Below are 71,206 nucleotides of genomic sequence, written 5' to 3' on the forward strand. Positions count from 1 at the left end.
TTAATGTTCTAGAATGTTGCTGTAACTGTAGAATGTTAAAGTAAGAAAATGTTATAATGTAAGTGTAGAATGTTACAGTTTTAGAATGTTGATATAACTGTAGAATGTGACAGTTCTACATTTTTTATGATGTAACTGCAGAATGTTACAGTTCTAGAATGTTGATGTAACTGAAGAGTGTTACAGTTCTAGAATATTGCTGTTAATGTAGAATGTTACAGTTCCACAATGTTATGATGTAACTGTAGAATGTTAATATTCTAGAATGTTGCTGTTATTGTTCAGTGTAACAGTTCTAGAATGTTGCTGTTACTGTAGAATGTTAAAGTAATAAAATGTTATGATGTAAGTGTAGAATGTTACAGTTCTACATTGTTATGATGTAACTGTAGAATGTTAATGTTCTAGAATGTTGCTGTAACTGTAGAATGTTAAAGTAAGAAAATGTTATAATGTAAGTGTAGAATGTTACAGTTCCACAATGTTATGATGTAACTGTAGAATGTTAAAGTAATAAAATGTTATGATGTAAGTGTAGAATGTTACAGTTCCACAATGTTATGATGTAACTGTAGAATGTTAATGTTCTAGAATGTTGCTGTAACTGTAGAATGTTAAAGTAAGAAAATGTTATAATGTAAGTGTAGAATGTTACAGTTCCACAATGTTATGATGTAACTGTAGAATGTTAATGTTCTAGAATGTTGCTGTAACTGTAGAATGTTAAAGTAAGAAAATGTTATAATGTAAGTGTAGAATGTTACAGTTTTAGAATGTTGATATAACTGTAGAATGTGACAGTTCTACATTTTTTATGATGTAACTGCAGAATGTTACAGTTCTAGAATGTTGATGTAACTGAAGAGTGTTACAGTTCTAGAATATTGCTGTTAATGTAGAATGTTACAGTTCCACAATGTTATGATGTAACTGTAGAATGTTAATATTCTAGAATGTTGCTGTTATTGTTCAGTGTAACAGTTCTAGAATGTTGCTGTTACTGTAGAATGTTAAAGTAATAAAATGTTATGATGTAAGTGTAGAATGTTACAGTTCTACATTGTTATGATGTAACTGTAGAATGCTACAGTTCTAGAATGTTATGATGTATCTGTAGAACATTACAATTCTAGAATGTCTAGAAGGCTACAAAACTAAACAAACATATACTTCATTCACATTTACAACCACAGGGAACGCTGGTTATTCTTCTGGTCTTTGGTAAGCGCTCCTGTGTAGCCCGTATGCGATAAGGACAACTGCATTGGCTGGAAATCGAACCCAGGCCTCCCGCATAGCAGGTGAGAATTCTCCTACTGAACCACCAATGCTCACTGACTCCAATGCCACTTTGGTGATGGCACGTGCATACACCTGGAAGTTTGACTCACCGCCTTCTGTGCTTTTGCGTTTTGACTGGTGATGTGAGTTGAGTGTGTGTTGGAAGTGAGCTTCTTCTTTTGGCCGTTCATTTAGTTTCCCTTCTATTCACTGACTCCCACTTTACTTTGGTTTGGGGAGCAAATCTTTGCTTTGTCTATCAGTCAGAGAGAATCAGTGGAGGCTGCTGGGAGCTTTATTTATATGTGATGAGGTTCTATCTGCCGCCTCTTGTGCAGCTCACGACGTTCTTGTAGAACTCTGCAGAATCCTGCACAGACTCTGAGGAGGGAAACTCAGTCTCATTTCAGGATAGTTGAAATAATTTCAGAGAATGAATCTCAGCAGTGACAGGTGAAGGATTTTGGAGCTCTTGACACAATAGTTGGCAATTCACTCACGTTTGTACAATAAAGTAAAGCAAACCAAAAATATACAATATATCCTAACAATTAATAAATGCTTGTGTGTGTGTACTCGGTTATATGCACAACACTGATGAGGCAGTACATGGATTTGCCAAATGTGCATGAGGCTCAGCAGACTGCACAACACTATAATGAGGCACACAGAATACCCCAGGCCTATGGAGCATGGATCTATTATAAATCTGGATACAGCCGTGGGGGCGGGGCCTCATTCATTCCTATGAGAGCTGCTCAGTGGCACATGAAGCAGAGAAAACTCTTTTTCCGGGTTTAGAAAAGTTCAAAATACCCACATCCACTGGCCCATAGAGCATCCGTAGAAGTGACTAATGACAGCTGAACGCGGCCGAGTGTACCCGAGCACGGACTCCGACTCACTGGCTCACTCACACAGATGATCCAAGAAGCTCGCTTACATTTGTCGAGTTTGACTTTACGTTTGACACCGCAGTCGTAAAAAAAACACTGTCAAATGGAAAATCCCCACTGAAATAAGATAAGATAAGATAAGATAATCCATTTATTAGTCCCACAGTGGGGAAATTTCCAACATTGCAGCAGCAAAGGGATAGCAAAGTAGCAAGATAACTGTGCAAAATAAACTAAATTAATAAATAAGTACGAAAACGTGCAGGATGAAGATGAAGGAAATAAGCACACAGGACGACATAAACAAACAATATATACAGTATTTACAACGCCGAGAAACTCAACAGTTAAATAAAGAATGTTCACAGTTGCATGGGTGAAAGTGAAATTGCACTTGTGGTATTAAGCTGTACAAGTGGAGTCAGTCATTGTTGTGTGTGGTCTACTGGGAGCAGTGCTGGTTGTACAGTCTGACTGCAGCAGGGAGGAAGGACCTGCATGTAACGCCTCCTTCACACACTTGGGGTGAAGCAGTCTGTCACTGAAGGAGCTTTCCAGTGCAGTCAGGGTGTCATGCATGGGATGGGAGTCGTTCTCCAGCATGGATGACAGCTTAGCCATCATCCTCCTTTCTCCCACCACCTGCACTGAGTCTAAGGGGCACCCCAGGACAGAGCTGGCCTTCTTGATAAGTTTGTCAAGTCTCTTCCTCTCAGCAGTCGTGATGCTGCTGCTCCAGCAGACCACTCCATAGTAAATGGCTGATGCCACTACAGAGTCAAAGAAGGTCCTCAGGAGTGCTCCCAGCACTCCAAAGGACCTGAGTCTCCTCAGCAGGTATAGTCTGCTCTGACCCTTTTTGTAAAGTGACGTTGTGTTGATTGACCAGTCCAGTTTATTGTTCAGGTGAACACCCAGGTACTTGTAAGAGTCCACTATCTCAATGTCCATTCCCTGGATGTTCACCGGTGTCAGAGGGGAGCGTCTGCACCTGCGGAAATCCACCACCAACTCTTTGGTTTTCCCCGCACTGATGTGGAGGCGGTTCCGCTGGCACCAGTCCACAAAGTCCTGAGTCAGTTCTCTGTACTCACTGTCGTCCCTCATCTATGATGAGACCGACAATTGCAGAGTCATCAGAGAACTTTTGCAGGTGGCAGTTGGTGGAGTTGTACATGAAGTCTGCAGTGTAGAGGGTGAAGAGGAAAGGAGCCAAGACGGTTCCCTGCGGGGCCCCCGTGCTGCAGACGACCATGTCGGAAACACAGTCCTTAGCCCTCACGTACTGCGGTCGGTCCGTGAGGTAGTTTAAGATCCAGGATGAAAGGTGGGAGTCCACACCTGAGTCCTCCAGCTTGTCCCTCAGAAGCTCAGGCTGAATGGTATTGAAAGCACTGGAGAAATCAAAAAACATGATCCTCACAGTGCTCCCAGGCTTTTCCAGGTGAGAGAGAGAAATCACTGCTGCTCCAGTCGTCTGTCACTAAAAGGACAAGATAAACTCGTCTCTTTAAAAAAAGTGGGGGAAACAGCGCCACCACAATTCCACCTTTGGACAAAAATATATTGCATCTGTAATAATAATCACTACCATAGACAATGAATGGGAAAAGTTAGTAAAGTTAGTGATCACTATATCCGGCTCCTGCACGAAAGGTCCCCGGTTTCGAAACCGGGCGGAAACCTATGACACGCTTTTGGAACAACTTGTTGTTTAAACTGTACAACGTGACCATAGGTCGCTTTCAGCACTTATTGACCAAGCATGGAAGACTAATATCTGATTGTGGCTTGACACAGCACGTGTTTCCGTAGTGTAGTGGTTATCACGTTCGCCTCACACGCTGAAAGGTCCCCGGTTCGAAACCGGGCGGAAACAATAAGAGGTTTTCATTATCGTGTCTCAAACATCACACATGTCTGTGTGGTCTAATGTCCTGACACCGAATGACTAGCTGCTGCTGGCGATGATCAAGAGGCCTGTAACTTCTAATGTGTCCCTAAACGTGGCCCTCAGGGGGAGTACATGTGTGGTGGTGTGCTGTTTGGCGGCATGTCGCAGAACATGGAAATGTACTGCTGGTATAAATCTGGTCAGGTGGTCCCACAGCTTTGATATAGAAAGGCTCCCATTGATATCACGTTTCCGTAGTGTAGTGGTTATCACGCTCACCACACGCCGAAAGGTCCCCAGTTCAAAACTGGGCGGAAACATTGATAGACTTTAATTATCATATCTCAAAAGATCACACATTTCCTGACGCCTCATGACGCCTCTGCTGGCGTTGATCAAGAGATCTGTAACTTCTGATGCGTCCCTGAACGTGGCCCTCAGGGGGAGTACATGTGTGGTGGTGCTCTGCTGTTTGGTGGCATGTTGCAGAGCTGTAGAGCCTCGTGAGGAGTCGAAAGGCTACAAAACTAAACAAACATATACTTCATTCACATTAACAACCACAGGGGACGCCGGTTATTCCTCTGGTCTTTGGTAAGTGCTCCGGTGTAGCCTGGCCTGTGCTAAGTACTACAAAGGACAACTGCATTGGCTGGAAATCAAACCCAGGCCTCCCACATAGCAGGTGAGAATTCTCCCACTGAACCACCAATGCTCATTACTCCAATACCACTTTGGTGATGGCACGTGCATACACCTGGAAGTTTGACTCACCGCCTTCTACGCCAAACAGGCACAAAATGCAGCTAAATTTAAGATAGCAGCAAGCCTTTTCTTACCCAAGAAAAGCAGGGGGAAAAGAGTCACAAGTGTTGCTTCTGGTGTGGTGTGTGACGTGTCACCAACGCCAGCATCTTCTAATGCTCCTCTCCCGGGTATTAACTGTAAGAAGACAAAGAAGTTGTGCAACCATTGAGTCCATAAAGCAGTAAAGACACAGTGCATTGGCCGGGAATCGGACCCGGGTCTCCCGCGTGGCAGGCGAGAATTCTACCACTGAACCACCAATGCTCACATGGCAGTGACAGCCACAGCCACCACTGCTTCTTTGACGCAATCTGCGCCCATCAAGACTGCAACGGTGCGCAAAACGTCTTCTTTCATGGGGACCTGCACAGAGCCTGAGGGAGAGAAAGCCTGGGTAAACAAAGCTAGTTGATCGCCACCGTCGTGGTGCCAAGTTATTACGATCATATGACTACTGTAACTCACATTCATATGGTCACAAAAATATACAAATAGTTATGAAAATTAATAATAATTTGGCAACTAAAATAACAGAAATATAAAGTAGAACTATTTAAAATCCAGAGCCAAACAAAGGAACTTATATAATGAATAAAACAATTCTGATGAATATTAGGATTACTGTCATTTATTCAAAAAAATTTAGTTCAGATAATTCTTACGGGTGGCAGGGAGCACCAACGAGACAGAAGAGGCAGGAAAACATCAAGAGTGAACCCCTGCTTGTTTATACATGAAGACAGAAATGAATGGTTGTCACCAGTGCTCATGTGACAGTGCTGAAAGTTGTCCCTAATCCGTCTACGTCTGTTGAAGATTAAAGAGGACTTCCACATCCTCGGGAATGAAGCTCCTCCCAAGGTTTAAGACAGAATAATCTCTGTTGCTCCTCTGTAGAAGTTAACCAGGATCTTGCTCCAGAATGTAGCCTTGCCAAGTTTCCGTAGGATGTAGAGCCTATTCTGTCCTTTTCTTTTAGCCTGGATGGTGATGTGTGATGACCAACATATGCTCTCAGTGACTGTGATATTAAGGAACGTACAGCTGTTCACCTGCTGCACCTCAGCTCAACTGATGCAGACAGGGTCTGTGTTTTTGCCTCCTTCTTTCTACAATCAACAGTCGCCTCAGTGGTTCAGCTGATGTTGAGCAGGAGGTACTTCTCTGTGCACCACTCTGCCAGATTTATTCCTCCCAGGTAAGGGTTATATGTGTTTGCAAGGCTCAGCCTGACCATGATTTTTTTGAATTTTCCCCGTACAAGGACAAGGCCCGTCAATGGCTGACTGGCGCCAACGGTGCAAGACACAGCCAAACCTAGGTCGACAAATGCTCACCAACGGTCCAACATTGAGCGTCGGACGACCGTGGGCTCGGTGTGTCAGGGCCCAAAGTGTGTCTTACCTGTCGAAATGAGCAGCCTAGACAGGGAACTGCAAGGAAATTTGGGCTGTTTTCTCCTAATTTTTTTGAAAGCAGTTATGTGCTACATAACAAACCTGACACCGCAATTTCAGTCTTGCCAAAGGTGTTGCACTGACCGGGAATCGAACCCACGTCTACTCCGTGGAGGGCTATTCCCTACAGACATCTCCTCGTTAGTATAGTGGTGAGTATCCCGGGAGACCGGGGTTCAATTCCCCAACTGGGAGGGTAGTTTCCTATGCGAACCCACTGTGTCAGATGGCAACAACAAAAACAAAAACGAAACAACATTCCTGAATTGGCAGGAAAGTGCCGACAATAGCAAGAGCACTGTAACGGTCATTGCCTGATTGCCCACTGACATAAAACACATAAAAGGCCCTATGATACAGTGTCAATGAAGCAACTGACAACTACATTGGCTGAGAATCGAATGCAAGGCCTCCTGCATGGCAGTTGAGAATTGAACCACCAATGCTCACATGGTTGTATTACCCACAGCCACAATGCAATCTTTTACCATAGGTCGCTTTTAGCACTTATTAACCAAGCATGGACGACTAATATCTGATTTTCGCTGACGCAGCACAATGCTAGATATCAAGTTTCCGTAGTGTAGTGGTTATCACGTTACACTAACACGCGAAAGGTCCCGGTTCGAGACCGGGCGGAAACAATAAGATCTTTTCATTGTCATGTTTCAAACATCACACATTTCCTGACACCGAATGACTAGCTCCTGCTGCTGGAGATGATCAAGAGGTCTGTAACTTCAGATGCGGCCCTGAACGTGGCCCTCAGGGGAGTACATGTGTGGTGGTGCTCTGCTGTTTGGTGGCATGTTGCAGAGCTGTAGAGCCTCGTGAGGAGTCGTAGGCTACAAAACTAAACAAACATATACTTCATTCACATTAACAACCACAGGGGACGCCGGTTATTCCTCTGGTCTTTGGTAAGTACTCCGGTGTAGCCCGTCTGTGCTAAGTACTACAAAGGACAACTGCATTGGCTGACAAGACAAAGAAGTTGTGCAACCATTGAGTCCATACAGCAATAAAGTGCATTGGCCGGGAATCTGTCTAACTTACAAAGAAGTACTAAGTGGTTCAAAACCTGCCAATTGCAAATGACTTTGAGGTGCTTTCTGATGGTGTTCAACATTTCTGCTGTTTGCTCACATGCACAACACTGATGAGGCAGTACATGGATTTGCCAAATGTGCATGAGGCTCAGCAGATTCTTGATTCTGACTTAGGGATAGCATTGGTGGTTCAGTGGTAGAGTTCTCGCCTGCCTGACTGTAGAATGTTACAGTTCTACAATGTTGATGTAACTGAAGAATGTTACAGTTCTAGAATGTTATGATGTAACTGTGGAATGTAAAAGTAATAGAATGTTATGATGTAAGTTTTGAATGTTAAAGTTCTAGAATGTTATGATGTAACTAGAATGTTACAGTTGAAGAATGTTGCTGTTACTGTAGAATGTTACAGTTCTAGAATGTTATGATGTAACTAGAATGTTACAGTTCCACAATGTTATGATGTAACTGTAGAATGTTAATATTCTAGAATGTTGCTGTTATTGTTCAATGTAACAGTTCTAGAATGTTATGATGTAACTGTGGAATGTAAAAGTTCTAGAATGTTATGATGTAAGTGTAGAATGTTAAAGTTCTAGAATGTTGCTGTAACTGTAGAATGTTAAAGTAAGAAAATGTTATAATGTAAGTGTAGAATGTTACAGTTTTAGAATGTTGATATAACTGTAGAATGTGACAGCTCTACATTTTTTATGATGTAACTGCAGAATGTTACAGTTCTAGAATGTTGATGTAACTGAAGAGTGTTACAGTTCTAGAATATTGCTGTTAATGTAGAATGTTACAGTTCCACAATGTTATGATGTAACTGTAGAATGTTAATATTCTAGAATGTTGCTGTTATTGTTCAGTGTAACAGTTCTAGAATGTTGCTGTAACTGTAGAATGTTAAAGTAATAAAATGTTATGATGTAAGTGTAGAATGTTACAGTTCTACATTGTTATGATGTATCTGTAGAATATTACAATTCTAGAATGTCTAGAAGGCTACAAAACTAAACAAACATATACTTCATTCACATTTACAACCACAGGGAACGCTGGTTATTCTTCTGGTCTTTGGTAAGCGCTCCTGTGTAGCCCGTATGCGATAAGGACAACTGCATTGGCTGGAAATCGAACCCAGGCCTCCCGCATAGCAGGTGAGAATTCTCCTACTGAACCACCAATGTACTGCTGGTATAAATCTGGTCAGGTGGTCCCACAGCTTTGATATAGAAAGGCTCCCATTGATATCACATTTCCGTAGTGTAGTGGTTATCACGTTAGCCTCACATCGCCTTGAAAGGTCCCCAGTTCAAAACTGGGCAGAAACATTGATAGACTTTAATTATCATATCTCAAAAGATCACACATTTCCTGACGCCTCATGACGCCTCTGCTGGCGTTGATCAAGAGGTCTGTAACTTCTGATGCGGCCCTGAACGTGGCCCTCAGGGGGAGCACATGTGTGGTGGTGCTCTGCTGTTTGGTGGCATGTTGCAGAGCTGTAGAGCCTCGTGAGGAGTCGTAGGCTACAAAACTAAACAAACATATACTTCATTCACATTTACAACCACAGGGGACGCCGGTTATTCTTCTGGTCTTTGGTAAGCGCTCCTGTGTAGCCCGTGTCACGATAAGGACAACTGCATTGGCTGGAAATCGAACCCAGGCCTCCCGCATAGCAGGTGAGAATTCTCCTACTGAACCACCAATGCTCATTGACTCCAATGCCACTTTGGTGATGGCACGTGCATACACCTGGAAGTTTGACTCACCGCCTTCTGTGCTTTTTATGCGTTTTGACTGGTGATGTGAGTTGAGTGTGTGTTGGAAGTGAGCTTCTTCTTTGGCCGTTCATTTAGTTTCCCTCTATTCACTGACTCCACTTTACTTTGGTTTGGGGAGCAAATCTTTGCTTTGTCTATCAGTCAGAGAGAATCAGTGGAGGCTGCTGGGAGCTTTATTTATATGTGATGAGGTTCTATCTGCCGCCTCTTGTGCAGCTCACGACGTTCTTGTAGAACTCTGCAGAATCCTGCACAGACTCTGAGGAGGAAACTCAGTCTCATTTCAGGATAGTTGAAATAATTTCAGAGAATGAATCTCAGCAGTGACAGGTGAAGGATTTTGGAGCTCTTGACACAATAGTTGGCAATTCACTCACGTTTGTACAATAAAGTAAAAGCAAACCAAAAATATACAATATATCCTAACAATTAATAAATGCTTGTGTGTGTGTACTGGTTATATGCACAACACTGATGAGGCAGTACATGGATTTGCCAAATGTGCATGAGGCTCAGCAGACTGCACAACACTATAATGAGGCACACAGAATACCCCAGGCCTATGGAGCATGGATCTATTATAAATCTGGATACAGCCGTGGGGGCGGGGCCTCATTCATTCCTATGAGAGCTGCTCAGTGGCACATGAAGCAGAGAAAACTCTTTTTCCGGGTTTAGAAAAGTTCAAAATACCCACATCCACTGGCCCATAGAGCATCCGTAGAAGTGACTAATGACAGCTGAACAGCGGCCGAGTGTACCCGAGCACGGACTCCGACTCACTGGCTCACTCACACAGATGATCCAAGAAGCTCGCTTACATTTGTCGAGTTTGACTTTACGTTTGACACATGAGTCGTAAAAAAAACACTGTCAAATGGAAAATCCCCACTGAAATAAGATAAGATAAGATAAGATAATCCATTTATTAGTCCCACAGTGGGGAAATTTCCAACATTGCAGCAGCAAAGGGATAGCAAAGTAGCAAGATAACTGTGCAAAATAAACTAAATTAATAAATAAGTACGAAAACGTGCAGGATGAAGATGAAGGAAATAAGCACACAGGACGACATAAACAAACAATATATACAGTATTTACAACGCATGAGAAACTCAACAGTTAAATAAAGAATGTTCACAGTTGCATGGGTGAAAGTGAAATTGCACTTGTGGTATTAAGCTGTACAAGTGGAGTCAGTCATTGTTGTGTGTGGTCTACTGGGAGCAGTGCTGGTTGTACAGTCTGACTGCAGCAGGGAGGAAGGACCTGCGGTAACGCTCCTTCACACACTTGGGGTGAAGCAGTCTGTCACTGAAGGAGCTTTCCAGTGCAGTCAGGGTGTCATGCATGGGATGGGAGTCGTTCTCCAGCATGGATGACAGCTTAGCCATCATCCTCCTTTCTCCCACCACCTGCACTGAGTCTAAGGGGCACCCCAGGACAGAGCTGGCCTTCTTGATAAGTTTGTCAAGTCTCTTCCTCTCAGCAGTCGTGATGCTGCTGCTCCAGCAGACCACTCCATAGTAAATGGCTGATGCCACTACAGAGTCAAAGAAGGTCCTCAGGAGTGCTCCCAGCACTCCAAAGGACCTGAGTCTCCTCAGCAGGTATAGTCTGCTCTGACCCTTTTTGTAAAGTGACGTTGTGTTGATTGACCAGTCCAGTTTATTGTTCAGGTGAACACCCAGGTACTTGTAAGAGTCCACTATCTCAATGTCCATTCCCTGGATGTTCACGGTGTCAGAGGGGAGCGTCTGCACCTGGGAAATCCACCACCAACTCTTTGGTTTTCCCGCACTGATGTGGAGGCGGTTCCGCTGGCACCAGTCCACAAAGTCCTGAGTCAGTTCTCTGTACTCACTGTCGTCCTCATCTATGATGAGACCGACAGTGCAGAGTCATCAGAGAACTTTTGCAGGTGGCAGTTGGTGGAGTTGTACATGAAGTCTGCAGTGTAGAGGGTGAAGAGGAAAGGAGCCAAGACGGTTCCCTACGGGGCCCCCGTGCTGCAGACGACCATGTCGGAAACACAGTCCTTAGCCCTCACGTACTGCGGTCGGTCCGTGAGGTAGTTTAAGATCCAGGATGAAAGGTGGGAGTCCACACCTGAGTCCTCCAGCTTGTCCCTCAGAAGCTCAGGCTGAATGGTATTGAAAGCACTGGAGAAATCAAAAAACATGATCCTCACAGTGCTCCCAGGCTTTTCCAGGTGAGAGAGAGAAATCACTGCTGCTCCAGTCGTCTGTCACTAAAAGGACAAGATAAACTCGTCTCTTTAAAAAAGTGGGGAAACAGCGCCACCACAATTCCACCTTTGGACAAAAATATATTGCATCTGTAATAATAATCACTACCATAGACAATGAATGGGAAAAGTTAGTAAAGTTAGTGATCACTATATCCGGCTCCTGCACGAAAGGTCCCCGGTTTCGAAACCGGGCGGAAACCTATGACACGTTTTGGAACAACTTGTTGTTAAAACTGTACAACGTGACCATAGGTCGCTTTCAGCACTTATTGACCAAGCATGGAAGACTAATATCTGATTGTGGCTTGACACAGCACGTGTTTCCGTAGTGTAGTGGTTATCACGTTCGCCTCACTGCTGAAAGGTCCCGGTTGAAACCGGGCGGAAACAATAAGAGGTTTTCATTATCGTGTCTCAAACATCACACATGTCTGTGTGGTCTAATGTCCTGACACCGAATGACTAGCTGCTGCTGGCGATGATCAAGAGGCCTGTAACTTCTAATGTGTCCCTAAACGTGGCCCTCAGGGGGAGTACATGTGTGGTGGTGTGCTGTTTGGCGGCATGTCGCAGAACATGGAAATGTACTGCTGGTATAAATCTGGTCAGGTGGTCCCACAGCTTTGATATAGAAAGGCTCCCATTGATATCACGTTTCCGTAGTGTAGTGGTTATCACGTTAGCCTCACACGCGAAAGGTCCCCAGTTCAAAACTGGGCGGAAACATTGATAGACTTTAATTATCATATCTCAAAAGATCACACATTTCCTGACGCCTCATGACGCCTCTGCTGGCGTTGATCAAGAGATCTGTAACTTCTGATGCGTCCCTGAACGTGGCCCTCAGGGGGAGCACATGTGTGGTGGTGCTCTGCTGTTTGGTGGCATGTTGCAGAGCTGTAGAGCCTCGTGAGGAGTCGAAGGCTACAAAACTAAACAAACATATACTTCATTCACATTAACAACCACAGGGACGCCGGTTATTCCTCTGGTCTTTGGTAAGTGCTCGGTGTAGCCCGTCTGTGCTAAGTACTACAAAGGACAACTGCATTGGCTGGAAATCAAACCCAGGCCTCCCACATAGCAGGTGAGAATTCTCCCACTGAACCACCAATGCTCATTACTCCAATACCACTTTGGTGATGGCACGTGCATACACCTGGAAGTTTGACTCACCGCCTTCTACGCCAAACAGGCACAAAATGCAGCTAAATTTAAGATAGCAGCAAGCCTTTTCTTACCCAAGAAAAGCAGGGGAAAAGAGTCACAAGTGTTGCTTCTGGTGTGGTGTGTGACGTGTCACCAACGCCAGCATCTTCTAATGCTCCTCTCCCGGTATTAACTGTAAGAAGACAAAGAAGTTGTGCAACCATTGAGTCCATAAAGCAGTAAAGACACAGTGCATTGGCGGGAATCGGACCTGGGTCTCCCGCGTGGCAGGCGAGAATTCTACCACTGAACCACCAATGCTCACATGGCAGTGACAGCCACAGCCACCACTGCTTCTTTGACGCAATCTCGCCCATCAAGACTGCAACGGTGCGCAAAAGCGTCTTCTTTCATGGGGACCTGCACAGAGCCTGAGGGAGAGAAAGCCTGGGTAAACAAAGCTAGTTGATCGCCACCGTCGTGGTGCCAAGTTATTACGATCATATGACTACTGTAACTCACATTCATATGGTCACAAAAAATATACAAATAGTTATGAAAATTAATAATAATTTGGCAACTAAAATAACAGAAATATAAAGTAGAACTATTTAAAATCCAGAGCCAAACAAAGGAACTTATATAATGAATAAAACAATTCTGATGAATATTAGGATTACTGTCATTTATTCAAAAAAATTTAGTTCAGATAATTCTTACGGGTGGCAGGGAGCACCAACGAGACAGAAGAGGCAGGAAAACATCAAGAGTGAACCCCTGCTTGTTTATACATGAAGACAGAAATGAATGGTTGTCACCAGTGCTCATGTGACAGTGCTGAAAGTTGTCCCTAATCCGTCTACGTCTGTTGAAGATTAAAGAGGACTTCCACATCCTCGGAATGAAGCTCCTCCCAAGGTTTAAGACAGAATAATCTCTGTTGCTCCTCTGTAGAAGTTAACCAGGATCTTGCTCCAGAATGTAGCCTTGCCAAGTTTCCGTGGGATGTAGAGCCTATTCTGTCCTTTTCTTTTAGCCTGGATGGTGATGTGTGATGACCAACATATGCTCTCAGTGACTGTGATATTAAGGAACGTACAGCTGTTCACCTGCTGCACCTCAGCTCAACTGATGCAGACAGGGTCTGTGTTTTTGCCTCCTTCTTTCTACAATCAACAGTCGCCTCAGTGGTTCAGCTGATGTTGAGCAGGAGGTACTTCTCTGTGCACCACTCTGCCAGATTTATTCCCTCCCAGGTAAGGGTTATATGTGTTTGCAAGGCTCAGCCTGACCATGATTTTTGAATTTTCCCCGTACAAGGACAAGGCCCGTCAATGGCTGACTGGCGCCAACGGTGCAAGACACAGCCAAACCTAGGTCGACAAATGCTCACCAACGGTCCAACATTGAGCGTCGGACGACCGTGGGCTCGGTGTGTCAGGGCCCAAAGTGTGTCTTACCTGTCGAAATGAGCAGCCTAGACAGGGGAACTGCAAGGAAATTTGGGCTGTTTTCTCCTAATTTTTTTTTTGAAAGCAGTTATGTGCTACATAACAAACCTGACACCGCAATTTCAGTCTTGCCAAAAGGTGTTGCACTGACCGGGAATCGAACCCACGTCTACTCCGTGGAGGGCTATTCCCTACAGACATCTCCTCGTTAGTATAGTGGTGAGTATCCCGGGAGACCGGGGTTCAATTCCCCAACTGGGAGGGTAGTTTCCTATGCGAACCCACTGTGTCAGATGGCAACAACAAAAACAAAAACGAAACAACATTCCTGAATTGGCAGGAAAGTGCCGACAATAGCAAGAGCACTGTAACGGTCATTGCCTGATTGCCCACTGACATAAAACACATAAAAGGCCCTATGATACAGTGTCAATGAAGCAACTGACAACTACATTGGCTGAGAATCGAATGCAAGGCCTCCTGCATGGCAGTTGAGAATTGAACCACCAATGCTCACATGGTTGTATTACCCACAGCCACAATGCAATCTTTTACCATAGGTCGCTTTTAGCACTTATTAACCAAGCATGGACGACTAATATCTGATTTTCGCTTGACGCAGCACAATGCTAGATATCAAGTTTCCGTAGTGTAGTGGTTATCACGTTCGCCTAACACGCTGAAAGGTCCCGGTTCGAGACCGGGCGGAAACAATAAGATCTTTTCATTGTCATGTTTCAAACATCACACATTTCCTGACACCGAATGACTAGCTCCTGCTGCTGGAGATGATCAAGAGGTCTGTAACTTCAGATGCGGCCCTGAACGTGGCCCTCAGGGGGAGTACATGTGTGGTGGTGCTCTGCTGTTTGGTGGCATGTTGCAGAGCTGTAGAGCCTCGTGAGGAGTCGTAGGCTACAAAACTAAACAAACATATACTTCATTCACATTAACAACCACAGGGGACGCCGGTTATTCCTCTGGTCTTTGGTAAGTACTCGGTGTAGCCCGTCTGTGCTAAGTACTACAAAGGACAACTGCATTGGCTGACAAGACAAAGAAGTTGTGCAACCATTGAGTCCATACAGCAATAAAGTGCATTGGCCGGAATCTGTCTAACTTACAAAGAAGTACTAAGTGGTTCAAAACCTGCCAATTGCAAATGACTTTGAGGTGCTTTCTGATGGTGTTCAACATTTCTGCTGTTTGCTCACATGCACAACACTGATGAGGCAGTACATGGATTTGCCAAATGTGCATGAGGCTCAGCAGATTCTTGATTCTGACTTAGGGATAGCATTGGTGGTTCAGTGGTAGAGTTCTCGCCTGCCTGACTGTAGAATGTTACAGTTCTACAATGTTGATGTAACTGAAGAATGTTACAGTTCTAGAATGTTATGATGTAACTGTGGAATGTAAAAGTAATAGAATGTTATGATGTAAGTTTTGAATGTTAAAGTTCTAGAATGTTATGATGTAACTAGAATGTTACAGTTGAAGAATGTTGCTGTTACTGTAGAATGTTACAGTTCTAGAATGTTATGATGTAACTAGAATGTTACAGTTCCACAATGTTATGATGTAACTGTAGAATGTTAATATTCTAGAATGTTGCTGTTATTGTTCAATGTAACAGTTCTAGAATGTTATGATGTAACTGTGGAATGTAAAAGTTCTAGAATGTTATGATGTAAGTGTAGAATGTTAAAGTTCTAGAATGTTGCTGTAACTGTAGAATGTTAAAGTAAGAAAATGTTATAATGTAAGTGTAGAATGTTACAGTTTTAGAATGTTGATATAACTGTAGAATGTGACAGCTCTACATTTTTTATGATGTAACTGCAGAATGTTACAGTTCTAGAATGTTGATGTAACTGAAGAGTGTTACAGTTCTAGAATATTGCTGTTAATGTAGAATGTTACAGTTCCACAATGTTATGATGTAACTGTAGAATGTTAATATTCTAGAATGTTGCTGTTATTGTTCAGTGTAACAGTTCTAGAATGTTGCTGTAACTGTAGAATGTTAAAGTAATAAAATGTTATGATGTAAGTGTAGAATGTTACAGTTCTACATTGTTATGATGTATCTGTAGAATATTACAATTCTAGAATGTCTAGAAGGCTACAAAACTAAACAAACATATACTTCATTCACATTTACAACCACAGGGAACGCTGGTTATTCTTCTGGTCTTTGGTAAGCGCTCCTGTGTAGCCCGTATGCGATAAGGACAACTGCATTGGCTGGAAATCGAACCCAGGCCTCCCGCATAGCAGGTGAGAATTCTCCTACTGAACCACCAATGTACTGCTGGTATAAATCTGGTCAGGTGGTCCCACAGCTTTGATATAGAAAGGCTCCCATTGATATCACATTTCCGTAGTGTAGTGGTTATCACGTTCGCCTCACACGCGAAAGGTCCCCAGTTCAAAACTGGGCAGAAACATTGATAGACTTTAATTATCATATCTCAAAAGATCACACATTTCCTGACGCCTCATGACGCCTCTGCTGGCGTTGATCAAGAGGTCTGTAACTTCTGATGCGGCCCTGAACGTGGCCCTCAGGGGGAGCACATGTGTGGTGGTGCTCTGCTGTTTGGTGGCATGTTGCAGAGCTGTAGAGCCTCGTGAGGAGTCGAGGCTACAAAACTAAACAAACATATACTTCATTCACATTTACAACCACAGGGGACGCTTGGTTATTCTTCTGGTCTTTGGTAAGCGCTCCTGTGTAGCCCGTGTCACGATAAGGACAACTGCATTGGCTGGAAATCGAACCCAGGCCTCCCGCATAGCAGGTGAGAATTCTCCTACTGAACCACCAATGCTCACTGACTCCAATGCCACTTTGGTGATGGCACGTGCATACACCTGGAAGTTTGACTCACCGCCTTCTGTGCTTTTGCGTTTTGACTGGTGATGTGAGTTGAGTGTGTGTTGGAAGTGAGCTTCTTCTTTTGGCCGTTCATTTAGTTTCCCCTCTATTCACTGACTCCCACTTTACTTTGGTTTGGGGAGCAAATCTTTGCTTTGTCTATCAGTCAGAGAGAATCAGTGGAGGCTGCTGGGAGCTTTATTTATATGTGATGAGGTTCTATCTGCCGCCTCTTGTGCAGCTCACGACGTTCTTGTAGAACTCTGCAGAATCCTGCACAGACTCTGAGGAGGGAAACTCAGTCTCATTTCAGGATAGTTGAAATAATTTCAGAGAATGAATCTCAGCAGTGACAGGTGAAGGATTTTGGAGCTCTTGACACAATAGTTGGCAATTCACTCACGTTTGTACAATAAAGTAAAGCAAACCAAAAATATACAATATATCCTAACAATTAATAAATGCTTGTGTGTGTGTACTCGGTTATATGCACAACACTGATGAGGCAGTACATGGATTTGCCAAATGTGCATGAGGCTCAGCAGACTGCACAACACTATAATGAGGCACACAGAATACCCCAGGCCTATGGAGCATGGATCTATTATAAATCTGGATACAGCCGTGGGGGCGGGGCCTCATTCATTCCTATGAGAGCTGCTCAGTGGCACATGAAGCAGAGAAAACTCTTTTTCCGGGTTTAGAAAAGTTCAAAATACCCACATCCACTGGCCCATAGAGCATCCGTAGAAGTGACTAATGACAGCTGAACGCGGCCGAGTGTACCCGAGCACGGACTCCGACTCACTGGCTCACTCACACAGATGATCCAAGAAGCTCGCTTACATTTGTCGAGTTTGACTTTACGTTTGACACCGCAGTCGTAAAAAAACACCGTCAAATGGAAAATCCCCACTGAAATAAGATAAGATAAGATAAGATAATCCATTTATTAGTCCCACAGTGGGGAAATTTCCAACATTGCAGCAGCAAAGGGATAGCAAAGTAGCAAGATAACTGTGCAAAATAAACTAAATTAATAAATAAGTACAAAAACGTGCAGGATGAAGATGAAGGAAATAAGCACACAGGACGACATAAACAAACAATATATACAGTATTTACAACGCCGAGAAACTCAACAGTTAAATAAAGAATGTTCACAGTTGCATGGGTGAAAGTGAAATTGCACTTGTGGTATTAAGCTGTACAAGTGGAGTCAGTCATTGTTGTGTGTGGTCTACTGGGAGCAGTGCTGGTTGTACAGTCTGACTGCAGCAGGGAGGAAGGACCTGCGGTAACGCTCCTTCACACACTTGGGGTGAAGCAGTCTGTCACTGAAGGAGCTTTCCAGTGCAGTCAGGGTGTCATGCATGGGATGGGAGTCGTTCTCCAGCATGGATGACAGCTTAGCCATCATCCTCCTTTCTCCCACCACCTGCACTGAGTCTAAGGGCACCCCAGGACAGAGCTGGCCTTCTTGATAAGTTTGTCAAGTCTCTTCCTCTCAGCAGTCGTGATGCTGCTGCTCCAGCAGACCACTCCATAGTAAATGGCTGATGCCACTACAGAGTCAAAGAAGGTCCTCAGGAGTGCTCCCAGCACTCCAAAGGACCTGAGTCTCCTCAGCAGGTATAGTCTGCTCTGACCCTTTTTGTAAAGTGACGTTGTGTTGATTGACCAGTCCAGTTTATTGTTCAGGTGAACACCCAGGTACTTGTAAGAGTCCACTATCTCAATGTCCATTCCCTGGATGTTCACGGTGTCAGAGGGCGTCTGCACCTGCGGAAATCCACCACCAACTCTTTGGTTTTCCCCGCACTGATGTGGAGGCGGTTCCGCTGGCACCAGTCCACAAAGTCCTGAGTCAGTTCTCTGTACTCACTGTCGTCCTCATCTATGATGAGACCGACAATTGCAGAGTCATCAGAGAACTTTTGCAGGTGGCAGTTGGTGGAGTTGTACATGAAGTCTGCAGTGTAGAGGGTGAAGAGGAAAGGAGCCAAGACGGTTCCCTGCGGGGCCCCCGTGCTGCAGACGACCATGTCGGAAACACAGTCCTTAGCCCTCACGTACTGCGGTCGGTCCGTGAGGTAGTTTAAGATCCAGGATGAAAGGTGGGAGTCCACACCTGAGTCCTCCAGCTTGTCCCTCAGAAGCTCAGGCTGAATGGTATTGAAAGCACTGGAGAAATCAAAAAACATGATCCTCACAGTGCTCCCAGGCTTTTCCAGGTGAGAGAGAGAAATCACTGCTGCTCCAGTCGTCTGTCACTAAAAGGACAAGATAAACTCGTCTCTTTAAAAAAAGTGGGGGAAACAGCGCCACCACAATTCCACCTTTGGACAAAAATATATTGCATCTGTAATAATAATCACTACCATAGACAATGAATGGGAAAAGTTAGTAAAGTTAGTGATCACTATATCCGGCTCCTGCATCGAAAGGTCCCGGTTTGAAATCAGGCGGAAACCTATGACACGTTTTGGAACAACTTGTTGTTTAAACTGTACAACGTGACCATAGGTCGCTTTCAGCACTTATTGACCAAGCATGGAAGACTAATATCTGATTGTGGCTTGACACAGCACGTGTTTCCGTAGTGTAGTGGTTATCACGTTCGCCTCACACGCGAAAGGTCCCCGGTTCGAAACCGGGCGGAAACAATAAGAGGTTTTCATTATCGTGTCTCAAACATCACACATGTCTGTGTGGTCTAATGTCCTGACACCGAATGACTAGCTGCTGCTGGCGATGATCAAGAGGCCTGTAACTTCTAATGTGTCCCTAAACGTGGCCCTCAGGGGGAGTACATGTGTGGTGGTGTGCTGTTTGGCGGCATGTCGCAGAACATGGAAATGTACTGCTGGTATAAATCTGGTCAGGTGGTCCCACAGCTTTGATATAGAAAGGCTCCCATTGATATCACGTTTCCGTAGTGTAGTGGTTATCACGTTCGCCTCACACGCGAAAGGTCCCCAGTTCAAAACTGGGCGGAAACATTGATAGACTTTAATTATCATATCTCAAAAGATCACACATTTCCTGACGCCTCATGACGCCTCTGCTGGCGTTGATCAAGAGATCTGTAACTTCTGATGCGTCCCTGAATGTGGCCCTCAGGGGGAGTACATGTGTGGTGGTGCTCTGCTGTTTGGTGGCATGTTGCAGAGCTGTAGAGCCTCGTGAGGAGTCGAAAGGCTACAAAACTAAACAAACATATACTTCATTCACATTAACAACCACAGGGGACGCCGGTTATTCCTCTGGTCTTTGGTAAGTGCTCCGGTGTAGCCCGTCTGTGCTAAGTACTACAAAGGACAACTGCATTGGCTGGAAATCAAACCCAGGCCTCCCACATAGCAGGTGAGAATTCTCCCACTGAACCACCAATGCTCATTACTCCAATACCACTTTGGTGATGGCACGTGCATACACCTGGAAGTTTGACTCACCGCCTTCTACGCCAAACAGGCACAAAATGCAGCTAAATTTAAGATAGCAGCAAGCCTTTTCTTACCCAAGAAAAGCAGGGGGAAAAGAGTCACAAGTGTTGCTTCTGGTGTGGTGTGTGACGTGTCACCAACGCCAGCATCTTCTAATGCTCCTCTCCCGGGTATTAACTGTAAGAAGACAAAGAAGTTGTGCAACCATTGAGTCCATAAAGCAGTAAAGACACAGTGCATTGGCCGAATCGGACCCGGGTCTCCCAGCGTGGCAGGCGAGAATTCTACCACTGAACCACCAATGCTCACATGGCAGTGACAGCCACAGCCACCACTGCTTCTTTTGACGCAATCTGCGCCCATCAAGACTGCAACAGCGCGCCAAACGTCTTCTTTCATGGGGACCTGCACAGAGCCTGAGGGAGAGAAAGCCTGGGTAAACAAAGCTAGTTGATCGCCACCGTCGTGGTGCCAAGTTATTACGATCATATGACTACTGTAACTCACATTCATATGGTCACAAAAATATACAAATAGTTATGAAAATTAATAATAATTTGGCAACTAAAATAACAGAAATATAAAGTAGAACTATTTAAAATCCAGAGCCAAACAAAGGAACTTATATAATGAATAAAACAATTCTGATGAATATTAGGATTACTGTCATTTATTCAAAAAAATTTAGTTCAGATAATTCTTACGGGTGGCAGGGAGCACCAACGAGACAGAAGAGGCAGGAAAACATCAAGAGTGAACCCCTGCTTGTTTATACATGAAGACAGAAATGAATGGTTGTCACCAGTGCTCATGTGACAGTGCTGAAAGTTGTCCCTAATCCGTCTACGTCTGTTGAAGATTAAAGAGGACTTCCACATCCTCGGGAATGAAGCTCCTCCCAAGGTTTAAGACAGAATAATCTCTGTTGCTCCTCTGTAGAAGTTAACCAGGATCTTGCTCCAGAATGTAGCCTTGCCAAGTTTCCGTAGGATGTAGAGCCTATTCTGTCCTTTTCTTTTAGCCTGGATGGTGATGTGTGATGACCAACATATGCTCTCAGTGACTGTGATATTAAGGAACGTACAGCTGTTCACCTGCTGCACCTCAGCTCAACTGATGCAGACAGGGTCTGTGTTTTGCCTCCTTCTTTCTACAATCAACAGTCGCCTCAGTGGTTCAGCTGATGTTGAGCAGGAGGTACTTCTCTGTGCACCACTCTGCCAGATTTATTCCCTCCCAGGTAAGGGTTATATGTGTTTGCAAGGCTCAGCCTGACCATGATTTTTTTGAATTTTCCCCGTACAAGGACAAGGCCGTCAATGGCTGACTGGCGCTAACGGTGCAAGACACAGCCAAACCTAGGTCGACAAATGCTCACCAACGGTCCAACATTGAGCGTCGGACGACCGTGGGCTCGGTGTGTCAGGGCCCAAAGTGTGTCTTACCTGTCGAAATGAGCAGCCTAGACAGGGGAACTGCAAGGAAATTTGGGCTGTTTTCTCCTAATTTTTTTTTTGAAAGCAGTTATGTGCTACATAACAAACCTGACACCGCAATTTCAGTCTTGCCAAAAGGTGTTGCACTGACCGGGAATCGAACCCACGTCTACTCCGTGGAGGGCTATTCCCTACAGACATCTCCTCGTTAGTATAGTGGTGAGTATCCCGGGAGACCGGGGTTCAATTCCCCAACTGGGAGGGTAGTTTCCTATGCGAACCCACTGTGTCAGATGGCAACAACAAAAACAAAAACGAAACAACATTCCTGAATTGGCAGGAAAGTGCCGACAATAGCAAGAGCACTGTAACGGTCATTGCCTGATTGCCCACTGACATAAAACACATAAAAGGCCCTATGATACAGTGTCAATGAAGCAACTGACAACTACATTGGCTGAGAATCGAATGCAAGGCCTCCTGCATGGCAGTTGAGAATTGAACCACCAATGCTCACATGGTTGTATTACCCACAGCCACAATGCAATCTTTTACCATAGGTCGCTTTTAGCACTTATTAACCAAGCATGGACGACTAATATCTGATTTTCGCTTGACGCAGCACAATGCTAGATATCAAGTTTCCGTAGTGTAGTGGTTATCACGTTCGCCTAACACGCGAAAGGTCCCCGGTTCGAGACCGGGCGGAAACAATAAGATCTTTTCATTGTCATGTTTCAAACATCACACATTTCCTGACACCGAATGACTAGCTCCTGCTGCTGGAGATGATCAAGAGGTCTGTAACTTCAGATGCGGCCCTGAACGTGGCCCTCAGGGGGAGTACATGTGTGGTGGTGCTCTGCTGTTTGGTGGCATGTTGCAGAGCTGTAGAGCCTCGTGAGGAGTCGTAGGCTACAAAACTAAACAAACATATACTTCATTCACATTAACAACCACAGGGGACGCCGGTTATTCCTCTGGTCTTTGGTAAGTACTCCGGTGTAGCCCGTCTGTGCTAAGTACTACAAAGGACAACTGCATTGGCTGACAAGACAAAGAAGTTGTGCAACCATTGAGTCCATACAGCAATAAAGTGCATTGGCCGGGAATCTGTCTAACTTACAAAGAAGTACTAAGTGGTTCAAAACCTGCCAATTGCAAATGACTTTGAGGTGCTTTCTGATGGTGTTCAACATTTCTGCTGTTTGCTCACATGCACAACACTGATGAGGCAGTACATGGATTTGCCAAATGTGCATGAGGCTCAGCAGATTCTTGATTCTGACTTAGGGATAGCATTGGTGGTTCAGTGGTAGAGTTCTCGCCTGCCTGACTGTAGAATGTTACAGTTCTACAATGTTGATGTAACTGAAGAATGTTACAGTTCTAGAATGTTATGATGTAACTGTGGAATGTAAAAGTAATAGAATGTTATGATGTAAGTTTTGAATGTTAAAGTTCTAGAATGTTATGATGTAACTAGAATGTTACAGTTGAAGAATGTTGCTGTTACTGTAGAATGTTACAGTTCTAGAATGTTATGATGTAACTAGAATGTTACAGTTCCACAATGTTATGATGTAACTGTAGAATGTTAATATTCTAGAATGTTGCTGTTATTGTTCAATGTAACAGTTCTAGAATGTTATGATGTAACTGTGGAATGTAAAAGTTCTAGAATGTTATGATGTAAGTGTAGAATGTTAAAGTTCTAGAATGTTGCTGTAACTGTAGAATGTTAAAGTAAGAAAATGTTATAATGTAAGTGTAGAATGTTACAGTTTTAGAATGTTGATATAACTGTAGAATGTGACAGCTCTACATTTTTTATGATGTAACTGCAGAATGTTACAGTTCTAGAATGTTGATGTAACTGAAGAGTGTTACAGTTCTAGAATATTGCTGTTAATGTAGAATGTTACAGTTCCACAATGTTATGATGTAACTGTAGAATGTTAATATTCTAGAATGTTGCTGTTATTGTTCAGTGTAACAGTTCTAGAATGTTGCTGTAACTGTAGAATGTTAAAGTAATAAAATGTTATGATGTAAGTGTAGAATGTTACAGTTCTACATTGTTATGATGTATCTGTAGAATATTACAATTCTAGAATGTCTAGAAGGCTACAAAACTAAACAAACATATACTTCATTCACATTTACAACCACAGGGAACGCTGGTTATTCTTCTGGTCTTTGGTAAGCGCTCCTGTGTAGCCCGTTATGCGATAAGGACAACTGCATTGGCTGGAAATCGAACCCAGGCCTCCCGCATAGCAGGTGAGAATTCTCCTACTGAACCACCAATGTACTGCTGGTATAAATCTGGTCAGGTGGTCCCACAGCTTTGATATAGAAAGGCTCCCATTGATATCACATTTCCGTAGTGTAGTGGTTATCACGTTCGCCTCACGCGAAAGGTCCCCAGTTCAAAACTGGGCAGAAACATTGATAGACTTTAATTATCATATCTCAAAAGATCACACATTTCCTGACGCCTCATGACGCCTCTGCTGGCGTTGATCAAGAGGTCTGTAACTTCTGATGCGGCCCTGAACGTGGCCCTCAGGGGGAGCACATGTGTGGTGGTGCTCTGCTGTTTGGTGGCATGTTGCAGAGCTGTAGAGCCTCGTGAGGAGTCGTAGGCTACAAAACTAAACAAACATATACTTCATTCACATTTACAACCACAGGGGACGCCGGTTATTCTTCTGGTCTTTGGTAAGTGCTCCGGTGTAGCCCGTATGCGATAAGGACAACTGCATTGGCTGGAAATCGAACCCAGGCCTCCCGCATAGCAGGTGAGAATTCTCCTACTGAACCACCAATGCTCATTGACTCCAATGCCACTTTGGTGATGGCACGTGCATACACCTGGAAGTTTGACTCACCGCCTTCTGTGCTTTTGCGTTTTGACTGGTGATGTGAGTTGAGTGTGTGTTGGAAGTGAGCTTCTTCTTTTGGCCGTTCATTTAGTTTCCCCTCTATTCACTGACTCCCACTTTACTTTGGTTTGGGGAGCAAATCTTTGCTTTGTCTATCAGTCAGAGAGAATCAGTGGAGGCTGCTGGGAGCTTTATTTATATGTGATGAGGTTCTATCTGCCGCCTCTTGTGCAGCTCACGGCGTTCTTGTAGAACTCTGCAGAATCCTGCACAGACTCTGAGGAGGGAAACTCAGTCTCATTTCAGGATAGTTGAAATAATTTCAGAGAATGAATCTCAGCAGTGACAGGTGAAGGATTTTGAGCTCTTGACACAATAGTTGGCAATTCACTCACGTTTGTACAATAAAGTAAAGCAAACCAAAAATATACAATATATCCTAACAATTAATAAATGCTTGTGTGTGTGTACTCGGTTATATGCACAACACTGATGAGGCAGTACATGGATTTGCCAAATGTGCATGAGGCTCAGCAGACTGCACAACACTATAATGAGGCACACAGAATACCCCAGGCCTATGGAGCATGGATGTATTATAAATCTGGATACAGCCGTGGGGGCGGGGCCTCATTCATTCCTATGAGAGCTGCTCAGTGGCACATGAAGCAGAGAAAACTCTTTGTCCGGGTATAGAAAAGTTCAAAATACCCACATCCACTGGCCCATAGAGCATCCGTAGAAGTGACTAATGACAGCTGAACGCGGCCGAGTGTACCCGAGCACGGACTCCGACTCACTGGCTCACTCACACAGATGATCCAAGAAGCTCGCTTACATTTGTCAAGTTTGACTTTACGTTTGACACCGCAGTCGTAAAAAAAACACTGTCAAATGGAAAATCCCCACTGAAATAAGATAAGATAAGATAAGATAATCCATTTATTAGTCCCACAGTGTGGAAATTTCCAACATTGCAGTAGCAAAGGGATAGCAAAGTAGCAAGATAACTGTGCAAAATAAACTTAATAATAATAAAAAATTAATAAATAAGTACAAAACGTGCAGGATGAAGATGAAGGAAATAAGCACACAGGACGACATAAACAAACAATATATACAGTATTTACAACGCCGAGAAACTCAACAGTTAAATAAAGAATGTTCACAGTTGCATGGGTGAAAGTGAAATTGCACTTGTGGTATTAAGCTGTACAAGTGGAGTCAGTCATTGTTGTGTGTGGTCTACTGGGAGCAGTGCTGGTTGTACAGTCTGACTGCAGCAGGGAGGAAGGACCTGCGGTAACGCTCCTTCACACACTTGGGGTGAAGCAGTCTGTCACTGAAGGAGCTTTCCAGTGCAGTCAGGGTGTCATGCATGGGATGGGAGTCGTTCTCCAGCATGGATGACAGCTTAGCCATCATCCTCCTTTCTCCCACCACCTGCACTGAGTCTAAGGGCACCCCAGGACAGAGCTGGCCTTCTTGATAAGTTTGTCAAGTCTCTTCCTCTCAGCAGTCGTGATGCTGCTGCTCCAGCAGACCACTCCATAGTAAATGGCTGATGCCACTACAGAGTCAAAGAAGGTCCTCAGGAGTGCTCCCTGCACTCCAAAGGACCTGAGTCTCCCTCAGCAGGTATAGTCTGCTCTGACCCTTTTTGTAAAGTGACGTGTTGATTGACCAGTCCAGTTTATTGTTCAGGTGAACACCCAGGTACTTGTAAGAGTCCACTATCTCAATGTCCATTCCCTGGATGTTCACCGGTGTCAGAGGGCGTCTGCACCTGCGGAAATCCACCACCAACTCTTTGGTTTTCCCCGCACTGATGTGGAGGCGGTTCCGCTGGCACCAGTCCACAAAGTCCTGAGTCAGTTCTCTGTACTCACTGTCGTCCTCATCTATGATGAGACCGACAATTGCAGAGTCATCAGAGAACTTTTGCAGGTGGCAGTTGGTGGAGTTGTACATGAAGTCTGCAGTGTAGAGGGTGAAGAGGAAAGGAGCCAAGACGGTTCCCTGCGGGGCCCCCGTGCTGCAGACGACCATGTCGGAAACACAGTCCTTAGCCCTCACGTACTGCGGTCGGTCCGTGAGGTAGTCCAAGATCCAGGATGAAAGGTGGGAGTCCACACCTGAGTCCTCCAGCTTGTCCCTCAGAAGCTCAGGCTGAATGGTATTGAAAGCACTGGAGAAATCAAAAAACATGATCCTCACAGTGCTCCCAGGCTTTTCCAGGTGAGAGAGAGAAATCACTGCTGCTCCAGTCGTCTGTCACTCAAAGGACAAGATAAACTCATCTCTTTAAAAAAAAGTGGGGGAAACAGCGCCACCACAATTCCACCTTTGGCCAAAAATATATTGCATCTGTAATAATAATCACTACCATAGACAATGAATGGGAAAAGTTAGTAAAGTTAGTGATCACTATATCCGGCTCCTGCACGAAAGGTCCCCGGTTTCGAAACCGGGCGGAAACCTATGACACGTTTTGGAACAACTTGTTGTTTAAACTGTACAACGTGACCATAGGTCTCTTTCAGCACTTATTGACCAAGCATGGAAGACTAATATCTGATTGTGGCTTGACACAGCAAGTGTTTCCGTAGTGTAGTGGTTATCACGTTAAGCCTCACCACGAAGGGTCCCCGGTTCGAAACCGGGCGGAAACAATAAGAGGTTTTCATTATCGTGTCTCAAACATCACACATGTCTGTGTGGTCTGATGTCCTGACACCGAATGACTAGCTGCTGCTGGCGATGATCAAGAGGCCTGTAACTTCTAATGTGTCCCTAAACGTGGCCCTCAGGGGGAGTACATGTGTGGTGGTGTGCTGTTTGGCGGCATGTCGCAGAACATGGAAATGTACTGCTGGTATAAATCTGGTCAGGTGGTCCCACAGCTTTGATATAGAAAGGCTCCCATTGATATCACGAAAGGTCCCCAGTTCAAAACTGGGCGGAAACATTGATAGACTTTAATTATCATATCTCAAAAGACCACACATTTCCTGACGCCTCATGACGCCTCTGCTGGCGTTGATCAAGAGATCTGTAACTTCTGATGCGTCCCTGAACGTGGCCCTCAGGGGGAGTACATGTGTGGTGGTGCTCTGCTGTTTGGTGGCATGTTGCAGAGCTGTAGAGCCTCGTGAGGAGTCGAAAGGCTACAAAACTAAACAAACATATACTTCATTCACATTAACAACCACAGGGGACGCCGGTTATTCCTCTGGTCTTTGGTAAGTGCTCGGTGTAGCCCGTCTGTGCTAAGTACTACAAAGGACAACTGCATTGGCTGGAAATCAAACCCAGGCCTCCCACATAGCAGGTGAGAATTCTCCCACTGAACCACCAATGCTCATTACTCCAATACCACTTTGGTGATGGCACGTGCATACACCTGGAAGTTTGACTCACCGCCTTCTACGCCAAACAGGCACAAAATGCAGCTAAATTTAAGATAGCAGCAAGCCTTTTCTTACCCAAGAAAAGCAGGGGGAAAAGAGTCACAAGTGTTGCTTCTGGTGTGGTGTGTGACGTGTCACCAACGCCAGCATCTTCTAATGCTCCTCTCCCGGGTATTAACTGTAAGAAGACAAAGAAGTTGTGCAACCATTGAGTCCATAAAGCAGTAAAGACACAGTGCATTGGCCGGGAATCGGACCCGGGTCTCCCGCGTGGCAGGCGAGAATTCTACCACTGAACCACCAATGCTCACATGGCAGTGACAGCCACAGCCACCACTGCTTCTTTGACGCAATCTCGCCCAACAGGACTGCAACAGTGCGCAAAACGTCTTCTTTCATGGGGACCTGCAGAGAGCCTGAGGGAGAGAAAGCCTGGGTAAACAAAGCTAGTTGATCGCCACCGTCGTGGTGCCAAGTTATTACGATCATATGACTACTGTAACTCACATTCATATGGTCACAAAAAATATACAAATAGTTATGAAAATTAATAATAATTTGGCAACTAAAATAACAGAAATATAAAGTAGAACTATTTAAAATCCAGAGCCAAACAAAGGAACTTATATAATGAATAAAACAATTCTGATGAATATTAGGATTACTGTCATTTATTCAAAAAAATTTAGTTCAGATAATTCTTACGGGTGGCAGGGAGCACCAACGAGACAGAAGAGGCAGGAAAACATCAAGAGTGAACCCCTGCTTGTTTATACATGAAGACAGAAATGAATGGTTGTCACCAGTGCTCATGTGACAGTGCTGAAAGTTGTCCCTAATCCGTCTACGTCTGTTGAAGATTAAAGAGGACTTCCACATCCTCGGGAATGAAGCTCCTCCCAAGGTTTAAGACAGAATAATCTCTGTTGCTCCTCTGTAGAAGTTAACCAGGATCTTGCTCCAGAATGTAGCCTTGCCAAGTTTCCGTGGGATGTAGAGCCTATTCTGTCCTTTTCTTTTAGCCTGGATGGTGATGTGTGATGACCAACATATGCTCTCAGTGACTGTGATATTAAGGAACGTACAGCTGTTCACCTGCTGCACCTCAGCTCAACTGATGCAGACAGGGTCTGTGTTTTGCCTCCTTCTTTCTACAATCAACAGTCGCCTCAGTGGTTCAGCTGATGTTGAGCAGGAGGTACTTCTCTGTGCACCACTCTGCCAGATTTATTCCCTCCCAGGTAAGGGTTATATGTGTTTGCAAGGCTCAGCCTGACCATGATTTTTTTGAATTTTCCCCGTACAAGGACAAGGCCCGTCAATGGCTGACTGGCGCCAACGGTGCAAGACACAGCCAAACCTAGGTCGACAAATGCTCACCAACGGTCCAACATTGAGCGTCGGACGACCGTGGGCTCGGTGTGTCAGGGCCCAAAGTGTGTCTTACCTGTCGAAATGAGCAGCCTAGACAGGGGAACTGCAAGGAAATTTGGGCTGTTTTCTCCTAATTTTTTTTTTGAAAGCAGTTATGTGCTACATAACAAACCTGACACCGCAATTTCAGTCTTGCCAAAAGGTGTTGCACTGACCGGGAATCGAACCCGCGTCTACTCCGTGGAGGGCTATTTCCTGCAAACATCTCCTCGTTAGTATAGTGGTGAGTATCCCTGCCTATCACGCCGGAGACCGGGGTTCAGTTCCCCAACTGGGAGGGTAGTTTCCTATTTGAACCCACTGTGTCAGATGGCAACAACAAAACAAAAACGAAACAACATTCCTGAATTGGCAGGAAAGTGCCGACAATAGCAAGAGCACTGTAACGGTCATTGCCTGATTGCCCACTGACATAAAACACATAAAAGGCCCTATGATACAGTGTCAATGAAGCAACTGACAACTACATTGGCTGAGAATCGAATGCAAGGCCTCCTGCATGGCAGTTGAGAATTGAACCACCAATGCTCACATGGTTGTATTACCCACAGCCACAATGCAATCTTTTACCATAGGTCGCTTTTAGCACTTATTAACCAAGCATGGACGACTAATATCTGATTTTCGCTTGACGCAGCACAATGCTAGATATCAAGTTTCCGTAGTGTAGTGGTTATCACGTTCGCCTAACACGCGAAAGGTCCCCGGTTCGAGACCGGGCGGAAACAATAAGATCTTTTCATTGTCATGTTTCAAACATCACACATTTCCTGACACCGAATGACTAGCTCCTGCTGCTGGAGATGATCAAGAGGTCTGTAACTTCAGATGCGGCCCTGAACGTGGCCCTCAGGGGAGTACATGTGTGGTGGTGCTCTGCTGTTTGGTGGCATGTTGCAGAGCTGTAGAGCCTCGTGAGGAGTCGTAGGCTACAAAACTAAACAAACATATACTTCATTCACATTAACAACCACAGGGGACGCCGGTTATTCCTCTGGTCTTTGGTAAGTACTCCGGTGTAGCCCGTCTGTGCTAAGTACTACAAAGGACAACTGCATTGGCTGACAAGACAAAGAAGTTGTGCAACCATTGAGTCCATACAGCAATAAAGTGCATTGGCCGGGAATCTGTCTAACTTACAAAGAAGTACTAAGTGGTTCAAAACCTGCCAATTGCAAATGACTTTGAGGTGCTTTCTGATGGTGTTCAACATTTCTGCTGTTTGCTCACATGCACAACACTGATGAGGCAGTACATGGATTTGCCAAATGTGCATGAGGCTCAGCAGATTCTTGATTCTGACTTAGGGATAGCATTGGTGGTTCAGTGGTAGAGTTCTCGCCTGCCTGACTGTAGAATGTTACAGTTCTACAATGTTGATGTAACTGAAGAATGTTACAGTTCTAGAATGTTATGATGTAACTGTGGAATGTAAAAGTAATAGAATGTTATGATGTAAGTTTTGAATGTTAAAGTTCTAGAATGTTATGATGTAACTAGAATGTTACAGTTGAAGAATGTTGCTGTTACTGTAGAATGTTACAGTTCTAGAATGTTATGATGTAACTAGAATGTTACAGTTCCACAATGTTATGATGTAACTGTAGAATGTTAATATTCTAGAATGTTGCTGTTATTGTTCAATGTAACAGTTCTAGAATGTTATGATGTAACTGTGGAATGTAAAAGTTCTAGAATGTTATGATGTAAGTGTAGAATGTTAAAGTTCTAGAATGTTGCTGTAACTGTAGAATGTTAAAGTAAGAAAATGTTATAATGTAAGTGTAGAATGTTACAGTTTTAGAATGTTGATATAACTGTAGAATGTGACAGCTCTACATTTTTATGATGTAACTGCAGAATGTTACAGTTCTAGAATGTTGATGTAACTGAAGAGTGTTACAGTTCTAGAATATTGCTGTTAATGTAGAATGTTAAAGTTCTAGAATGTTGTGATGTACCTAGAATGTTACAGTTGTAGAATGTTGCTGTTACTGTAGAATGTTACAGTTCTAGAATGTTATGATGTAACTGTGGAATGTTAAAGTTCTAGAATGTTGCTATTACTGTAAATTGTTACAGTTCTAGAATGTTATGATGTAACTGTGGAATGTAAAAGTAATAGAATGTTTTATGTAAGTGTAGAATGTTAAGGTTCTAGAATGTTATGATGTAACTAGAATGTTACAGTTCTAGAATGTTGTTGTTACTGTAGAATGTTACAGTTCTACAATGTTATGATGTAACTGTAGAATGTTAGTGTTCTAGAATGTTGCTGTTACTAATGAATGTTACAGTTCTAGAATGTTGCTGTAACTGTAGAATGTTAAAGTAAGAAAATGTTATAATGTAAGTGTAGAATGTTACAGTTTTAGAATGTTGATATAACTGTAGAATGTGACAGCTCTACATTTTTTATGATGTAACTGCAGAATGTTACAGTTCTAGAATGTTGATGTAACTGAAGAGTGTTACAGTTCTAGAATATTGCTGTTAATGTAGAATGTTACAGTTCCACAATGTTATGATGTAACTGTAGAATGTTAATATTCTAGAATGTTGCTGTTATTGTTCAGTGTAACAGTTCTAGAATGTTGCTGTAACTGTAGAATGTTAAAGTAATAAAATGTTATGATGTAAGTGTAGAATGTTACAGTTCTACATTGTTATGATGTATCTGTAGAATATTACAATTCTAGAATGTCTAGAAGGCTACAAAACTAAACAAACATATACTTCATTCACATTTACAACCACAGGGAACGCTGGTTATTCTTCTGGTCTTTGGTAAGCGCTCCTGTGTAGCCCGTATGCGATAAGGACAACTGCATTGGCTGGAAATCGAACCCAGGCCTCCCGCATAGCAGGTGAGAATTCTCCTACTGAACCACCAATGCTCATTGACACTGAATGACTAGCTGCTGCTGGCGATGATCAAGAGGTCTGTAACTTCTAATGTGTCCCTAAACGTGGCCCTCAGGGGGAGTACATGTGTGGTGGTGTGCTGCTTGGCGGCATGTCGCAGAACATGAAAATGTACTGCTGGTATAAATCTGGTCAGGTGGTCCCACAGCTTTGATATAGAAAGGCTCCCATTGATATCACATTTCCGTAGTGTAGTGGTTATCACGTTCGCCTCACCTTGAAAGGTCCCCAGTTCAAAACTGGGCAGAAACATTGATAGACTTTAATTATCATATCTCAAAAGATCACACATTTCCTGACGCCTCATGACGCCTCTGCTGGCGTTGATCAAGAGGTCTGTAACTTCTGATGCGGCCCTGAACGTGGCCCTCAGGGGGAGCACATGTGTGGTGGTGCTCTGCTGTTTGGTGGCATGTTGCAGAGCTGTAGAGCCTCGTGAGGAGTCGTAGGCTACAAAACTAAACAAACATATACTTCATTCACATTTACAACCACAGGGGACGCCGGTTATTCTTCTGGTCTTTGGTAAGTGCTCCGGTGTAGCCCGTGTCACGATAAGGACAACTGCATTGGCTGGAAATCGAACCCAGGCCTCCCGCATAGCAGGTGAGAATTCTCCTACTGAACCACCAATGCTCATTGACTCCAATGCCACTTTGGTGATGGCACGTGCATACACCTGGAAGTTTGACTCACCGCCTTCTGTGCTTTTGCGTTTTGACTGGTGATGTGAGTTGAGTGTGTGTTGGAAGTGAGCTTCTTCTTTTGGCCGTTCATTTAGTTTCCCCTCTATTCACTGACTCCCACTTTACTTTGGTTTGGGGAGCAAATCTTTGCTTTGTCTATCAGTCAGAGAGAATCAGTGGAGGCTGCTGGGAGCTTTATTTATATGTGATGAGGTTCTATCTGCCGCCTCTTGTGCAGCTCACGACGTTCTTGTAGAACTCTGCAGAATCCTGCACAGACTCTGAGGAGGGAAACTCAGTCTCATTTCAGGATAGTTGAAATAATTTCAGAGAATGAATCTCAGCAGTGACAGGTGAAGGATTTTGGAGCTCTTGACACAATAGTTGGCAATTCACTCACGTTTGTACAATAAAGTAAAGCAAACCAAAAATATACAATATATCCTAACAATTAATAAATGCTTGTGTGTGTGTACTCGGTTATATGCACAACACTGATGAGGCAGTACATGGATTTGCCAAATGTGCATGAGGCTCAGCAGACTGCACAACACTATAATGAGGCACACAGAATACCCCAGGCCTATGGAGCATGGATCTATTATAAATCTGGATACAGCCGTGGGGGCGGGGCCTCATTCATTCCTATGAGAGCTGCTCAGTGGCACATGAAGCAGAGAAAACTCTTTTTCCGGGTTTAGAAAAGTTCAAAATACCCACATCCACTGGCCCATAGAGCATCCGTAGAAGTGACTAATGACAGCTGAACAGCGGCCGAGTGTACCCGAGCACGGACTCCGACTCACTGGCTCACTCACACAGATGATCCAAGAAGCTCGCTTACATTTGTCAAGTTTGACTTTACGTTTGACACCGCAGTCGTAAAAAAAACACTGTCAAATGGAAAATCCCCACTGAAATAAGATAAGATAAGATAAGATAATCCATTTATTAGTCCCACAGTGTGGAAATTTCCAACATTGCAGTAGCAAAGGGATAGCAAAGTAGCAAGATAACTGTGCAAAATAAACTTAATAATAATAAAAAATTAATAAATAAGTACAAAAACGTGCAGGATGAAGATGAAGGAAATAAGCACACAAGACGACATAAACAAACAATATATACAGTATTTACAACGCCGAGAAACTCAACAGTTAAATAAAGAATGTTCACAGTTGCATGGGTGAAAGTGAAATTGCACTTATGGTATTAAGCTGTACAAGTGGAGTCAGTTATTGTTGTGTGTGGTCTACTGGGAGCAGTGCTGGTTTTACAGTCTGACTGCAGCAGGGAGGAAGGACCTGCGGTAACGCTCCTTCACACACTTGGGGTGAAGCAGTCTGTCACTGAAGGAGCTTTCCAGTGCAGTCAGGGTGTCATGCATGGGATGGGAGTCGTTCTCCAGCATGGATGACAGCTTAGCCATCATCCTCCTTTCTCCCACCACCTGCACTGAGTCTAAGGGGCACCCCAGGACAGAGCTGGCCTTCTTGATAAGTTTGTCAAGTCTCTTCCTCTCAGCAGTCGTGATGCTGCTGCTCCAGCAGACCACTCCATAGTAAATGGCTGATGCCACTACAGAGTCAAAGAAGGTCCTCAGGAGTGCTCCCAGCACTCCAAAGGACCTGAGTCTCCTCAGCAGGTATAGTCTGCTCTGACCCTTTTTGTAAAGTGACGTTGTGTTGATTGACCAGTCCAGTTTATTGTTCAGGTGAACACCCAGGTACTTGTAAGAGTCCACTATCTCAATGTCCATTCCCTGGATGTTCACCGGTGTCAGAGGGGAGCGTCTGCACCTGCGGAAATCCACCACCAACTCTTTGGTTTTCCCCGCACTGATGTGGAGGCGGTTCCGCTGGCACCAGTCCACAAAGTCCTGAGTCAGTTCTCTGTACTCACTGTCGTCCTCATCTATGATGAGACCGACAATTGCAGCGTCATCAGAGAACTTTTGCAGGTGGCAGTTGGTGGAGTTGTACATGAAGTCTGCAGTGTAGAGGGTGAAGAGGAAAGGAGCCAAGACGGTTCCCTTGGGGCCCCGTGCTGCAGGCGACCATGTCGGAAACACAGTCCTTAGCCCTCACGTACTGCGGTCGGTCCGTGAGGTAGTCCAAGATCCAGGATGAAAGGTGGGAGTCCACACCTGAGTCCTCCAGCTTGTCCCTCAGAAGCTCAGGCTGAATGGTATTGAAAGCACTGGAGAAATCAAAAAACATGATCTTCACAGTGCTCCCAGGCTTTTCCAGGTGAGAGAGAGAAATCACTGCTGCTCCAGTCGTCTGTCACTCAAAGGACAAGATAAACTCATCTCTTTAAAAAAAGTGGGGGAAACAGCGCCACCACAATTCCACCTTTGGACAAAAATATATTGCATCTGTAATAATAATCACTACCATAGACAATGAATGGGAAAAGTTAGTAAAGTTAGTGATCACTATATCCGGCTCCTGCACGAAAGGTCCCCGGTTTGAAACAGGCGGAAACCTATGACACGTTTTGGAACAACTTGTTGTTTAAACTGTACAACGTGACCATAGGTCGCTTTCGGCACTTATTAACCAAGCATGGAAGACTAATATCTGATTGTGGCTTGACACAGCAAGTGTTTCCGTAGTGTAGTGGTTATCACGTTCGCCTCACACGCGAAAGGTCCCCGGTTTCGAAACCGGGTGGAAACCTATGACACGTTTTGGAACAACTTGTTGTTTAAACTGTACAACGTGACCATGGGTCTCTTTCAGCACTTATTGACCAAACATGGAAGACTAATATCTGATTGTGGCTTGACACAGCATGTGTTTCTGTAGTGTAGTGGTTATCACGTTCGCCTCACACGCGAAAGGTCCCCGGTTCGAAACCGGGCGGAAACAATAAGAGATTTTCATCTCAAACATCACACATGTCTGTGTGGTCTGATGTCCTGACACCGAATGACTAGCTGCTGCTGGCGATGATCAAGAGGTCTGTAACTTCTAATGTGTCCCTAAATGTGGCCCTCAGGGGGAGTACATGTGTGGTGGTGTGCTGTTTGGTGGCATGTCGCAGAACATGGAAATGTACTGCTGGTATAAATCTGGTCAGGTGGTCCCACAGCTTTGATATAGAAAGGCTCCCGTTGATATCACATTTCGTAGTGTAGTGGTTATCACGTTCGCCTCACACACGAAAGGTCCCCAGTTCAAAACTGGGTGGAAACATTGATAGACTTTAATTATCATATCTCAAAAGATCACACATTTCCTGACGCCTCATGACGCCTCTGTTGGCGTTGATCAAGAGGTCTATAACTTCTGATGCGTCCCTGAACGTGGCCCTCAGGGGGAGTACATGTGTGGTGGTGCTCTGCTGTTTGGTGGCATGTTGCAGAGCTGTAGAGCCTCGTGAGGAGTCGTAGGCTACAAAACTAAACAAACATATACTTCATTCACATTTACAACCACAGGGGACGCCGGTTATTCCTCTGGTCTTTGGTAAGTGCTCCGGTGTAGCCCGTCTGTGCTAAGTACTACAAAGGACAACTGCATTGGCTGGAAATCAAACCCAGGCCTCCCACATAGCAGGTGAGAATTCTCCCACTGAACCACCAATGCTCATTGACTCCAATACCACTTTGGTGATGGCACGTGCATACACCTGGAAGTTTGACTCACCGCCTTCTGCGCCAAACAGGCACAAAATGCAGCTAAATTTAAGATAGCAGCAAGCCTTTTCTTACCCAAGTAAAACAGCGGGAGAAGAGTCACAAGTGTTGCTTCTGGTGTGGTGTGTGACGTGTCACCAACGCCAGCATCTTCTAATGCTCCTCTCCCGGGTATTAACTGTAAGAAGACAAAGAAGTTGTGCAACCATTGAGTCCATACAGCAGTAAAGACTCAGTGCATTGGCCGGGAATCGGACCCGGGTCTCCCGCGTGGCAGGCGAGAATTCTAGCACTGAACCACCAATGCTCACATGGCAGTGACAGCCACAGCCACCGCTGCTTCTTTGACGCAATCTTGTCTTCATATTCTTCCTAGGCCGAATCAGGCGGGACACGACCAATCCATTTTGTGCCTATCAAGACTGCAACGGTGCGCCAAACATCTTCTTTCATGGGGACCTGCACAGAGCCTGAGGGAGAGAAAGCCTGGGTAAACAAAGCTAGTTGATCGCCACCGTCGTGGTGCCAAGTTATTATGATCATATGACTACTGTAACTCACATTCATATGGTCACAAAAAATATATAAATAGTTGTGAAATTAATAATAATTTGGCAACTAAAATAACAGAAATATAAAGTAGAACTATTTAAAATCCAGAGCCAAACAAAGGAACTTACATAATGAATAAAGCAATTCTGATGAATATTAGGATTACTGTCATTTATTCAAAAAAATTTAGTTCAGATAATTCTTACCGGTGGCAGGGAGCACCAACGAGACAGAAAAGGCAGGAAAACATCAAGAGTGAACCCCTGCTTGTTTATACATGAAGACAGAAATGAATGGTTGTCACCAGTGCTCATGTGACAGTGCTGAAAGTTGTCCCTAATCCGTCTACGTCTGTTGAAGATTAAAGAGGAGTTCAACTGGGGGAACAGCAAGGAAATTTGGGCTGTTTTCTCCTAATTATTTTTTGAAAGCAATTATGTGCTACATAACAAACCTGACACTGCAATTTCAGTCTTGCCAAAAGGTGTTGCACTGACCGGGAATCAAACCCGCGTCTACTCCGTGCAGGGCTATCCTCTACTGACATCTCCTTGTTAGTGTCGTGGTGAGTATCCCCGCCTATCACACGGGAGACCGGGGTTCAATTCCCCGACTGTAGATTCGAACCCACTGAATCACCTCACCTCGTCTGTGTCAGAAAACACATAAACAGTGTCAATGAAGCAACTGACAACTGCATTGGCTGGGAATCGAATGCAAGGCCTCCTGCATGGCAGGTGAGAATTCTGCCAGTGAACCACCAATGCTCACACGGTTGTATTACCCACAGCCACCACTGGTTTTCATTGATCCATTTTGTGCCCATCAAGAGTGCAACGGCATGTCAAACGTCTTCTTTCATGGGGACCTGCACAGAGCCTGAGGGAGAGGAAGCCTGGGTAAACAAAGCTAGTTGATCGCCACTGTCGTGGTACCCATGTTGAGTTGCAGTCTTTGTGGAGCCAGCTAGGGCAAACAAAGTCCTGCGCTGTCTAACTTACAAAGAAGTACTAAGTGGTTCAAAACCTGCCAATTGCAAATGACTTTGAGGTGCTTTCTGATGGTGTTCAACATTTCTGCTGTTTGCTCACATTCTCAACTCAAAGAGGAAATGAAACATTTGAAATGTTCAGCTGAAGAAACTGCTTTAATCTGAATCTCATGTCATCAAAGTGTGATTGTGCTCAGAGCTCCTCAGAGCTCCAAAATCCAGGTCCCAGGTGTGCTGCTGATCAGGAGCTATTGGCTGCAGCTGTGATGTTCTCCCTCAGCTGCTGCCAATCAGCCTGCTGGGAGGCTCTATAGGGAGGTGGGCTTCTCCTGCTCACTTGCTCGTGTGTTTCCAGAGAGTCGACACCTTCAGTCGGCTTTCTGTGCTTTTGCTTTTTGACTGGTGATGTGAGTTGAGTGTGTGTTGGAAGTGAGCTTCTTCTTTTGGCCGTTCATTTAGTTTCCCCTCTATTCACTGACTCCCACTTTACTTTGGTTTGGGGAGCAAATCTTTGCTTTGTCTATCAGTCAGAGAGAATCAGTGGAGGCTGCTGGGAGCTTTATTTATATGTGATGAGGTTCTATCTGCCGCCTCTTGTGCAGCTCACGACGTTCTTGTAGAACTCTGCAGAATCCTGCACAGACTCTGAGGAGGGAAACTCAGTCTCATTTCAGGATAGTTGAAATAATTTCAGAGAATGAATCTCAGCAGTGACAGGTGAAGGATTTTGGAGCTCTTGACACAATAGTTGGCAATTCACTCACGTTTGTACAATAAAGTAAAGCAAATCAAAAATACACAATATATCCTAACAATTAATAAATGCGTGTGTGTGTGTGTGTGCTCGGTTATATGCACAACACTGATGAGGCAGTACATGGATTTGCCAAATGTGCATGAGGCTCAGCAGACTGCACAACACTATAATGAGGCACACAGAAAACCCCAGGCCTATGGAGCAATCAGCTCCTCCAGAAAAGCTGCTCTTCACTTCTCTGCCAGATCATTCTGCCTCGTTCCGTAGTGTTTCACTCCGTTCCTTCCTCCAGTGGTTTTCCTCCGCTAACCTTCCCGTGTATCCAGTCTTTCTGCTGCTTGTTTGGAGCAAGTGTTTTTCAGCCTTTGTTCCTGCTCATATAAATGATATTTCTTTTCAGATGGACTTGCCTGGAAGTGCAGGCCTAGCGACAACCATCTGCTTGATTTTGCCCTGCATTTCCACCACAGACAGAGAATGCTGCCTGGAATGAAAAAAATCTCACTAGAAGGGACTACCATGCCAATTTTGATATTGAATCACATCTACAGGTCCTGGGCTTTCAGAAAATATATAAGTATAGACAGGTTTTAAAGCTGTCTGAAGGAAGGGGGACCCTAAAACTATGGGCAGACTCTTCAAATTTGTGATGGTAAATTTAGAAAGCAAAAACCCTAAACATGGGCAACGTATGTGCTGCATTTGCAGTGCATGTGCTGAAAATGGGCAAAAACACCATAAAAAGACATGAGGAGTCATAAGAAAGGATCCCACAGACCACTCTGCAGTGTTAGGCCAAATAAAATTGTAAGATACTGGTGTTTGTGGCCCTGGAGATTCTGCTGAGCTACAAGATCATGTTGATGGGAACCGGCATGAAGGCATGGTCAACTTTCTGTGTGATCTGAATAAACACAGTACAACAAACAGTAATGCATGTTTTGTTTTGTTTTTTTTCCTCACAGTAAGTTTCCTTGTATAACTATAGCTATAACTGTATAGTGTTAAGTCACAAAGAATATGATTTTTATTTATTTTATTTTATTTTTTCAGAATATCTAAATTTTCAAAAAGTTTTCAAAAAAATCTAAAGCGCATGCTTCCAATGCAAGTGCCAGTAAATATATTCCAAATTATGACCCATATTTATATTCCCTAAGGAAACAATACAAAGGTTACAGATGTTACAATGTTACAAGTATGGAGTCTGAGTGGCAGGGGTGACCCTGCATTACCTGCTCTGACCACATGATGGCAATGGAGGGGTAAATAAATAAATAAACCCTCCATAGCTTGGGACAAATGAGCCTACCAACTTGACCCCCACAGACCAGCACTTTGTTCTGGCCCTCTCATACAGTAGTAGCCTTTGTGTAGGAGGTGAGACTCAGCCAGGGGGATATTGTTCCACACACTCAGCATCTGAGATTCAACAATCTCGGTATCACTACTTACGATGACAATCAACATACAACATCACACAACTTTGTTAATCATTAGGTTAACAGTTGTGTTGTGTGATGTTGTATGTACGTTAACAGTAACATTGTTAAAATAGATCAATATGGATATCCATTATGAACAGCATAGACAGATGATTTAAGTATGTGACCTGTACATATGTGTATTAACAGTAACATTGTAAGAGCAGTAAAAGTGTATGACAGCAAGAGCAGCAGAATGTGGCTTTGTATAATTGTAATTACAGTATTTACATTGTATACTTAGAGAATGCAGGCAGGTGAAGAGCAGGCCACTTTGCATAATAAACCAGGACCTGGTTTATTGTCTTTGCGTGTCGAGATGGAGCCTTCAGGGCTGGCTAAGAGTATTCGATTACAGTTCAGCGGGTCTGGGACATGTAACAGAATGACTGAAGGCTGATGTCTGGCAGATTATGGGAGCCCTCCTCCCTCTCCTCCAAAAGATTTCTTGGTGACTCCACCGGGAAGCAACACTTCTTGATGTGCTGAAATCATCCTGGTTGCAAGGAAAAGAGTCACATGTCGTTCCTCTCCATCCATTTCAAACGTGAAATGTTTGGGCATGACGTTGGCCTTCTTTTTTGAACGCTTGATAAACCGGCCTGGAGTCTGCTGTCCAGGGTGGCAATCACAGCTGCTCACTTCTTGGCCCTGTAATTGTAATTTTGACTTCTTTGTGAGACACACAACCTCCCACCGCCTCACCAAAATGTCAGAATTCAGTTCCTTTGCATTTCAACCACGTGAGACATCCTTCCCTTCTGTCTCCTCATCAAGATTCAAATTCGTTTGTATTCTGAACTGTGATGAGTTTAACTCACACCTTTTGATAGGAGGCCGAGGGTTGTGTTTCTCACACCTTAGGGCGTCGGTCCTTTGTATTTCAACCACGTGAGACATCCTTCCCTTCTGTCTCCTCATCAAGATTCACTGCATTTAACATCCCCCCCTTTTGACACATGGTCCAACCCATGTGTCAATTTTGCAAAGTGAGGGAAGAAATGTTTGGGCAGGCAGGGTTTGTTATCTGGTCCTCGCCACACTTCGTCTGTTTGTGAGGCACCACAGCGTCTCCACAGCATCTTCCCTTGTGGTGTGGCAAAAGATTGTATTGCTGTAAGAGAGCTAGGAATAGAGACAGGTAGTGAAACAAACACAGCATTAGGGCGCATGAGTTGGAGTGCAGCTTTCCTTGCTGCGGCATCAGCTCTTGTATTTCCTAGAGAAACAGAATCTGAGTTGTTAGTATGAGCAAGGCATTTACAAACAGCGATTGATTTTGGGAGCAAAATGGCATCTAAGAGAGCTGCGACTTTGTCATGATGGAGAATAGGTTTTCTGTCAGATTTTAAGAATTACCTGTGTTTCCACAGTGTGCCAAAATCATGCACAAACGCCAAATGCATATCTTGAGTCAGTGTAAATAGTCATAGTTTTGTTACTTGCCAGTTTGCATGCCTCTGTCAATGCTATTAGTTCTGCTGCTTGTGCAGAATAGTGAGAGGGGAGTGGACCAGAGATGAGTGATGGAGAAGAAGCTGTTCCTGGACTTGTCCTTTGTTGCATCAGGCTGGAGGGGTCTGTTTCTCTTCCTCTGCTGGGCGTTGTGGAGTTGTATGGTGGTGGAGCTGAGGGATGAGAGGGTGGGCTGCCGTCGAGGTCTGGGTCCAACTTCAAAGCTGTCAACTGTGGGTACAAAGAAGGCGAAATCTGCGAGTCATGTGTTCTTTGTGAATGTGAAGTGTCGTTTGTTTCAAATGTTTCTCGTGAAAGAGGTAATTGTTTCTGCATCATTTTCTTATTTCAGTTTTTCTGCTTCCCCTTTCCCCTTTCCCCTTTCCACATTCAACATCCTCTCCAACTGCACAAAGACTGCGCAACCCAAATCAAGATGCTAACTTCAACATGCCCATGATTTAAGTGTCCGGACCAGAAGGTGCAACATTGGTCTTCCGTGCATGGACTTCTGCTGACATCACAGCAGCCTCTCAACACCTACCTAACCCCACAGCATCAGGAAAAATATTTGCTGAGCAACTCCTCACGTTTTGCCAGGAGTTTAAAACAACCACAAGAAACAGCACAAAAAGAACTTCACATGGCAGCAATAACCATGTATAACACAACCACTCGAGGACATGGAAAACCAGGTCAAGGAAATAAAGGCAGAGGACGTGGCCATGGAAAAAACAGCGAAAGAAGAGCTAGCAAACATCTCAATAATTTTGCCACGGATGCCTTTTATCGCTGTGGTGAAATTGGACATTGGAAACGTGACTGTCCTACTGCACCAACATCAGATCCAGAGAATACTTCAGACTGAGGATGGTCGGGGGCTGTCGGAGAGGGAAGGACTCCTGCTGACAAGCCAAACCAACTTGTAAGGTCCAAAGAAGGTACTGCACCACACTCACACATACATACTGAACATATTAAAACACAATCTATCGAGACCACAGACAATAGACATGTAACTGCTTTAACATATGTTCAGTACGCGTCTGAGCATTTCAAGAACTTCCCACAACATACGTTGACCATTTCAGACCAAAATGTTGTGTTCTTAGTTGATTCAGGAGCCACACACTCTGTGCTAAAAGCTTTAGAACTCACTAAGCGGAAATTACGTGCACTCTATTGGTTCATCAGGTCAAACAATTAAAGAGAACATTATTGTCCCACTCAAATGTGAGGATGAGTTAAACGCAAATTTCAAACATGCATTCTTACTCTCAAAGGTCTGCCCCATTAACCTGATGGGCAGAGACTTGATGTGCAAATTAGGCCTTTGCCTGATCTCAACACCAGAAGGTGTAAAAGTTCGCAGACTATCCGATCTGGAACCACACCTTTCACACTCCTTTGTTCACCATACATCAAATTTGCTCTATGAATACCAATGGAAATTACAACCATCCACTGCTTCTGAGCTTGTAAATGAAGCCAGAAAAACAGTGTCAACAGATGCAACAGACTTTATGATACCAGAGGATCTGCATTGCACCTCTCATGTATCACCAGGACCTGATGAACCATATGAGGAATGTTGGTTGAGAGACAGATTAGACAAACTTACTCTGACTCACATTTATTGGACACAACATAAATGTGCAGTATCAGTCTCTCTCACCAACCCAATGTGATGTGTATACCATGGATCATTCTGTCCCACACATCACACTTGCAAAACACAGATACAGATACAGACACAGATAACTGGGAAGATCTGGACCAATTTGTAAAGACATGTCAGTGCGCAGCCGATTGGCAAGAAACATCTGATCGATCAATTTTTTTTTTTTTTTTCACCAACACTGCAGTGCTATTATAAGACTTTAACATCTGTTGTGCACACTCAAAGAACAACCCAGCTGGTACCACAAAGCACTTCTAAATCTTTTTCCTTTTTGACTGAAGAACAAGCTTCAGAAATCCCAGCCCTACAGGAGATCCCTAAGACACTGTGGGCTGTCAGCAAATATGATGTTGGCCTCATCAAAAATTGTGAACCTGTTGTCATCACTCCAAAATCAAACTTCAGACCTTGCAAGGCTCAATACCCACTTAAACAAGAAGCCATTGATGGCATAACACCGGTATTTGAGTCTCTTAAAGCAGCAGGAGTAATTGTTCCCTGTGAGGACTCTCCAGTGCACACCTTTGTTCCCAGACAAGAAAATCAGGGATAAGAATCAACCAACAGAATGGAGTTTTGTTCAGGATCTGCAAGCAGTGAATGCAGCAGTCCAACCTAGAGCCCCAAATGTTCCGAATCCTTACACCATCTTGTCTCAGGTCCCACCAAATGCGAAATTCTTTTCGGTGGTGGATCTTTCTAATGCTTTCTTCAGTGTTCCAGTTCATCCAGAAAGTCAATTCTGGTTTGCTCTCAACTTCAATGGACGGGGCTACACATTCACTCGTCTATGCCAAGGTTATTGTGAAAGTCCTACTATTTACAATGACGCTCTCAAAACAAGTCTTGAATCCCTTGTTCTCTCTCCAGGTACTGCTTTGCTACAGTACGTTGATGATCTAATGATCTGCAGCCCTACCAAAGAGCAGTGTGAAGCCAATACAGTCAACCTCTTGAAACACCTCGCAAATACTGGTCACAAAGCCAGTTTGTCTAAACTTCAATTTGTCCAGGAAAAAGTTGTTTTCTTGGGTCACGTCATTACTTCTGAAAGAAAAAAACTCTTTCACCAAAAAGAGTAGATGCAATTCAGAATCTTCCAAAACCCATCACAAAGACACAGATGATGTCATTTGTTGGCATGTGCTCTTATTGTAGACAATTCATTTCAAACTATGCCATTCTTGAAGCTCCACTTTCTTCTCTCATTCATGGCAAAGGTCTACAATGTAAAAATAAAATCCATGGACTCCTGAAGCAAAACAATCTTTCACTGAACTAAAGCTTGACTTACAGACCGCTCCAACTTTGGGACTACCTGACCCCACCAGACCTTTCACTCAAACAGTTGATGAAAAATGGATGTATGACTTCTGTTTTGTTGCAGGATCACGGAAATAAACTACGCCCTGTAGCTTATTTTTCTTCAAAACTAGATCCCAAGATGTCTCAGAGCTGTGGGCACTGCTGAAAAGGCAGTTATGGCCTCCAGAGACATTGTGGGTTACTCTGACATAACTCTCCTGGTCCCACATGCTGTGTCCATGAATCTGCTTAAGCAAAAACTTCTCACCTCTCCACAGCACGATGGCTCCGCTAGAACACAATACTTTTAGACATGCCTAACATCACTGTCAAAAGATGCAATGTTTTAAATCCTGCAACTCTCCTTCCCACACCACATGACGGAGAGGAACATAACTGTGTTGCTATCCTCCAACAGGTGTGCTCCCCAAGACCAGATCTACAGGAAACACCACTAATCAACTCACACCTGGTTCTTTTTGTAGATGGATCTGCTTCTCGCAACCCACAAACTGGTCGCAACAGAGTTGGTTTTGCTGTGGTCACTAATCATGATACTCTCATCTCTGGTCCACTCCCCTCTCACTATTCTGCACAAGCAGCAGAACTAATAGCATTGACAGAGGCATGCAAACTGGCAAGTAACAAAACTATGACTATTTACACTGACTCAAGATATGCATTTGGCGTTTGTGCATGATTTTGGCACACTGTGGAAACACAGGTAATTCTTAAAATCTGACAGAAAACCTATTCTCCATCATGACAAAGTCGCAGCTCTCTTAGATGCCATTTTGCTCCCAAAATCAATCGCTGTTTGTAAATGCCTTGCTCATACTAACAACTCAGATTCTGTTTCTCTAGGAAATACAAGAGCTGATGCCGCAGCAAAGAAAGCTGCACTCCAACTCATGCGCCCTAATGCTGTGTTTGTTTCACTACCTGTCTCTATTCCTAGCTCTCTTACAGCAATACAGTCTTTTGCCACACCACAAGGGAAGATGCTGTGGAGACGCTGTGGTGCCTCACAAACAGACGAAGTGTGGCGAGGACCAGATAACAAACCCTGCCTGCCCAAACATTTCTTCCCTCACTTTGCAAAATTGACACATGGGTTGGACCATGTGTCAAAAGGGGGGATGTTAAATGCAGTAACTCAACACTGGTTCACCAAAAATTTTTCTCTTCATGCGCAGAAGTTCTGTCACTCATATATGGTTTGTGCAACGCATAACGCAGGTAAAACCAAACCAATCACACACGCTGCTCACCCACCACCAGAAAGACCATTTGAACGTTTGATGATGGACTTCATAGAACTGTCACCAGCAGAAGGGAAAATACTGCTTAGTGATGGTTGATATGTGGTCAAAATGGGATGAAGCTTTTCCAGCAAAGCACCAAAGCAGCCAAGTGGTAGCAAAAGCCCTGCTAACGGAGATTATCCCCAGATGGGGAATACCAACCAAACTGAGTAGCGATAACGGCTCACACTTTATCAATTCTGCAATAACCCAAGTCAGTAAATTTCTTTCCATTGACCTCAGACAACATTGTGCATATCATCCGGCCAGTGGAGGTGCTGTCGAACGAGAAAATGGCACACTAAAATCAAAATTAGCAAAGTGTTGTGAGGAAACTGGATTGTCATGGACAAAAGCTCTGCCGATCGTTTTAACGCACATGAGAATGAGAAAAGATCCAGAGTAAACATGAGTCCCTTTGAAATTCTTTTTGGCAGACCTCCATCCCTAGGAGTGGAACCTGTAACCAGGCCACTCCCCTCCACTGGCCTATGTGAGGATGACATGTTAGAATATTGCAAAAACTTATCTTCTCTTCTCTCTCAAATCTCTCAACAGGTGAAATCCGCCCTTCCACCTCCAGCTTCCACATCGCTCCATAACTTCCAACCTGGTGACTGGGTGATGATAAAGGACCTAAGAAGGAAGCACTGGCATTCCAGACGCTGGCGAGGTCCATTCCAGATACTCCTGACAACGCACCCTGCCGTAAAGATCGCTGAGAGAGCAACGTGGGTCCACACCAGCCACTGCAGCGCGACGACGAACGAGCACCACAAAGGACGAGACGAGGGACAACTCTGAGAAACTCAACAGACACCACCTAGACGTGCAAGACCAGCAGCACAAAAACCCTTCTTCTTCTTTATCTAACGACTGCCATGATGATACATTTTAAAATCCATGTGAATTAATGTGTCGGATAATCAAGTTGTAGTAATTTTGGAGTTGTGTTTATTTTATTTTATTTTTTTTCCATTTTGTTTTATTGTTTTTCTTGATTTTGTATGATTAATCAATAATCAAAAGGGAGGAATTGTAATTGTAATTTTGACTTCTTTGTGAGACACACAACCTCCCACCGCCTCACCAAAATGTCAGAATTCAGTTCCTTTGCATTTCAACCACGTGAGACATCCTTCCCTTCTGTCTCCTCATCAAGATTCAAATTCGTTTGTATTCTGAACTGTGATGAGTTTAACTCACACCTTTGATAGGAGGCCGAGGGTTGTGTTTCTCCACAAGCATAAAATGTCCAGTTTTCCCCATGCTCGGGGTCTTTCTTCATCCTGACCGCTCACATGTTGATTGACCTTTTCTTTGCAAAGGAAATAAAACCTTGTCGGCCGACAGAAGTCTCTATTTCATTCTTCACCAGCAAAAGCAGCAGAAAATTTCCACCACAGCCCTCACTGGCTGTGACAACACGTCCGTGATCATCACAGACCACCTCACCAGTACAAAATGTGCGGTTTGTGAAAACTCCCTTCCCTTCAGAGTGTTGGATGCAAAGTCCTTTCCACTTCTGTTTCTTCACAAGTCTCTGAATCTGTGGGCAGTTCATGATGTTACCATCAGATCCAGAGGGTCTCCACCCGTCAAGAAGTCGTCGGCTACCGACTTTACCGACCCATGCCTATGCGGTGGCTGACGCCAAGGGAAGAGTGCTGTCAAAAAAAGAAGTTGTGTTAGTCATGAAGATAATAATTTAGGACTTTGAATCATGTAATTATATTTACGTGAAAATAATGTCAAAAGAAAATACTCACAGTGAACATATTCTTGTCGCAGTTTCAGCTGCCGTTTCTCCCAGTGCTCATATACCTTTGGCCAACAGGACACACCCGGTAGAAGTTCCCGTTTTGGTTTTGGCCTGTGAATTGAGACAGGATATTTCTCCAGTAGGGTTTGAAATGACACCTCAATTTCCTTCCTGACAGCAGTAGAAGAACCAGCAGTGCTGCGGGTAATACGGCTGCTACTCTCCTCAGAAGAGTCACGGCTGCTACCCTCAGGGCTGATATCCTCCCCAAAAGTGATGAAAAATGACTTAATCTACCCCAAAGGGCAAAGAGGAGAAGAGTCAGGTTAAGTGCCTAGGTGTTCTCGGAACAATTGAGTTTTCAATTGTCTCTTAAAAGTAGAAAGGGACTCAGCAGAACGCACAGAGTTTGGAAGTTTGTTCCACCATTTGGGAACAACAGAAGAGAAGAGTCTGGCTAGAGATTTAGAGCCGTTCTGGGCTGGAAGCACCAGGCGTCTTTTGCATGCAGAGCGTAATGGGTGAGAAGGAGAGTAGACCTGGATCAGGGATTCCAGGTCGGCTGGAGCAGTTCTTGTCATTGTTTTGTTAGCCAAGAGAAGTGCTTTGAATTTCATTCTGGCTGCCACTGGAAGCCAGTGAAGAGAAATTAGCAGCAGGGTGACATGTGCTCTTTTGGGCTGGTTGAAGACCAGACGTGCTGCTGCATTCTGGATCATCTGAAGAGGTTTGAATGAGCATGCAGGGAGGCCTGCCAGAAGAGAGTTGCAGTAGTCAATGCGTGAGATCACAAGAGCCTGAACCAGAAGCTGTGTGGCCTGTTGGGTTAGGAAGGGTCTGATCTTCCTGATGTTGTAGAGGGCATAACGACAAGACCGAGAAACTGAGGCCACATGAACCTTAAAGGTCAGCTGGTCATCAATCATGACACCCAGGTTTCTGGCTGAGTTTGTGGGCACAAGTAGGCCCGAGTCTAGTTGGACACTGATCCGAGGCTGAACAGATGGACAAGCTGGAAAGACCATGAGTTCGGTCTTAGACAGATTTAGCTGAAGGTGGCGTTCCTTCATCCATGTGGAGATACCAGCCAGACACGCCGATATCCGAGCTGAGACCGTTCTGTCATCAGGTGGAAAGGAGAGGAAGAGCTGAGTGTCATCAGCATAGCAGTGGTAGGAGAAACCATGGGAGCGGATCACTGCACCGAGTGAGGTGGTGTACAGAGAGAAGAGTAGGGAACCAAGCATCGACCCCGAGGAACCCCTGTCGATAGGCCATGTGACCTAGACACCTCTCCTCGCCATGACACTCTGAAGGATCTGCCTGTGAGGTAGGATTTGAACCACCATAGGACAGAACCTGAGATGCCGAGCTCAGAGAGTGTGGAGAGGAGGATTTGATGGTTCACCGTGTCAAAGGCAGCAGACAGGTCCAGCAGCAGTAGGACAGAGGATTGACCAGCAGCTCGAGCCAGTCTCAGTGACTCAGTGACTGACAGGAGTGCAGTCTCAGTGGACTGGTCACACCTGAAGCCAGACTGAAAGGAGTCAAGTAGGTTGTTGTTGTTCCGCAAGTGTTCAGAGACCTGGTTAAATACTGCGCGCTCCAGTATTTTCGACAGAAATGGTAGAAGTGAGACTGGCCTGTAGTTTTCAACCTGGGCGGGGTTGAGATTAGGCTTTTTGAGCAGTGGGGTGACACGGGCTTGCTTAAAAGTAGCAGGAAAAGTGCCCGTTTTTAGGCAGGAATTGACAATGTGTGTGACTGCAGGTTTGATAGTGGGCAGGATGGTCTGCAGGATGCAGGTGGGTATTGGATCGAGAGGACATGTTGTAGGTTTTGAGCTCAGAAGAAGTCTGGAGACCTCATCCTCGGTCAGAGGAGCAAAAGAGCAGAGTGAAGCGGCAGTAGTGGGTTTGAGCTGACTGGGCCGGTCAGGCTCAGAGAACTGGTTGCTGATTGCAGCCACCTTTTCAGTGAAAAAGGAGGCAAACATGTCTGGAGTCAGTGTAGTGGAAGGCTGAGCAGCTGGAGGAGAAAGCAAGGAGTTAAACACCATAAACAGTTTTCTGGAGTCAGTAGCAGCACAGATCTTGTTCTGATAGAAGGCTTTCTCAGCGGACTGCAAGGAAGAGGTAAAGGAAGCAAGTTTCTGTTTGTATCAGGACAAATCAGTGGGTTCTTGGGATTTACGCCACTTTCTTTCTGCTGCCCTGAGCCCAGTTCTTTGTTCTCTCAGAACTTCAGAGAGCCATGGACTTGGTTGTCTTTTCTTGGCTGGTTTGGACACCAGGGGGCAGAGTTTGTCCAGAGAGGATGCCAGAGAGGAACAGAGTGTTTCTGTAGCCTCATTAACAGAAAGTGAGGAGAAGTGTGAGTGGTCAGGCATGGCAGAGCTCACCTCATCAGACAGCTGTGCTGCTGTGAGGGACTTATGGTTTCTGCGGAGGGAAATTGTCTGAGTGGGTGTCTGCAATTGCGGAAAGGCGGCTGCAAATTTTACCAAGAAATGGTCTGACAGGTGTAGTGGGGTAACTGTCACATCTGCTATGGAGCAGTTACGAGTCAGCACCAAGTCAAGGACTTTACCAGCTTTGTGGGTGGGAGGAGAAGGAGCTAGTACAAGTGCAAAGGAGGAGAGGAGTGCCAGAAAGTTGTTTGCCAGAGTACTGTCAATGTGAATGTTCATGTCTCCCATGACAATCAGTGGTGTGCCATCATCAGGGATGTCAGAGAGTAACATGTCCATTTCAGAGACAAAGCCATCCAGATTACCCCCTGGTGGGCGGTACACAACCAGAATATATGCTTTGATGGGAGCAGTGACATTTAGAGCATGATATTCAAATGTTGAGTTGCTGCTCAACGGGCGCAGTGTGGAAAAAGACCAGTTGTCAGGAATGAGCACGCCAGCACCGCCTCCTCGTCCAGTGGAGCGAGGGGTGTGGCTTAGCGTAGCGGACTCGGAGAGTGCAGCTGGTGTAGCTGAGTTTTCTGGGCGGATCCATGTCTCAGTCAGGGCTAGGACCTGAATGTCTGAGAGTTTCACTAGTGAACGGATGAATTCTGTCTTGTTGTGGACTGACAGTTCCAAAGAGAAACTGAAAATCCGGTGCTAAGCACTTAACGATCCCCCAACACAAAAACAAACCCAAGCAAGATTCACCTTACCTAAGCTGGCTCAACCTTCTTCTGTCTAAGATTCAGTGCTTGAATAGTGCAATCATTTTTGCTTGAAAATAATGTGAAATATGGTCAGAAAACTACTTACAGCGGGCATGTTCAACACGCTTTTCAAACTGCTTCCTCCTCCAGTATGTGTAAAGTTTCCACTCAAATTCTTCAGACACATCCTGCCGGTGTTTCACGTGTGGCCCTTTCCCAGACAGTGACAGAGGGTACGTTTTCAGTAGGGTTTCAAATCCGGTGAAGAATTTGACCTTCTCATTATCAGCAGGGAGCCTTGGCAGACAGATCACTGGCTGTTTGGTTGGTGAGTCTTGGACAGCATGGCTGGAACAGGCATCAGAAAGCTCACATCCAGTACCTTCCCCAGAAGCCTCAGCACTACATGAAACAAAAGAAATTACTGAGATTATAAGAAAAACATTAGACTTTCAGATTGCCTAAATATAGATTATGGTGTGTTTGGTTATGTTTGCATTGTGTTGTGCAAATATAAAACATGCTCACCTTGAAACTTTGCTCATCGTGCTCAACAGCTGAGAAGTCTTCACAGTGAGGTCACGTTGCTTCATGCGGAAATGCTTCTCAGCTGTCGCACTCGAATGAGTCAGGTAATCGGCCACCAGTGACTTCTGACTTTCCGGCAAGTACTGAGCTGCCGTCTCGAATGCTCTGCGCGCCATCTGGCTGGTCACGCACGGGAGATGGTATCTAAAATGCAAGTTTGAACAGTATGTTAGAAATGTATCGAGACATCTCATCTGAGACGGTGATGAACGGCACATGAGCAGAGAGGGGAAATGATTCACTTACTTTTGCTGCAGCCGCATCAGGTCATTAGAGGGGTTGTGAATTGGCTTCCCTGTGGAGGAGACAAAGAACATCTCTTCTGCACTGCAGTCATCCTCCACGTCCCTCTTCCTTTTCTTACAGGGTCTCAGGAGCTGTGGACGCACCAGTCTGTAGTATATATCAAACCACTGTTGGCAGAGGAGAGAAGGGTGTTAAGATCCATTTCTGCTGTTGAGCACGTTCTGACAGGAAATATGATCTCATTGTGATGAACTTACGCGCTCCTCCTCCTGTGACAGGGCAAACACTGCCACTTGATGTGCTGCCGTTTTGTGTTCTTTTACGCCAATCACGTACAGTTGATTTTTTTCAATCCTGTCAAGCCACTCACCGACCTGTAAAAAAGTAAGATATCCCAACGATTAGTAAATGCAATGGCTTAGCTGTCTGGACAAATGTATCAATACAGACCAAAAGAGCACAGTAACACTCACAGTCATGTTCGCCACCACGCCCGGTCGTTGGAGGTGTTGCAGGATGATTATGGCCTCGAGGTAGTACACCACAAAGATGGCCTGGGCAGGCTCCAGGGTGCCAGAACCACTGTCAGACAGCTCTTTCATAATCTCCAAAAGTGCGGCTTGGCCCTCACCAGCACAGCTCGGCAGTCACCGGTGTTAATTTTTGCTAGTCAATTAACATGTTATACCTATGAGAAAAAAAAAACATCAATTGTGTTAAGAAATCATATTGCAGCAGGGAGAGAGGACTGCCAGTTCTGTAGTGTAATCCATTCACATGCGGACAAACACTTAAATTTACCTCTTCTGGGCGATCTCTTTGCTGACTTGCTTGGATGTGACTTTCTGGAGAGAACCAATGAAATCAATGAAATGCTTGCACTCTGTATGCAGTGCCTCATCCTCATGCCTCAGGTTGGTTTGAATAGTGTGGAAAAGCAGGAATCTGTCAGAGGAAGTACAGGGATTTATGTTACGCATGTACTATCGACACTGCTGACACCATAATAATAATAATAATAATAATAATAATAATAATAATAATAATAATAATAATAATAATAATAATAATAATAAAAAAATGCTGCCAACCTTTTCAAACTCTTGAGGTAGTTCTGCTGTGTTTGTTTTTTCAGTTTTGCCTCAGACAGTTCAAGGAGGTACTGTCGGAGCTTCTCTCTGTTTTTAACAAACTGCAGGGATGGTGCCTCAGGATCCACATAGTAGAGGTACCTTGAAACATTTTCAACCTGAAAATAAAATACACAATTTTAAAATACATTCTAATGACTTTTGCTCCTTGCTTCATCTTTTATTAACTTTCTAATTAACATTTCTAATAAACAGGGCGTGTAAAGATGGTCCTCACCTCCTGTTTGAAACTTTGATTGAGGAGCTCAATCTTAAGGTGTGTGGCAAAGTCCCTCAGCAGGGGATGGTCCAAGGAATGCTTTTGATAAAGCCCCTTCTCGAGCATGTGACTCCTGGCCGTGACAGAGTAGTTCACATCTCGGTCACTGCAATGTGGGATAACACTTGTTATGATACTTTGCATAATAATGATATAATGTGAGCCACTCACATTATATCATTATTATGGGGGGGCTCCAATCACATACAAGTGATGACGCTCCAGCTCCTCAGTCAGTCTTTCACAAAGGAAAACAAGATTTTTGGAAATGGTTAATGAAATAAAGTTTGTGAAACTAAAACTCAAAGAAATAGTAAAACAAAATATTTGAAAATGGGGAGTGGGGGCATGAGCAGTGAGGAAGGAGGAGGTAATATTGAAGTAAAGCCACCTACCTTTGCAATGGGCATGCATCTGCCAGAATTTGTCTGAGGACTTTATAATTAAAAGTCCTGCCATTCTTCAGCAGGTCAACAACGTCTAACTTGGCCTTTTTCACCACAGCTTCAATGGCTGCTTCAGTGCTGTTCTTCATGCAAGACCTCCGCAGATGGACTGAGAGGGCCTCCTGAGCAGTGTTGGGGGTAACGAGTTACAAAGTAACGAATTACTGTAACGATATTACTTTTTGGGGTAACGAAGTAAAGTAACGCGTTACTCTAAAAATATCGGTAAATACACTACTTTACTAGACTACAGGAACGCGCTTTCCTGCATTACCTAGGCCGTGTTTGCCTGTGCTGTGTCTGTCTGTTTAAGTGGCGCAGGAATTATGTGCGTGCTGCGGCTGCTGTCTGTCTGCGTCTTGTGACAGCGTGCTGCATAGAGAGGGGCGAGTGACGTTGCTGCCGGTACGAACAGGAGAGAGGGAAATGGAGACGGAGACGGAGACGGAGACTGGGGGGTTCGGCCAGTGGCGATATACCCACTACTTTCAGTTTATAACTCGAAAGGACAAAAATATTCGAGTGAAATGCACTCTATGCCCAGGCGACAGGCTCCTTTCAACTGCTGTCCTGTATCTACTTGGTAAATTAAGAAATGGGAAAGTAAAGTAATAAGTAGTGAAGTTACTTTTCAAATGCAGTAACTAGTAAAGTAATTTCATTACAATTAACAGAAGTAACTAGTAATCAGTAACTAATTACTTTTTTTGAGTAACTTCCCCAACACTGCTCGTGAGTCTTCATACACACTGGGCACAGCAGGCAGTGACGGTTTTGAGGTGTCCTGGACAAAAAGACAGTAAGGATAGCGTGGTTGATATAGGAATAAAAAAGGTTACTTAACATGCATTAATTAAGGTGCATGAAATATACAATCTGAAAAACACAGTTGGTCTAACTCAAAAGCAAAGCATGTACTCTGAACTTTGCAAAAGCAGACACAATGGGCACAGCAGATGGTGTCTGGATGTAGGTTTCCTTGACAAATAAAAAGGCAGAACCATCTTCACCTATTTACAATCCAGTATCTAAGCAAGTATTAATGTTACTTACCTTGAAGCCATTTCAGCAGCAAGAAAAATGAAAATCTCTGGTGCAGTGTAGTTTACAGCTAGAGGTCTGACTCTAGGTCTGTGTGAGGGACCAAGTTTCTCCTGTATTTCAACTGTGCACCTTACAGCCCCACCCACATTTCACATTAACAGGTAACTCCCCCACCCACCCAGGTCCTGGGCTCTCAGGAAATATTAGTAGAGACAGGTTTAAAAGTTTTCTCAATGAAGGATTAGTCTAAAACTATATTCTGACTATTGAGATTTCTGAAATAAATAATCTCACTAGGAGGGTTTACCATGAAATATTTTATTTTAAACCGTATCTACAGCTAATGGGCTTTCAGAAAATATAAGTGTAGACAGATTTTAAAGCTGTCTGAATGAAGGAGGACCCTAAAACTATGGGCAGACTATTCAAATTTGTGATGGTAAATTTAGAAAGCATGTCCATTTGTCATGAAAAATCTCACTAGAAGGGAGTACCATGCCCATTTTGATATTAAATCACATCTACATGTCCTGGGCTTTCAGAAAATATAAGTATAGACATGTTTTAAAGCTGTCTGAATGAAGGGAATCCCCTAACCTACAGGCTGAACATTTAGGGCTCCAATTCACTCATTTGGGGAAGCCTCACCATATGTGCAGAGGCTTCGCCAAATAAGAGAATTCACAATCAAGTGATGACGCTCCAGCTCCTCAGTCAGTCTTTCAATAAGGAAAAACATATTTGAAAATGGTTAATGATTACATTTAATAACATTATATTACATTATATAATGTAATGTCTACCCTATCAACTTTCGATGGTACTTTCTCCACAGAGAGCTCTGGAACGCCTCTGCTGCTCTGAGAAACTCTCTGCGGTGTACCAGGGGCAAGAAACTTTCTGCGGTGTAAGACTCTTTGAGTTGTACCAGGGGCAATAAACTCCCTTCGGTATACCAGGGGTACGACAGTCTATGCGGTGTGCCAGGGGCAGGAAACTTTCTGCGGTGGAAGTCATTCTTTGAGTTGTACCAGGGGCACAAAACTCTACGGTGTACAAAAACTCTGCAGTGTACCAGAGGCACGAAACTCTCTGCGGTGTACCACGGATACGAGACGGTGTCTCAGGGACAGAGACAAACAAAGTCAGTATAATGGCCAAAAACACCATAATATTGCACGTTGACAGGGTTGTCAACTCCGCAGATGCACTGCTCCATAATGACATACCCATAGACTGTTAGCTGAACACCATGCAATCTGCATTTCTCAGCTCCGGGTCTTTAGGGCTCGTACCTGCACAATGTCAGGAAGGCAGTCTGGGTTAGGCTGTGGCACCAGCACCACCGCTGCCTCTCTGTGGTCACACGGACCGACTGGCATATGCGACCTGTCTTCAGAGGGCCCCCGCCGGCCGGCCTAGCGCTGGAGTTTGGGTGGGTGGTTACTTCGGCCAGCAGGTTCACCTTTATGGCTGGCAGGGTTAAGCTTGTGTGGATATAATACCTCCCTCCAGACTCCTGCCATACAGGCCCCATCTCAGGCTAGACCAAGATGGCCCATTTGTCCTATGCCTTTCTCCACTGCCTGCGTGATGGAGATCTGGGAAGCATGAGTTCTCTCTTAGAAACTGACCACATCCAGCTGGTGTGCAATGAAACCAAAATGGCTAAGACTTGGCTGCTCTGGCTCCTATGTCAGTCAGAGATGGGGTGGCCCTAGAGCACCCTTGCCTTGCCAGAGGGCTACCTGGCTGATCCTGCCAGTAGCATATGCTTGTCTCAAAAATTAAGCCATGCAAGTCTAAGTTATTACATGGTCAGTACAGAGAAACTGTGAATAGCTCATTAAATCAGTTATGGTTCCTTTGATCGCTCCAACTTTTCCTGGATAAATGTGGTAATTCCAGAGCTAATTCATGTCAACAAGTGCTGACCTCTGAGGATATGTGCATTTATCAGACCTCAAACCCATGCAAAGTTGCCCCTTGAGGTGCCCTTGCCGCTTTGGTGATTCTAGATAACCTTGAGCTGATCGCTGGCCCTTGTGGTGGTGATGTCTCATTCAAATATCTGCCCTATTAACTTTTGATGGTATTTTCTGTGCCTACCATGGTGTCCATGGGTAATGGGGAATTAGGATTTGATACTGGAGAGGGAGCTTGAGAAACAGCTACCACATCCAAGGAAGCCAGCAGGTGTGCAAATTACCCACCCCTGATTCTGGGAGGTAGTAAAAAAAAAAAAAAACTATACAGGACTCTTTTGAGGCCTTGTACTTGAAATGAGTATACGTAAATTCCTAATGAGGTTCAGTTGGAGTTCAAATCTGGTGCCAGCATGCGGTAATTCCAGGTCCAATAGTGTATATTTAAGTTGCTGCAGTGTGTGTATTTGTGTGTGATTTTACTTATTGGAAATTTTCTAGACATAATTATTTTGCACTAAATAATGGTCCAAGACAGCTTTTGTGAAAACTACAGGAAAACAGTCCTCTCCAGACTGTCCAATTGCTACAAACACACCTAAATGCAAAAAGCAGGGATTGCATATCAGAGTAGGTTGACTGAAGATATGTCCACACTTGCATTGAGAAAAAACTGGATTTCTGAAATCACTGCTTGAATGACCCCAAAGAAATGCAGATGTCACTGAAATTAGAAGATGTTAACAGCTGTCTAAGATATTTGAAAACTGCCTGTCACAAGCAAAGAAAGCAATGCTGCACTGCACTCTGGTTTCCTTTGGGTTTAGCACTTCTGCCTAAATGTATGTAAACAACACTCAAGTACAGTGATGTTTTCTACAATATTTTTATAAAATACTGTTCATCTATTCAACTATTAGCAGCCAGTACATTCAATTTAAATCATGCACTGAAAAATTAAAAGCATATGTATAATGTTTCGGAGTGTATCTTCAATGTTGCTATATGCATTTTTTAATCACCAAAATTGTCAGATTTTGGATGGGTTTTTGTTTAACTGTGGATTAGAGGTAGAGTATGTTCTCTAATCAGAAAAGCAATGGTTGTGTCCCCAGCTCCTCTGGCCAACATGTGGAAGTATGCTTGTGCAAGATATTAAACACAAAATTGCACTTAATGTTGCTTCCTGTGAGTGTTTGTGAATGCTTACTTGAGTAGCAGATGGTATCTTGTATAGTAGCTTTGGTCACCAGTGTTTGGATGTGTCATATATGATATTAAAAAACCTTAAATACTCAATGAGTTTAGAAAACTGCTATATAAATATAATCCACTTACCAATAAAAGCCTCATAATTGACCCTTGCCAAGTTAACTTGTCCGTTCATTGTGAGACAATTTGTGTGTCCCAGCTCCTACGTCTTTGTTAGTCTCTTGAAACTCTCCTGTGAGTGTACAAAGCAGGCCCGCTCACCTGTTCCAGCTAGGAATAGGACTTCAGTTCTATTTTGTGGGTTTTCTCTCTGGATTGGGGCTATGATGAAGATGGTGTACCAGGGGTATTTGTATTTTACCACTAGACATGAAATTCTTGAATCATCGTAAGATGTGTGAAAGCATTTGCCAAGAATGTTTTCATTAATCAAGAATGAATGTTGGAGATTTGAAGACAATCAGTTACCGTCATAGTTCAGACCATAAACGATGTACACTAACAATCTGCCGATCAACAACCAGGTAACTGAAGTCTTTGGGTTTCGGGGGGAGTATTATTGCAAAGCTGAAACTTAAAAATAATGTTTGGAGAGGTGAGAAAGTGCTATCAATACTTTCAGACAAATGGTAGCTTAACTTAGTAGCTTGCAAATGCTTTGGTGCCCAGACATGACAGGACACTGCTTAAGGTGTACGAAACTCAGAGGAGAGGAGTTAGCATTAGTAACAGGCATGATAATTCAGTCTTTGTCCCCCCCCCCCCCTATTTTTTTTTGTTTTTTCCCTTTCAGGGTTACTTTGCAGAATATCTTTGCTCATGGTTGTGTTTGGCTTGGGGATTTCCCTCTTATCTTTGGTGGAATAGCACATGCTAGATGCTAAATACCATTTGTTACAAGCGAACATGATTGAACAGATATGACACAGACTCGCTGTTGTGAGTTCTATGGATGGCTTCTGCAAGGATCATGGAGATGTTGATGACCTGGATTTTGGACAATGCTTCATCTTCTCTTCCTGAGGAGTTATATCAGTAACCAAGACAGCTTCAAAGCAGGCAATGTTAATGAACCAAAAAGACCTTTCCCAATCTGTCTGCTCCTATAACTGCTTTTGCAGCCTCGTCAGCAGCTTTATCTCCCTGTGAGACCTTGGCAGATGACCTTCATGTTCTTACTGATGTTGAGGTTTTGTCTTTTTCTTGTATATCAGTGTGTGAGTCCACTCTGCTGCCAAAGCAGTCTGGCAAACAACCTACGGTGAGACATCTTCAGTGCTTCACCAATGACACCGGAGGCTGTAACCACAGACTCTCTGCAACCTGTTTCAACATTTCCTCATCATTCTCACTCTCAGTTGTGCTGTCCTATCCTGGATCCATTTTCCTGTCTTAGTTCCTCTTTTTTCTGCTTTACCCAGTATCCGCCTCACTGCAGAGTCATACCCTCCAAAGACTTCATCCGAATCACTTTGAGTATGATTTTTTACTATCTGCTACTATCTTTTACTATCATTAATTTCTGCAATTAACTCTTCTGGAGAAACTCTCTGTAAAAGGAAAGAGATCGATCAAAAAGGTGCTCGAGAAGAAGGTAGACGAAGAAAAGGAGAAGAATTGAGAACCTGGAACTTGCTTTGCTGATCTTCAATTTATCAGTTTATCCTCTTTTTCTACAATGAACTGTCAATGTACTGAATTTGGACACTTGTAAACTATTAGTTGTTTTTTTTTCATCTGTTTTGCTTCAAGATCACAAGTCCTTGATGCCACTGTGGGGAAAATACAAGATACTCAGAGTTTACTGTTTTACTTTGTTGCTTTGATTCAAAGCACATTGAGGTGTCTTTTTTTCTAAACTGCTTATTCAATACAAACTCCAATTACCTGATCCTTTTGATTATGTTTAGGATGTGGGGTAAGATGATGGTGATTTGAGAATGAAAGCAGCTGTACTTCTTTTTTTTTAAAAAAAAACAACAAAAAAACAAGTGCAGCGGAGTAGTAAATAAAAAGGCAGAGTGTGAGCTGTGAGAAGATGAACTCCAGCTGCTGTGTGTGCATGTGTAGACTCTTAACAACAATTTGTTAATATACTCAACAACCACTTTATCAGGGTGCACTGGTTTCGTGATGATGGGAGTGATGAGCAGGAACAATCTCACTCACAGCAACAGCCCCAGCCGCTGTAAAATTTCATTTTAGAGCTGTTATAAAATGTTTTGCCTCAACACCAACACAAAATATTATTTACCTGTATCCCCCCGCCTCTCTGTCTTTCTCTCTCTTTTCAGTTTGGGAATGAGACTCAGCAGTTGGAGTGAGCGTGCAGAGTGAGAGCTGCTGAAGAAGCTCAGACAGCAGGAGCAGGAGGACCTGGCCATCGCACTCAAACCCATACTATGGTATCAATGCAGCAATTCCCTTTTTTATCAATCAAAATAATATCAAAGTAGCACTTTAGAAAAGCAACACGTCAGCCTTTACCAGGTAGACTCCGAAAGATGCTTCCACAACATTTTTCAGGATGTTCTGTGCATCTGTAGTTTGTACATTAAATATTCTGTTGATGGGAATCACCCAGCCTGAAGGTATGGCCAAGTTTCTGTGTGATGTACGTGTGAGGAAATATGATTAGTGCCTCCTGTAAGATACTGGTGTTTGTGCTCCTGCAGATTCTGCTGAGCTACAAGATCATGTTACTGGAGACCTGCATGAATGCATGCTTAAGTTTTTGTGTGATCTGAATAAACACAATACAACAAACAGTACTGCATTGTTTGTTTGTTTTTTTTCCCTCACAGTAGGTTTCTTTGTATAACTATAACTGTATAGTGTTAAGCCACAAAGAATATGATTTTTATTTGTTTTATTTTTTTTTTTCAGAATATCTAAATTTTCAAAAAGATTTCAAAAAAATCTAAAGTGCATGCTTCCAATGCAAGTGCCAATAAATATATTCCAAATTATGACCCATATTTATGTTCCCTAAGGAAACAATACAAAGGTTACAGATGTTACAATGTTATAAATATGGAGTGTGAGTGGCAGGGGTGACTCTGATGCCAATGGTGAGCTATATGGGTCTGCAGTGTTGAGTCTACCCACTTGAAAGCTCCCCTCCCCCCACAGCAGAGTCCAGGGGTGCAACTACTGCTGCTCTGTGGGCAGCTGCCATGTCCCATCCCCCGATGAGCCACCTTCCTGTAAGGACCCTGCTTTTGTTCTGGCCCTCACTCTTACCTGTGCTGACATTCCCCAAATGATACACAGGAGACAAATAATTGCATTAGCATCACCACACTTGACTAAGACAGACATATTTAAAAAGTACAGTCACAATATATGTTGCCAAAGTGCATGGTGATATATATACTATTATAAATAATAATACATATATAATAGTACTATTCATCTGATATACACTCTCACAGACATTTTACAGATCTTTGACTGACGTACATAGACAGACATATTTAAAAAGTACAGTCACAATATATGATGCCATTGTGCAGTGTACATAGGCCATATATACAATATGTACAGGTGATGCAGTATTCATGCAGTGCACTGTAGACAGAATATATTATATATAAAAACAGTGTATAAGCAGTAACATTGTAAACATAGGATTAATATGGATATCCATTATGAACAGCACAGACAGATGATTTAAGTATGTGACCTGTACATATGTGTATTAACAGTAACATTGTAAGAGCAGTAAAAGTGTATGACAGCAAGAGCAGCAGAATGTGGCTTTGTATATTTGTAATTACAGTATTTACATTGTATACTTAGAGAATGCAGGCAGGTGAAGAGCAGGCCACTTTGCATAATAAACCAGGACCTGGTTTATTGTCTTTGCGTGTCAAGATGGAGCCTTCAGGGCTGGCTAAGAGTATTCGATTACAGTTCAGCGGGTCTGGGACATGTAACAGAATGACTGAAGGCTGATGTCTGGCAGATTATGGGAGCCCTCCTCCCTCTCCTCCAAAAGATTTCTTGGTGACTCCACCGGGAAGCAACACTTCTTGATGTGCTGAAATCGTCCTGGTTGCAAGAAAAAGAGTCACATGCCGTTCCTCTACATCCATTTCAAACGTGAAATGTTTGGGCATGACGTTGGCCTTCTTTTTTGAGCGCTTGATAAACCGGCCTGGAGTCTGCTGTCCAGGGTGGCAATCACAGCTGCTCACTTCTTGGCCCTCACTGGCTGTGACAACACGTCCATGATCATCACAAACCACCTCACCAGTACAAAATGTGCACTTTGTGAAAACTCCCTTCCCTTCAGAGTGTTGGATGCAAAGTCCTTTCCACTTCTGTCTCTGAATGTGTGGGCAGTTCATGATGTTAACGTCAGATCCAGAGGGTCTCCACCCGTCAAGAAGTCGTCGGCTACCGACTTTACCGACCCATGCCTATGTGTTGGCTGCCGCCAAGGGAAGAGCGCTGTCAAAAAAAGAAGTTGTGTTAGTCATGAAGATAATAATTTAGGACTTTGAATCATGTAATTATGTTTACGTGTGTAGCAGAGAGAATCTGAGTTTCTGAGTTTCGTTCTGTTTGCTCTTTTGAGATGAGTGTTTGTTTTAGGTAGTTTTGTAAGTGTTATTAAAATGTGCCTTTTTTTTTTAGCTTGAATTAACTGGTCCAATACGATTGTAATTGTTTCTTTAGTAATATTTCCTTTTGTCCCCCTTACAGTGCAGTGGTTGCTGGCTAGCGGTGGAGGCTAGGCACTCAGGGTGGTTCCCAGCACCTTTCTGTTGTAGTGATAAGGACACTGGGACACGATAGTCTGCACCCGTTTGCTGTGTGTTTGCTGTGAGTTCACGAGTGGTGGGTAAGTGCACTCCTGGGACACTTCCTTTGGTAGTTTGCCTCCCCCTCGCTAGCTTCCACTCACTCCCCCTTTCCCTTGTTTTTTGATAGTTTTAATAATTTACTTTGGAAGTGTTTTTATTAATTGAAAAGAGTTATTAAGAGCATAAATTGTAATAAATTTTCATACCTCCTCCTGTAATTTTGACCCGCATTCATTGCTCACTACTAATTCCTTCTTTCCCTCCACAGACACTTCCAGTTTTAATGATTTTTTTTTTTTGCTTAAATAATTAGTAATAAATAAATCCTGATTTGCTTTTGAACCACGTCTCTGTCTTGTAGTGCTTGAACCTGTGTTTGCCTTACTGCTTAGAATTGGGTAAAACTCCTTGGGTGAAAGTCCCTAGGTGGCGTTGTCTGCCTTGCAATTTGTATCATTCTGTTACAGCCCCTTTATAATATAAAAGTACCCACGACCACGTCGCCACACGTGAAAATAATGTCAAAAGAAAATACTCACAGTGAACATATTCTTGTCGCAGTTTCAGCTGCCGCTTCTCCCAGCGCTCATACACCTTTGGCCAACAGGACACACCGGGTAGAAGTTCCTGTTTTGATTTTAGCCCGTGAATTGAGACAGGATATTTCTCCAGCAGGGTTTGAAATGATGCCTCAATTTCCTTCCTGACAGCAGTAGAAGAACCAGCAGTGCTGCAGGTAATACGGCTGCTACTCTCCTCAGAAGAGTCACGGCTGCTACCCTCAGGGCTGATATCCTCCCCAAAAATATCAGAACTACAAATAAAATAAAAAAAAAAAAGATTATAAGATATTGGCTTAAATATAGATTATGGCGTGTTGACTGTGTTTGCTTAAATTGTTCAAAAAAAAAAAAAAAACCTCACCTTGACACACCACCTATGTTCTTCACCATCCCAGCAGCTGTCACAGCGTGTCCGACTGTCCTAACACGGTAGTGTTTCTCCGCTGTTGCGCTGGAATGGGTCAGGTAATCGGCCACCATTGACTTTTGAGCATCAGAGTACTCTTTAGTTGCCGTCTCATAGACTCTGCGTGCCATCTGGCTGGTCACTGGTGTGAGGTTGTACCTCTTGTGCAACCGGTGCAGGTCATTGGAGGCACGGTGGATCTGCCTCCCTGCAGTGGAAATGAAGAATCTCTCTTCTCCATCCATCTCATCCTCCACATCCCTCTTGCGCTTCCTGGTGCCTCTCTGGAGCTCTGGCCGCACCAGTCTGTAGTACGCATCAAACCACTGTTGGCAGAGGACAAAAGGAAATTGAGATTACTTTCTGCTGGAACAGAAATGATGGTCTGACAGTGTAATAACAATGTTATTATGTAAGTGTAGAATGTTACAGTTCTACATTTTTATGATGAAACTGTAGAATGTTACAGTTCTAGAATGGTATGATGTGAGGAAGCCTCAACTCCCTCGCTATTTGTTAAACCCCTGTTTTTGTTAAGTAAGGTGAACAGATACTCACACAATTTCTTTGTTTTCTTTTCTATTAAATTTTTAGTTCAATAAATTAATTGAGAAATACAAACTTTGTAGAATGGTTCTCAGCATTAGAAGCACATGTTTCTTAAGAATCTTTTAACGTCATGTGGTAATCAAAGTTTTAACCTGTCGGAGTGTGAGTCCTTGTGGAGGCCATCTTGTGCTGGTGTTCAAAGAGGAAGCACGCCTGAACAATAGCTCTTTTATGTGCTGTAGGAGTAGGCGGATTCTCAGATGTCATTGGTCAAAGGATGAGTGATGAAATGACAGGTAATTAAGACAAATACTCTGTGATAGTTAAGTGATTTTCTTATTTTGAATATATGGTACTTATGATAACACATTGTAGAATGAAATGAGGCTTTGTTGTAGCAAGCTAAGAAAGATAATCTGTATTTGTGGATAATCTCGTCAACCCTGTTTCCTGCTGTGCTGACCTGATAGGTCAGTTTGAACTGGCAAGGCGGGCTCCTATGCTATATATGTGAGAGCACTGGGAGTGAGACTGGACTGGTTTAAGAAGAGCAGCACCAGATTTGCTCTAAGCTGAGTAATGGGAGCTAAAGTGTATTGATAAGTGTTCTTTGTTGTTTATTTTTTTGTTTTTTTTGTTGTTGTTTTTTTTCTGTTGGAGACTGACAATAAAAGTCTGCCTAAATTTCTCAGCTTAACTCCCTGCCTGCAAGATGTTTTTGTCCTCTGTACCTCACTTTGCAACATATGATGTAACTAGAATGTTACAGTTCTACAACGTTATGATGTAACTGTTGAATGTTACAGTTCTAGAATGTTGCTGTAACTGTAGAATGTTAAAGTTATAAAATGTTATGATGTAAGTGTAGAATGTTACAGTTCTACATTTGTATGATGAAACTGTAGAATGTTACAGTTCTAGAATGTTATGATGTAACTGTGCAAGGTAAAAATTATAGAATGTTATTATGTAAGTGTAGAATGTTACAGTTCTAGAATGTTATGATGGAAGTAGAATGTTACAGTTCTACAATGTTATGATGTAATCGTAGAATGTTAATGTTCTAGAATGTTGCTGTTACCGTTAAATGTTACAGTTGTAGAATGCTGCTGTAACTGTAGAGTGTTAAAGTAATAAAATGTTAAAATGTAAGTGTCAAATGTTACAGTTCTAGAATGTTATGATGTATCCGTAGAATGTTACAGTTTTAGAATTTTGCTGTGACTGTAGAATGTTACACTTGTAGACTGTTGATGTAATTGTAGAATGTTACAGTACTAGAATGTTATGATGTAACTGTGCAAGGTAAAAGTAACAGAATGTAATTATGTAAGGGTAGCAGGTTAAAGTTCTAGAATGTTATGATGTAACTGTGCAAGGTAAAAGTAACAGAATGTTATTATGTAAGAGTAGCAGGTTAAAGTTCTAGAATGTTATGATGTAACGAGAATGTTACAGCTGTAGAATGTTTCTGTTACTGTAGAATGTTACAGTTGTAGAATGTTGATGTAACTGTAGAATGTTATAGTTCTAGACTGTTCATGTGACTGTAGAATATTACAGTTTTAGAGTGTTGGAATGTAACTGTAGAATGTAAAAGTAATAGAATGTTATAATGTCAGTGTAGAATGTTACAGTTCTAGAATGTGTAGTGGACTGTCTTGGCGTGGTCATTACATTTGTCCCTCTGAGGAACTCCAGAGCTCAATGTCGCCGGGGCAAGTGGGGGACACGTCAAGAGACACTGTTTTACGAACCCAACAGGGGGTTGTTAATTAACTTAACTTATACTCCCTGGGGATGTCTGTAAACACGCTCTGCCTTTTTAAGCCACAGGAAAGTGTTAGTATCTGACACCCTCCATCCTGACATATGGTGGAAGGTAAGCACTCCAAAGGTCCCATCAGCATGTCACAGGATGTAGGGCGTCTGAATGACCTCCTGGGGTCACCCAGGCAATACCAAGCAACCATCGTATTGCCTCCCCTGCTGAGATAACAAAAGGTCGAACATTGGGTAAAGCCATTATATAACCCTGTGTTGTGATAAACATCTGACAGAATGACTTGGACCAAGGTTGTAAGTTAAAATTTCCCTTCTTCCCTAGTCTTTGTGACTGGGGGTGAGGTTGTCTCCATGCTCCAGTAAACAGATAGGAGCACCTCCCATTCTTTTCATGTCATGTAATTTGAATGAGTTAGGTTAAGTACGTTTTATTCCCCTTTGTTATAATGGAGCTATACTGCCATCTAGTGGTCTTACTTATTAGTAAGCTCGTAACCAACTTTGTAGTTACATCGTATTTTGAATTCATTGTATAATGTTAAAAGTAATCCAATATCTAAGCAATCACAAGTTTCTTAGGATCCATGGTACAATGTTATGTTATGTGTGGTCATTTCACAAAATTGAGCAAAGGATCTTCAGAATCATGTGTTACGTTATAAATTACTTTTAGGTCTCCTAACATGTATTTGAAGTTACTGTAACGAGACTATAGTGGTGAGGAGATACGTGAATTTATACACCACGGTTAGATCGCGTAATTCGTCATAAAGTTCAGAGACATAAATGTCTCCTAAATTACATTAGGTCTTTTAGAAACTTATACCAGATGTGCGATCGCTCGGTGCAAAAGTTCGCTAACTCCGCCTTCCATCCGCACCCCCAAATCGAAAGATAAAAACTGAGTGACTCTCTCTAAGTCAGCTCTCTCTCTCTCTAAGCTCTCTCTTCTCAAGGCTTCTCCTCTTCTCTCTTCTGAAGTTTTTCTTCACTCCTTTCTACTGCGGTGCGTCTCGTGCATCCGCGCTCGCAACTTTTCTTTTCTTCAATTTTATAAGCGGAGCCGCAACAGCTCGCCAGAGCTTTGCTGAACTTTAACTTTTGAAGCCATTTTCTTTTAAATCTCTGTGACGCTTTTCTTTATACCAGTTTTTGGTCAGTAAAGACACTTTTGGTAATTCGTTTTTAAGTAAAATCAAATTAATAATTTAAAGTGACTCCCTCAGATCAGTGGGATTACTTTGATTATTTCTGCGAGTTTTAATTGAGAAGGACACTCCGCGATTCGCCATCAACTCTGCCACGGATCTAGAAGCAACACCTGCTGCACAAACTATCAGCATCCGTTGCCTGCCCTTAAGGACTTTGTTTAAAGACTTTTACCGGTTCACTGAGGCGAACACCGAGGCCAGTTAGAGACCGCCGCACACCGACTCCACCTGCCCGGCCGCCGCCGCCTTTCAGCGGGTCACCTCGTCTGGAAGACGCGCCACAGCTCTCCCCTGGAGTGACACGAGGACCTGGACCTCCCCGGAGAAGTCTAATCAAGTCGACAAAAGTAGGCAGAATAACATTTTCTAGTGATCAGAGTTGATGTCGTATAGCAAAGCTTTAATGCCAAATTTCTAAATTCTACGTCACCGTTCAGTGCGCATCCACGTTTTAGACGGTCACGTATTTCCTCCACTATCATCCATAATTATTTATTTACATCACCTGAACATACATCACGTAGGTTCCCTTTTATGTGTTCACTGTCCTTTTATATGTCATACTATTTCAACTATTTACTCTTCATTTTATTAGTCTAAATAAATTATCCTCATTTATCACCAAGTCATTGTCTGTGGATATCATTTCATGAGAGAAACAAGATCAATGTATACAGAATAAACGGTACAGACTATGAGATTGATTAAAGTAATGACATGTCTTAACACTGTCACAATTTAAGATTTAATTTTCTCCTGAATGGAGAATGGTGCCCCTTTTACTTTAACGAGTGCAAAATCCAAACTTTTAACGTAGTTATTAATAACTGCTACATGATGTAAGTGTAAAATGTTAAAGTTCTAGAATGTTATGATGTAACTGTGGAATGTAAAAGTAATAGAATGTTATGATGTATCTGTAGAATGTTACAGTTTTAGAATGTTGCTGTAACTGTAGAATGTTACAGTTCAAGAATGTTGATGTAACTGAAGAATGTTGCAGTTCTAGAATGTTATGATGTTACTGTGGAATGTAAAAGTAATAGAATGTTATGATGTAATTTTAGAATGTTAAAGTTCTACAATGTTATGATGTAACTGTAGAATGTTAATGTTCTAGAATGTTGCTGTTACTGTTGAATGTTACAGTTCTAGAATGTTATGATGTATCTGTAGAATGTTACAGTTTTAGAATGTTGCTGTGACTGTAGAATGTTACACTTGTAGAATGTTGATGTCAATGTAGAATGTTACAGTTCTAGAATGTTGCTGTTACTGTCGACTGTTACAGTTCTACAATGACATGATGTAACTGTAGAATGTTAATGTTCTAGAATGTTGCTGTTACTGTTGAATGTTACAGTTCTAGAATGTTGCTGTAAATGTAGAATGTTAAAGTAATAAAATGTTACAATGTACGTGTAGAATGTTAAAGTTCTAGAATGTTATGATGTAACTAGAATGTTACAGTTCTAGAATGTTGTTCCTGTAGAATGGTACAGTTTTAGAATGGTGCTGTGACTGTAGAATGTTACAGTTCTACAATGTTATGATGTAACTACAGAATGTTAATGTTCTAGAATGTTGCTGTTATTGTTGAATGTTACAGTTCTAGAATGTTGCTGTAACTGTAGAATGTTAAAGTAATAAAATGTTATGATGTAAGTATAGGATGTTACAGTTCTACATTGTTATGATGTAACTAGAATGTGACAGTTGTAGAATGTTATGATGTATCTGTAGAATGTTATGATGTAACTAGAATGTTACAATTGTAGAATGTTGTTTTTACTTTAGAATGTTACAGTTCTAGAATGTTGCTGTTGCTGTAGAATGTTACAGTTCTACAATGTTATGATGTAACTATAGAATGTTATAGTTGTAGAATGTTGCTGTGACTGTAGAATGTTACAGTTGTAGAATGTTGATGTAACTGTAGAATGTGACAGTTCTAGAATGTTATGATGTAAGTGTAGAATGTTAAAGTTCTAGAATGTTATGATGTACCTAAATTGTTACAGTTGTAGAATGTTGCTATTACTGTAGATTGTTAAAGTTCTAGAATGTTATGATGTAACTAAAATGTTACAGTTCTAGAATGTTGCTGTTACTGTAGAATGTTACAGTTCTAGAATGTTATGGTGTAACCAGAATGTTAGTTGTAAAATGTTGGTGTTACTGTTGAATGTTACAGTTCTAGAATGTTATGATGTAACTGTGGAATGTAAAAGTAATAGAATGTTATGATGTAAGTGTAGAATGTTAAAGTTCTAGAATGTTATGATGTAACTAGAATGTTACAGTTGAAGAATGTTGCTGTTACTGAAGAATGTTACAGTTCTAGAATGTTATGATGTAACTAGAATGTTACAGTTCCACAATGTTATGATGTAACTGTAGAATGTTAATATTCTAGAATGTTGCTGTTATTGTTCAATGTAACAGTTCTAGAATGTTATGATGTAACTGTGGAATGTAAAAGTTCTAGAATGTTATGATGTAAGTGTAGAATGTTAAAGTTCTAGAATGTTGTGATGTAACTAGAATGTTACAGTTGTAGAATGTTGCTGTTACTGTAGAATGTTACAGTTCTAGAATGTTATGATATAACTAGAATGTTACAGTTGTAGAATGTTGCTATTACTGTAGATTCTTACAGTTCTAGAATGTTATGATGTAACTAGAATGTTACAGTTCTAGAATGTTGCTGTTACTGTAGAATGTTACAGTTCTAGAATGTTATGGTGTAACGGGAATGTTTCAGTTGTAGAAAGTTGGTGTTACTGTTGAATGTTACAGTTCTAGAATGTTATGATGTAACTGTGGAATGTAAAAGTAATAGAATGTTTTGATGTAAGTGTAGAATGTTAAGGTTCTAGAATGTTATGATGTAACTAGAATGTTACAGTTCTAGAATATTGTTGTTACTGTAGAATGTTACAGTTCTAGAATGTTGCTGTTGCTGTAGAATGTTACAGTTCTACAATGTTATGATGGAACTGTAGAATGTTAATGTTCTGGAATGTTGCTGTTACTAATGAATGTTACAGTTCTAGAATGTTGCTGTAACTGTAGAATGTTAAAGTAAGACAATGTCATAATGTAAGTGTAGAATGTTACAGTTTTAGAATGTTGATATAACTGTAGAATGTGACAGTTCTACATTTTTTATGATGTAACTGCAGAATGTTACAGTTCCACAATGTTATGATGTAACTGTAGAATGTTAATATTCTAGAATGTTGCTGTTATTGTTCAGTGTAACAGTTCTAAAATGTTGCTGTAACTGTAGAATGTTAAAGTAATAAAATGTTATGATGTAACTGTGGAATGTAAAAGTAATAGAATGTTTTGATGTAAGTGTAGAATGTTAAGGTTCTAGAATGTTATGATGTAACTAGAATGTTACAGTTCTAGAATATTGTTGTTACTGTAGAATGTTACAGTTCTAGAATGTTGCTGTTGCTGTAGAATGTTACAGTTCTACAATGTTATGATGGAACTGTAGAATGTTAATGTTCTGGAATGTTGCTGTTACTAATGAATGTTACAGTTCTAGAATGTTGCTGTAACTGTAGAATGTTAAAGTAAGACAATGTCATAATGTAAGTGTAGAATGTTACAGTTTTAGAATGTTGATATAACTGTAGAATGTGACAGTTCTACATTTTTTATGATGTAACTGCAGAATGTTACAGTTCCACAATGTTATGATGTAACTGTAGAATGTTAATATTCTAGAATGTTGCTGTTATTGTTCAGTGTAACAGTTCTAAA

The 71,206-nt window shown here is 43.0% G+C and overlaps 1 protein-coding gene, 1 long non-coding RNA gene and 13 other non-coding genes across 15 annotated transcripts in view; 10 read left to right on the forward strand and 5 right to left on the reverse strand.

Moving 5' to 3' along the window:
* The first annotated feature begins 3,982 nt into the window (after nucleotides 1-3,982).
* Nucleotides 3,983-4,056, forward strand: trnav-cac (transfer RNA valine (anticodon CAC)). The gene has a single exon. It is a non-coding gene; the product is annotated as a tRNA-Val (tRNA).
* Nucleotides 4,057-5,071: 1,015 nt separating this feature from the next.
* On the reverse strand, nucleotides 5,072-5,142 carry trnag-gcc (transfer RNA glycine (anticodon GCC)). Its single transcript has one exon. It is a non-coding gene; the product is annotated as a tRNA-Gly (tRNA).
* A 6,939-nt stretch (nucleotides 5,143-12,081) lies between these two features.
* On the forward strand, nucleotides 12,082-12,154 carry trnav-cac (transfer RNA valine (anticodon CAC)). Its single transcript has one exon. It is a non-coding gene; the product is annotated as a tRNA-Val (tRNA).
* A 2,514-nt stretch (nucleotides 12,155-14,668) lies between these two features.
* On the forward strand, nucleotides 14,669-14,741 carry trnav-aac (transfer RNA valine (anticodon AAC)). Its single transcript has one exon. It is a non-coding gene; the product is annotated as a tRNA-Val (tRNA).
* A 1,664-nt stretch (nucleotides 14,742-16,405) lies between these two features.
* Nucleotides 16,406-16,478, forward strand: trnav-cac (transfer RNA valine (anticodon CAC)). Its single transcript has one exon. It is a non-coding gene; the product is annotated as a tRNA-Val (tRNA).
* A 3,024-nt stretch (nucleotides 16,479-19,502) lies between these two features.
* Nucleotides 19,503-19,575, forward strand: trnav-cac (transfer RNA valine (anticodon CAC)). Its single transcript has one exon. It is a non-coding gene; the product is annotated as a tRNA-Val (tRNA).
* Nucleotides 19,576-19,838: 263 nt separating this feature from the next.
* On the forward strand, nucleotides 19,839-19,911 carry trnav-cac (transfer RNA valine (anticodon CAC)). Its single transcript has one exon. It is a non-coding gene; the product is annotated as a tRNA-Val (tRNA).
* Nucleotides 19,912-22,431: 2,520 nt separating this feature from the next.
* On the forward strand, nucleotides 22,432-22,504 carry trnav-aac (transfer RNA valine (anticodon AAC)). Its single transcript has one exon. It is a non-coding gene; the product is annotated as a tRNA-Val (tRNA).
* Nucleotides 22,505-28,325: 5,821 nt separating this feature from the next.
* Nucleotides 28,326-28,396, reverse strand: trnag-gcc (transfer RNA glycine (anticodon GCC)). Its single transcript has one exon. It is a non-coding gene; the product is annotated as a tRNA-Gly (tRNA).
* A 1,782-nt stretch (nucleotides 28,397-30,178) lies between these two features.
* Nucleotides 30,179-30,251, forward strand: trnav-aac (transfer RNA valine (anticodon AAC)). Its single transcript has one exon. It is a non-coding gene; the product is annotated as a tRNA-Val (tRNA).
* Nucleotides 30,252-35,741: 5,490 nt separating this feature from the next.
* Nucleotides 35,742-35,815, forward strand: trnav-cac (transfer RNA valine (anticodon CAC)). Its single transcript has one exon. It is a non-coding gene; the product is annotated as a tRNA-Val (tRNA).
* Nucleotides 35,816-35,934: 119 nt separating this feature from the next.
* Nucleotides 35,935-36,007, forward strand: trnav-cac (transfer RNA valine (anticodon CAC)). The gene has a single exon. It is a non-coding gene; the product is annotated as a tRNA-Val (tRNA).
* Nucleotides 36,008-37,013: 1,006 nt separating this feature from the next.
* trnag-gcc (transfer RNA glycine (anticodon GCC)) lies at nucleotides 37,014-37,084 on the reverse strand. The gene has a single exon. It is a non-coding gene; the product is annotated as a tRNA-Gly (tRNA).
* Nucleotides 37,085-51,846: 14,762 nt separating this feature from the next.
* On the reverse strand, nucleotides 51,847-52,671 carry LOC148187035 (uncharacterized). The gene is made up of 3 exons (XR_015779219.1): nucleotides 52,325-52,671; nucleotides 52,068-52,234; nucleotides 51,847-51,965 (listed from the first exon to the last, which is right to left on the reverse strand). It is a non-coding gene; the product is annotated as an uncharacterized LOC148187035 (long non-coding RNA).
* Nucleotides 52,672-62,842: 10,171 nt separating this feature from the next.
* Nucleotides 62,843-71,206, reverse strand: part of LOC148187036 (uncharacterized) — an 8,989-nt gene continuing 625 nt past the window's right edge. The window contains exons 3-5 of the mRNA XM_088089220.1: nucleotides 63,840-64,210; nucleotides 63,405-63,729; nucleotides 62,843-62,932 (exon numbers count right to left, since the gene is read on the reverse strand). Of these exons, the coding sequence (XP_087945346.1) occupies nucleotides 62,843-62,932; nucleotides 63,405-63,729; nucleotides 63,840-64,210 (786 nt within the window). The remainder of the gene's footprint in view (nucleotides 62,933-63,404; nucleotides 63,730-63,839; nucleotides 64,211-71,206) is intronic.

This window comes from Plectropomus leopardus, chromosome 16 (assembly GCF_026936395.1).
Source record: "Plectropomus leopardus strain MGB_pleo_1.0 chromosome 16, ASM2693639v1, whole genome shotgun sequence".
Classification (NCBI taxonomy): Eukaryota; Metazoa; Chordata; class Actinopteri; order Perciformes; family Serranidae; genus Plectropomus; species Plectropomus leopardus.